A 71763-nucleotide genomic window follows, 5' to 3' on the forward strand; every position below is an offset into this window, starting at 1 on the left:
TGGCTGTGATATGACTTTGTCCCTTCACATGTCCCAGGTCAATTAATTGACTAGACTAATGCTAAGGACCCAACAAACACATTTGCTGGTCTGAATTCAAAGTTAGACCTTACTCTGCTAGAATGGTAAGAATCACATAGGAGTTCTTAAGGTCAAGTTGGACAGCTGTTAACCCTGGTCCTTGTATCTAATAGGGCACAGCTATTCTCCAAGGTAGATGTTAAACTCCCTCAGCCCAAATGCCAAGGCATCCTGTCTCACGTGTGGATGTTCACAGCTAAAGATGGTTGTACAGAGAAGTTGGCATCCAAACACTAGAACGTATTTCCTGAGGAGCTTTTACATGACAGATGTGCTGAGAGGCTGAGTTTGTCAGACCTGGGCATCACATCTCATCTTAGAGGGCCACACGAAGCCTAACCTCAACTCTGCATAGCATGGGTGAGCAAGGCTTGCTCTTTATGGCACACAACATAAGGGTTTAAGTTTAATAGTCAGATAGACACAAATCAGTTTACTTTCACAGGAAGCCTCCCTCTGTACAGCTTCTTAAAATGATCCAAACATTTAGTCTATTTAGTTGTTGGTAATGTACAAAATCATATTGTACAAGTCCTTTGCAAAAGGAGACTAAACTAAGCCAACTTTAAGTTTCCCATCAGGACTGCCACCAGAACATGTGGAATATGATTGCTATCCTTCCTATTGGCAGCACAAAGATGTGGACTTAGGCATCATTAGCTGTCTGCTCGTGAACTGCATGCTAGTGCATTCTGTCAGGTGGGAGGAACAGTGCTGGAGGAAGACTGACTGAGACGAGGAGAGTAGATGCTTCTCACTTCAGTTCGGTACTCAGCGTCCTCTATTTTCACTCTGCACTAGAGTGAAATGCACTAGCTTCCGTTCCTCACAGAAATAGCACCAAGTGGGGACCTGAGACCATTGCCTAAGGCTACAAGAGGGCTCGTGGGAAACAAGTCTGATGACCCAAGTTTGATCCCCCAAACCCACATGATGGAGAAAGAAAGCTAACTCCATACCTATGCCCACCCCCAAAACACATGTAATAATAATAATATTTAAATGTTCACAAATAGCTGATTTGTTTGTTTGCTTATTTAATTGAGACATGGTCTCATTGCACAGTTTGGCGTCAGCTCACTATAAAGTTGGGAATGACCTTGAACTTCTGATCCCCATCACCATTTTTGAGTTAGTGGTTTGTTTAATTCACATGCAAAACTGTTTTCGGTCTTCTTAGAGTGTCTTGACTGACTATGGCAGAGATTGTCCTATCTTTTGTAGTTCTGGCGACTGACCCAGTAGGTATTGCTTGAAAAGCAGGACACACGTTGACTTAATACAGGAAACAAACAGGCAAAATATTAACATGAAACAACTCCCAGAGTCTTTAGGAAAAACTTGGGGCCAGTCGCTAAAGCCTGGCTAGGGAAGAGCAGTTTTACCCATCTAACTTTAAAACAGACTTGGGAGAGGCGTTGTGGGCAGGCTTTCAGGGATTCAGTGAAGATACCGCCTATAGCTGTCTCTTGTGAGACAAGGTCGGGGCCTAGCAAACACAGAAGTGGATGCTCACAGTCAGCTATTGGATGGATCACAGGGCCCCCAATGGAGGAGCTAGAGAAAGTACCCAAGGAGCTAAAGGGATCTGCTACCCTATAGGTGGAACAACATTATGAACTAACCAGTACCCCAGAGCTCTTGACTCTAGCTGCATATGTATCAAAAGATGGCCTAGTCGGCCATCACTGGAAAGAGAGGCCCATTGGACTTGCAAACTTTATATGCCCCAGTACAGGGGAACGCCAGGGCCAAAAAGTGGGAGTGGGTGGGTAGGGGAGTGGGGGGGGGAGTGTATTGGGGACTTTTTGGATAGTATTAGAAATGTAAATGAGGAAAATACCTAATTAAAAAAAAAGAAATAACTGGAACATTTACAGTTAATGTGTTCCTCATCATGACTATATTTAAATATATTTTTCTACCTATTATGTATTCTTTTTATCTGTTTTACACTGTACTTAGGATCAACTTAGTAGTTTATGGTTCTAACTTAGATATTTAAGGGATTAATAAATTTTTTTCTTAAAAAAAAAAAAGAAAAAAAAGAAAACTCAGTCCACAAGGTTACTACTTAAGTTGGTACTGGTAAATCAATTTATATTAGGATGCTCAAAATTCTTTTTGTTTAAAAAATGTTGTAATCTTTCTTGGGACATTTATGAGGTCTGGAGTGGTGACTGCCCACTGGGGCTCTGGTTGTATTCATTGCAGGTAGCCTAAAATGACCTATCCCTGAAAGGAAAGCCTGGTGCCAAAGTCCAGAGGAGAGGCTCTGCCAACGGGACACCAGGGTTCACATGGTTTCAGAAGCCCTGAGAGTTATATTTGAAAAACCACTTAAAGCCTATAGCCAAGACAATAGTGGATTAAAATCGTTGTAACATGTCTTTCATGATTAAAAAGTCTGGCGCCAAAACAATTCTAGAGAAACTAACATCAAAAAGGACAGATATGGAGTATGGAGTATCCAGTTGGCACCACAGGGGGTGATGTAAGGGGTGGGGATGAGAAAGGACCGTGTTGACACCATTTGTTGTAAAACCAACAGGCTCTGCTGTAATTGTTATTACAGAAAGACCTGCGTAGCTGTACATACACAACAGCCGCCAGCAACACGGGAACACGTACGAGATGGACCAGAGCATTTATGGTAGGCGCTGTTCAAGAAGTCTTGAATCTCAGCAAGTGATGGTAGAGGCTAGAAGCATGTGAGTTCTAAGCCAGTGTAGGCTAAACTGTCTCAAACAACCAAAAGAGAAAAAAAAATAGCATTGATTAGAGGAAAGCAAGGCATTTTTAATGTACTCAATTCTCTTTCCCAATAATTATCTTTTACATAAATTCCCAATAACTCCACCAGGACAGAAAGCTGGTTTTGGAGAACTGAAGTCTAAAGTATCTGCACACCTACTTTTTTAATCCAGGATAGAGTCCCAACCGCCCTAATCTCTTCAGACCCCGGCCCCAATCGCGCTAAGCCCCGCCCCAGACTCCAGAGGCTCGCTTCGGACCCCGGAGTTTGTTCTAACGAGTAGCCCCGCCCAGATGCGCTAACTCCCGCCCAAGAGGCGTGAGCCCCGCCCAGCCCGGGGAGTCCTGCTTCAGACTGGGGCCTCCGTTTCGATGGGTAGCCCCGCCCGCCTGTGGGGGCGCGCGGCGCGGTAACCCGGAAGTGGCAGTAGCGTGCGGGGGCGGGGCGGCGCGCTGGAGCGGGCCATGGCCGCCGCCGCCGCGGGCTTTGTGTGCCGCGCGCGAGCCCCGGCCGTCCGCACCTCGCCGGGGCTGCGGGGCTGCCGCTGACCCGCCCCGCTCGCCGCGCCGCGCCCGCCTGGCCCCGCCCCTGGCCTCTCCGCCTCCTCGGCCGGCCTCCAGTTCTCGGCGCTCTCCCCCTGCGCTCTCTGCGCTTCCCTCCCGCCCGCGGCGGGCGCCAGGCCGCCCCGATGCCCGAGCCCGGCCCCAGGATGAACGGCTTCTCACTCGGCGAGCTGTGCTGGCTCTTCTGCTGCCCTCCTTGTCCGAGCCGCATCGCCGCCAAGCTGGCCTTCCTGCCGCCCGAACCCACCTACACGGTGCTGGCGCCCGAGCAGCGCGCTCCCGCTCCCGCGGCGACCCCCGCGCCCGCCCCGGCGGCGCAGCCCGCTCCGGCCGAGGAGGGTGCGGGCCCCGGCGCGTGCAGCCTGCACCTGAGCGAGCGCGCCGACTGGCAATACTCGCAGCGCGAACTGGACGCCGTCGAGGTCTTCTTCTCGCGCACGGCCCGCGACAACCGGCTGGGCTGCATGTTCGTGCGCTGCGCGCCCTCCAGCCGCTACACGCTGCTCTTCTCGCACGGCAACGCCGTGGACTTGGGCCAGATGTGTAGCTTCTACATCGGCCTGGGCTCGCGCATCAACTGCAACATCTTCTCTTACGACTACTCGGGCTATGGTGTGAGCTCCGGCAAGCCCTCCGAAAAGAATCTCTACGCTGACATCGACGCCGCGTGGCAGGCACTGCGCACCCGGTGAGCCCCGAGCCACGGTTGGGGTGCGGGCTTGTGCTCCCGGATTGTTGCATTCGCTCGAGATTGCAACAGCCCTCGGGGATGAAGAGCTCAGACTTAAAGGGTCCTGCCTGCTTTTTCACTGGCCCGCGCGGCCTGGAGTCTTTGTGGCTCCGGTTAAACGCACGTGGCCGCTGTGGGGGTGCAGATATACCGGCCAGACCAACTTGGTTGGGCTTGAGTTGTGTCTTGAGCTACGCGCAGACCCCGAAGGTCTGGTAGAAGTGACCTTGGGGTTTTCAGAGCCCTTGACAGCAGGGGAGAGACGATGACCTCTAAAAGACTTTCCAAGTAGAAAGTGTCCCTGGGGCGATGCCTGTGTAGCCCTTAAGGCTGGGTCGGGTCGGGTCGGGTGTGGGGAGGACTTTGCCTCCTGGTCCCGCAGAGTATGTGGCACCAGGAGATCAGGAAGTTAGCTGAAGAACCTTCCCTAAACACCACCAGTAGCGCAGAGTGTTATAGGCGTGAGGAAATCTCTTGACCTTGAGTTAGCGTTCATAAAACTGGAAAGTATTTATTCAGGGTCTTTTACATGCCAAGCACAAATTGTTATATTCTGAGGACAGACCAGGTGGGGGGAAAAACTAGCTTAAGTTTTACTCTGAACTTAGACATTTGCGGGAAAGTCAAGTGACCTGCCCAGTTTTGGTGCTTGTGACCTTCCCATGCAATCCCCATAGCACAGGTGGCAACCGTACCTGAGGTCCTGTGTGTAATGAGCTTGGATTTCGTTAGAGGAATAAGTCCCCAGAATAAGGACAGTAGGCACTGTTCCTTTTAGAGACCTTTGTATCGTTTTTATGAAACGTCTATTTGCTAGGCTAAGTACATGGGCAGTAATAATGACTTTATTTCCATATGTGTTGCACATATGTTCATAAGTTATCCCTTATGCTTCTTGAGAAATGGCTTGTATAACAGAGAAGTACTTAGTATTCACTCTAAGATGCTTGCTCACATTCTTCTGAGGTCTTGGAGGGTTCCTAAATTGGGGTATAGTGTTTGGAGGATGACGTAGGCAGATGAGGCTGGATTCTATCCTGTTGGAGTGGCTGAGGATCCACAAGTAGTCACATGCCACCTGTTCCCAAGAACAGGTTTCAGAAGTATTTGTCAGAAGCGGGGAGTGGAGTGCTGGTGTGGGATATGCTTCAGCACTCTGGAGGGAGGCAGAGGCTAGAGGATTGCACAAAGTTTGAGGCTAGCCTGAGCTACATGGTGAGTTCTATGTTGGCCAGGGCCATAGTAAGACCTTGTCTGGAGAAAAATATGTGGGGTAGGTGGATGGCTGAGTGAGTGAAGGCTGCTTTGTAGGTAGACATGGTGACCAAAATTTCCCCTGTGCAATCCAGAGGTGGAGGGAGAGAGCTGGCTCTCCTCTCCAAGGCTGTCCAGTCACCCCATAATTGTGCCCACACGTGTCGCACAATCTTAAACTACTTAATCTGCCATAGTGTAGGTATTAAAAATAAATTTTATTACTAGATGTCTCTACATTGAAACACAAAAGTCCTACCTTGAGTTGATGATCTGTAAAAATTCCTATAGAACATTGCTCCTATGTGGACCTTTCTCTTTTTCACACTTGAGTGTGTATGTCTGGTTTACCACATATGTGGGGTGGGGTGCGGTCTATTGCGTATAAAAAGCATTGTTGAGGGGGTAAGTTAAAATTTGAATTACCTGGTAATATCTTTAAATTTTGCTTGTGGTTTATTTACTGTTTTACTAGAACTCATATCTAAAATAAGCACGAGTCCTTTGTTGTTGTTGCTTTTAGGTTTTTGGTTTTTTGTTCTTTTTTTAACTGCTTTTGGAGACTGGGCCTTATGGATCAGAGGCTGGTCTCAAACTCACCTTGCAACTGAGACCGAGCATCACCTCCTCCCTCTGCTTCACAAGTGCTGGTGTTACAGGTGTGTGTCATCACTCCTGGTTCCTAGAATCAGACTTTGAAGACACCTACAAAGCCTCTTATTCTGTGCTTTCCCAACCCATTAGATCAACTGCAGCGAGATGCTCATTCTGCACCTTGATCGTGCTTGCACATCACATACATTCATGTGAGGCTGCATGTCTGAACCAAATGTTTCACACACACACACACACACACCCTTTGCATAACAATGCGTTCTGTTTTATTGGACTTAAAAGAAAAAAGCGTGCTGGGTGTGAAGTGTTGAGAGTATTTCCCAGCGCCCATGTGGATGCTGCCTTCATCCGCCCACTCCAGGATAATCTCACAGCCAACCAGCAGGTCTCCTAACTAGGAGTATAGCATTCTCCGGCCCCATATTTGTAGTCATTGGATTTCTTAAAAGGTATGAGTCTGGCTTACCTGATTCTGAGGCTGATTCCTCAACTACCTTCAGCCTAGACTGCTGTCTGTCTTGTCTTAGAGTGTGCGATCCTTCAGTAACATAGTCTGGAGGAAGCTCAGCTCTGCCCCTTCCCAGCTGTATTGAGGTCCTTGCTATTGAGGCACTTCTGATCCCAGTGACAAAATCCTCCTGGCTGGTTCAGCAACCCTCTCCCGAACATGAGGTCTTCTGTGAGTGGTTTCCCCTCCTCTGACTTTCTGGTTAACCATACTGCACAGACTCTGACTAGAGAGCTTGCTGCCTCCTGAGTGGTCTCTGTCCTGGCCCGTAGATTATTCTCTGAGAAATAAGTTGTCTAAGTCAACACTGGGCAGCCCCAACTCCCAAGCACTTCCTGAGCTCCTGTTTGGAGTTTTGAGAATGTCCTTCATGTTAAGAGTATTGATCCGTACTGGATCCTAGTTATATTAGGAGATTGTAGTGCCCCCATCTTGTGGCTCACGGGTTGAAGACTGGGTTCCCCCAGTACAGTGTTCAGAAGTGGAGCTTTGGTAGAAGTGATGGGGTTGTAAAGACCCAACTTCACCCACAGATTAATCCACTGATGATTCTTAGTCAAGTGGGCTTTGGGAAGTGGGGCCTGATTGAAGGAGTTGATTACCATTGTGCTTCTAAAGGTTATGTTGCCCTGGCCTCTGCCTCTCTTATCCCTGCTTCCTGGCTGCCATGGAGTGGTAGTGGGTGGGTAGGAACAACTTTCCTCTATTATGTCTTTCTTCCTTAATAATCAGCCTTGGCACAGTTCTAAAAGCAGCAGAACCAGCTGAACTTGGATAGACTAAAGGCTTTGAAACTGTGAGCTAAACTACATCCACCCCGTATCTGTCTCAGCCATGAAAAGTAACTAACACACTATTGTACCTGTCACTCAGTCCCTTTACTTGTGCTTGTTATGGCATTGCCATAGCTGCCGGTCCTTGTGGGAAGGACCTCTGTCTTATCTATTCCCAGAAACGAGCACTGGGACTTAAAATATAGAACTCTGATTAAATATTTGCTCAGGGTGTTTCGTGTATAGAATGAGTGCGTGCTCTGTTGACCAGTGGCAGTCAGTCAGTGATGCAGAGTTGCAAAAAGTGGCTACAGCCATTCAACAAAAATAGTGGGTGTTCAAATGGCTTGTGGTCTCAGCCACTTTCAAGCTGTCTTATTGGTGTTCTTTTGACATTGTGGTGTCTGTGTTGAACAAAAGAATTATTCTCATTCTTCATTTGTGCTGTTTTTATCCATTACATGTCTGTGCAGCTCCTATGTTATGTTAGTGATTTTAACAGAGCTGGAATCCCCAGCATGCAGACCCCCACTATATAAAGTCAGCCAATCCCTTCAGAAAAGGGTACAGAGGAAAAAGGTGATTTGATATTTGGGAAGTTGGTTATTGCTTTAAGGATGTAAGCATTTTCTGGGGCGGGAGGAGTGCTGAAGAGGAGGTAGGAACTGTGACTTCACGTGGAAGAAGAAAGTTGGCATGTGACATAAGAAATGGCCTCTAAGTCACTTGGAGGGTCCCAGGGCTAGAGGTGCATCCCCTCTGCAGGCTCATAAGCATTGGAGAGGACACTAAATCATGGGGCTTGTTGGAGCCTGTGGGGTTGCTTGAGTTGGGAAGGCGAAGTGGCTGATGTGTGCAGGGCAGGGTGAGGATAGGGACCCAGGTTCTGTGCATGCCCTGTCAGAAGACAGATCTTGTCAAGAGTTGTAGACTGCAAATGTGTGACAGTGACTTAGTGGGGTTGAACCCAAATAAACAAATAATCCCCAAGAATGGTGTGTAAATTAGGCAGAGAATTTTAGCTGAAGTGTTTTCATCTAGATTTCCAGAAGTGGGATGGTGGGGCATTCATTATTTGGTTTGTGAGTGGTCATCTCTGAGCCTTCCATTTGATGTAGGTGGCAAGGACAGTAGAGGAGAAAGGCATTTGGTAACAGAAAGCAGATGCAGAGAGGGGAAGATGAGAAAGAAGCTTTTTTGTGCCTTGGTTCAAAAAGCAATTTAAAGATCCAATATCTTACTCAGTCAGCAAACTGTTTATTAGCCATTGTCTGTCTGTTTCTCTCTCTAATAACTAATTTTAGAAGCTTGTGGATATATATCCACATACTGTTTGGTAACTTTAATGTCTGCCACTCATAGGCCCTGTGATTTGGAGAATCCTGTGACAGACAGTAAAGCTATGGTGACATAGGTGATGGGGGTTGAAAGGCACAGTCTGTTGATTTTGTGATTAGTACTTAAAATTGGCACTCTAGGTATAATCTGCTCAAGTGTAACAAAGCTCTCCTTTTCTGAGCATAGTGAAGTTGGTAGCATACCTCTTTGTTCTCAGAAGGAATACTGTGTACCAGTTAGGGAAAAAGCCTAGGATTTCTGTCTGTCTTTGATAAGTAGTAAGAAGACAAAACCTGTTTTGAGCACTGTTTGATACAAGGAGAAAGCATAGTGGTATTTATAGAAAGGAAATGTACTTGTCTCCTAGTATCCATGGGCGGTCGTTTCCAGGACCCCATGGATAAAAAAATCCACAGCTCAAGTCCTTAGTAGAGAACAGCACAGAATTTGCATATAACCCACATGCGTCCTTTAAATCATGTCTAGATTACTTGTAAGAGCTAATGCAATGTAAATGCTATGTAAATAATTGTTGGATTGAACTATTTAGGGAATAATGACAAGGCAAAGGTCTTGTTTGGTAGAGATGCAGATTGTGTTTTTTTGATACTTTGATGGTGAAGCTGCAGGTGTACAATGTATGGCCATGGAGGGTCAACTGTCAGAGGGTTGGCTGTCAGTGCTAGCTCACAGTTCCAGCAGTGGGAGACTCCTGTGAGGAAGAACATGGCTCTTCTTCAGAGCAAATGTGTCCAGACAAAGCAGCTTGAAAGCAGTCTGTCTGCACAGAGCCCCCCCCTCTGCTCCCTCTTCCTCCCCATCTTGGAGACTAGGCTTACTACTTGGCCCTGCAGGGAGCAGAGTCTGAGTGCCTGCCTTCTCCCAGGGGAACTCGCTGACTAGTTCTGTTCTGATGGACCTTGTACTCCTGCTGTTGTCCAGTTGCAGGGCAGGGCAGGGCACCTGTTGTTTTCTTTGGTAATGTTTAACTTTGTAATGAAGCCTGCTATTCTTGGAGAGTATCCTAAGTACTCATCACTTAACCTTCAGTCTTAAGGCTGGAAGAGCTGTTGCCACAGCCCTGTAAGGCTGGCTGTTTCAGTTACCTTGCCCTGAAGGTCCCTTGCTACCGTCTGCTTCCTCTTCACCCTCCACCACACTTTTTAAATCATTGTTCATCAGTCATAATCCCAGGTAAGACTCTGAAGTCAGGCTTTAGAAATCGATGAGATCTTTTGGTCACACTTTCTTATCTGCACTGGCTTCATACTAATGCTGTAGGTCTGGTCTAATCCCCACCCAAATACACATAGGAGATAGAAAACAATGACTTCTTTTTGGCACAGTGTTTTAAGTAATTGCCTCCTTGATTTTGAAAAGAAGATAGAGACAATAGATAAAAGTTTTGGATTTGGCAGTCAGTTTTAATTCAGAATCACCACTAACTCTGTCTCTCTTTGTCCCTTTGTGCTGTTGTAGCAGCAATACATAATTTATAAAGAAGAGAATTTATTCTTCCTCATTTGCACCCTGTAAAGTCTAAGATCAAGGCACTAGTGGTGTGGTGAGGGCCCTGCCTTAGCTTCCAACAAGGTTCCTGGAATATGGTAGAGGGGCCGAAGGCTCCTCCTCACAGGGGTTAGAGTTGGGCAGGGTTGATGGGGTTTTGTTTTACATCACATTATCTTGTGCTTGCTTACTGTGCCCTTTCTTGTAAGGCTTGATTCTGTACTCTACCCTTACCTTCTACTCCCTGTGGTTTCTCTATCCTATTTAGCAAAGATGGTGTCCTGTTATGATGAGCCCACTCTGACAGAAGGCATTATTTCTTTCAGGAGGGTGGGGCTATCTTGGTCTATCACTTCCTAAAGGTTCCTCCTAAGAATGGTACAGTGGGAATTAAGTTTCAGCATTGGTCTTGGAGAAGGGCTATAGATCAACTTTGTCTGCTCTCTCTCATATCCAGAACTCCACATTTTCTTTCTGTTCCCTGTTAGCTCTGCTTTCCGTTCAGTTCGGGTATGTTGTACAGAATCTTGGCCTTGAAAAATGTACCATGGTTAATTCCTTAAACCAGGTCAGTGGGGCAGTAGATGTATGTTACTGTTCTTTGTGACCTCATGTGTGGGCATCTGATAAAAACCTGGAAGAGATGGTAGAGAGAGAGCAGCCAAGGAAAATGGGGCTCTTCCCTTTGTTCACTTCTTTCCCTACACTTCCCTACAGACATCAGATAACACTGAGGGATGGCGGAAGTGGCCCGTTGTGTAGATGCCATTCCGAACACTCCATAGAGCAGAGAAAGCAGTAAAGGGATGAGGGCGGATGCCACACAGTGCAGTAGGCTTGTATGTGGCTCAGGCTAAAGAGTCCCAACATGAGATGGTCTAATGGTTTATCTCTTCATTTAGGAGATTTACAGCTGGAACTGGTTTTCAGCTTATGTCAGAATAGGCAAGGTTGTTAGAAGGATAGTCCAGAGAAGCACATTCCTGCCTGCTTGAGCTTTCAGATAGTGTGTTTAGTGATTAAGGGAACAGATTTTAGTCCAACAGACTTGGATTTAGGACTTGGCTGGGCCACTAACAAGTTGCTTGGTGCCATTAGCATGCTGCGGCCTTCTCCAGTCTCCATTGAATAGTGTAACTGATAATGTGGTGTAAATGATAATACCTATGCCAGGTCCTGACACAGCACCTCCACATAGTGAGGCATAAGCATGAGATGCCATTGGTGGGGATTGTTGATAGAACTGTTGGAGTTGCTGCACCAGATGCTCAGATGGTACTGGAGACCAGTCCCATCGGTTGCTAATCCCTCCTTCCCCCACTCTCCAGCTGTCTGTAGGGAGATGTCCAAGTGGAGCCTCACTCTGTGGGAGTACGTTTAGTGCCTAGAAGAGAGAAATTCACAGTTGCTGCTTTGGAGAGCAGTGTGTGATAGTGCTGTGTTCCTACTATGGTGTTTATATACTTGCCAAAGAAGTTCTTTCCAGGAGCGGAAGCCTTACTTGTAATCCAATACCTGCAGTAACTTTGCAGGCTGTCCTTTGTATTGCTACAGCCACAAGGGAGCCCTCTCAGGTGCAGCAGGAGGCAGAGGCTCTGTGGGAAAATCAGGACAGGGGTGAAGCCTTCCCTTCTCTGGCCATTCAGAACCTTCTGGCTGTTCTTTGTTAAGAGGACAACCATAAGCTGTCACTTGCCCTTATCCTGAAGTTAGCCAAGGGACCTGAATCATGTTTCCTTTTAAAATATGAATGTTCCATAATGCCTCTCGCACTTCCTATTCAGGGAGTGTTTTCAGGGCTGTGTAACAGAGCTCATTGATAAGTTCCATGATATTGATTCACTGTAGAGCTAAAGGCCGTAGCACCTTGGTGAAACTGGAAGCTTGTTTCCAGGAAGTCTGGATTGCTCAAGTTCGGGGCTCAGGCGACAGTTAGCTGAGTATCAGTTACATACTGAGTAGCTGCGAGAGCCACTGCTGCTCAGCCCTGGAACTTCAAAGAAAAAGGAACACAAAGAACCCCTGCATGCTGCTTCACCTGACATTTTAAATGCTTATAGTGAAGTGTGGGCAGTTGCTTTGGGGGAAGAGTGGAAAGCAGACCTATTCAGAATATATTAACCAGAGAATGTGTTTGCAGATGGGAAGTGTGACTGCTGGCTGCTGCTGTTATAGTGTTAGGGTTAGAACTCAGAAGGGAGTTCCAGCTTTACCCCAATTGACTTAGTGAATGTCCTAGATGCAACCAAACTCTCTGCAGTGATAACAGTACTGACTGTAAAGGTCCATGATGCCAGAACAAGATCAGTTTATGGATGATGATGATGATGATGATGATAATGATGCGTATGTTGGTACATACTAGTGCATGGTATGTGGGTGGATGCCAGGGGACTTCTTGCTTCCATTTTCATGTGGGTTTGGGGAATTGAACTTGGGTAGTAGAGCTTGCAGCAAGCCCTCTGTGTATTGTGGGATCTCTCCCAGCCTCTATTGTTTTAATTTTTATATACCTGTTAGGAAAAAACTGTTCATATGCTAATTTGTTTCTGTGCGTATTTTATATTATAATTAGGCTAGATGAAGTAAGTTAAGAGCTGAGCATGTCATCTTGGAGTTAATGGAAGAAATTAGTTTTTCTACTAGATTAGGAACTTACTGAGCTAAAAATAAGCATACAGAGGGGTAAGAGTTCAGGCTGCCATTGTGTAGAGTAGATGATGAGTTCCAGCAATCTGAAGGTTCACCTTCTCAGGTGGCACTCACTGGCCTTTTCATGGTGTACCTAGGCTGTGTTCTGTAAACAATGTCTACCCTTGTTCTGAGCCTGGAGAGCCCTTTGGCGCCTTCCCTCCTTCAACTGCTCATACCTGAGCAATTGGTCATTTTCCTGATCTACCACCTCTTCCCCATTACAGCCCTGGTCCCTGGTCCACCTTCCTTCGCTGTTCTCTGTAGGTCTCTCTATCCAGTCCTGGATCAGACCTGAATCTGCATGGTTCTCTTGGCTTGCTAGTGCTTCTCACTAGCAATGGAACATTCTGGCATGCTGTTAAGTGTTAGTGATCGCAGGGCCAATCTGAGGGTATATGATCTAAATCTTAGGGACACTGGGCCTTGTAAGCCTGTGAAGTAGGTAGTGGAGAAGTCTGTATGATGACTGGTGTTTAGCTATTACCCTTTCCCTGACATTTGCTGCAGTTCTTCACCTCGAGTGGAGAAGCATGTCACTGTGGTGTAACAGACTTTTCAAGTTTGGTTTGAAGTAAATGTATACTGTTTTGTTGTTTTAAGACAGTCTCTCTGTAGCCAAGGCTGACCAGGAACTCTTTGCATTCCTCAGCTTCTGAGTGTACTCAGCTGATGGATGATAAATGCATACTTCTTGTTTTTAAGCTCTTTTTTGCTTTGGTCTAGCCTGCAGTCCATATGCTTTGATCCTACTCTTAGTCAACCCAGCCTCTGTGTCAGCCTGTACAATTTTAATATTGTGTGATATCTAGGCACTATTCAACAGCCTGCCTTATGATCTCTTTCCCCATATGATTCTCTCTGACTGGACCATTACACAGCTCATGTCTGTGCTCACCCTTGCCCTTTGAAGTTACCTGGACTGAATTGCTGCAAGGATTTTGAGTTCTCAAGCACCTATCTTCTGTGACTCACCTTACGTCCTGTTGGGTCTGCTTACTGACAGATGTGTCAAGTACCTTCTGTGAGCCTGACATCTGACTAAATACAACAAATCCTGGCCTGGTGATGTCTCTGTTCACAAGTGCTGATGATAAACACTGCTCATGATAATGATCATGGAGTAGAGCACAGAAGGTGTTGCAGAAAAACATCTGGAGACACTGCTGGGAGGACTTGAGAATGAATGGCGCAGTGGTTACAGTTGATTATACAGGGGACTAGGATCTGCTTCATCTCAAGATGAAGCAGTGGGGGAAGAGTTGTGTCCCTGGGTTGGAGTGTGCCTAGCCAATGCAGAGCATCAAGGAAGTCAAGATGTTTGCGGCAGGAAAGTCAAGGGTACCAAGGAGGACAGTAGATGAAACTGAGTAATTCAGGGGTCGCTGGGTTTAGGTAGAGATGTGATGTGATTGGATTTAGATGTTAGGTCCTCAGTGCTCTTGATAAGGTTGGGGGTGGGAGCATGGCAAGGGGAGGCTGCTACTCCACTGGAAAAGAAAGACCAGTAAGAATTTGGAGTGTTTTAGATGACGGGATGAAGTAGTGTGCTCAAAAGTTTGGGTGTATTTTAAAGATAAAACCAACAATATTTGCTGATGCAGTGGAGACTGGGAATGTCAGAAATGACAGCAGGAGCCAGATGTGGTACATTCCTATAATTCTGGCTCTTGCTGGCATTCTGCTAGTTCCAGCACATGGAGGCAGAGGCTGGGGAATCACAAGTCCAAGGCCAGCTTAGGCTACATGGGAAGATCCTATCTCAAATAAATAGATGAATAAATGTACAAATAGTTGAGTTGTAGGAAAACTGGTTTTGTTTCTGTTGAGCTGGGTGGCTAGGGATAGGGTGGTAAGACACCTAAGGAGTGTGCTGTTAGGCTTCTGAGTTTGAGGTACCCGATGCACAAGTGTGCGGTTCAGGAGTGAGAGGACTAGAGGTAAGAGAATTAAGAAAGGAATCCATAGAAAACAATATCTGTGCTGGCTAGTCTTACATGAATTCAAGCTAGAGTTATCTGAAAGAAGGAACCTCAATTGAGAAAAATCGTCCATAAGATCTAGCTGTAGGGCATTTTCTTAACTAGTGATTGATGAAAGAGGGTCCAGTCCATTGTGGGTGGTGCCAAACCTGGGCTGGTGGTTCTGGGTTATATAAGAAAGTAGCCTGAGCAAGACATGGGGAGGAGCAAGCCAGTAATAGTATCTCTCCATACTTCTCCGTGGCCTCTGCATCAGCTCCTGTTTCTAGGATCCTGCCCTGTTTGAATTTTTGTCCTGACTTCCTTTGAACAGCAACATGGAAGTATAAACCAAATAAACCCTTTCCTCCCCCAAATTGCTGTGATGTTTCATTGTAGCAATAGAAATTCTTAACTAAGATAGCACATGAAAGAGTTGTTACTTTTGGGCCAGCAAGACAACTCATTGGGTGAGAGTGCATGCTACCAAGGCTGAATGAAACCTTAGATCTGAGCACTGAAACCCACGTAGTGGACAGAGAGAACTGATTTCTACAAAATGCCATGAGTGCCCCTCCCCCCGCCCCCCAAACACACAGAATCAGAATGGATGAATGTAAAAAGTTAGAAGAGTTCCTACTTTTGCCTGAGATCAGTCTGCTTCTGTTACCATCCTTGCCAGGACAGCCCTGCAAGAACTCTGTTCAGTCTCTTTTCTCCTTCCAGGGTCTCTGGTTGGTGTTGGCACAGGCCTACTAGAGCGGGTGCTGAAGGACAGAGCCCTCATGGCTGGCCTCTTTTTCTTTGGGAGAGAATGTTTTGGGATTAGATTGTGTGTTCTGTCTGTCTGGGTAGCCATCCCTGGTTTTCCTTGTACAGTTTGGCCCTCCCAAAGCCCGTAGACGTCTTGTGTCCTCACTTGTATTGTTCACTGCAGTTTTGACAACAGTCTCCATGACTGTATGCTTCCTGACTTCTACTGGATCAATTTTGAAAAGGCCTCCCACTGACCTGGTGTGCTCCTGATCTTTTTGATGTGTGAAATGCCAGAGACCTGTAATTACTTTCACAGGATTAAGGATGGCAAAGGATAACCATTTTAATTTGCTGGATGCTTGTCTGTCTCTCTATCCCCTCTGAACTAAAAGTGGGACAAGTGTTTCTTGGGGACTTTTGCAAACTTCTTAAGTCCATTCTTATTTTTGAGTTATCCTCTCAAATTTACATTTAACAAAGATCTGCAAAGTTAATTAACACCCCAAACAATTGAAATCTATTAATCTTTTAGGAGTTAGTTTTCTCTTCTGTCTTAGCTTTTATGTAGAATAAGAGACTTCTGCTACCCGTATATTTCTGAAAGGGACTCACCCCATCCCAAAGGTGTGGCTTCCTCTCTAGAATCCTCTGGCACTTGGTCCCATGCCACACTTACATGTGCCTTGCCAGCATAGCAGACTTCCCAGTCCACTCTCTTATCACACTGATTTTGTCCCTGCTGGGTCTTGTCCCCTCCCTAGTCCTCTGAGTAGCTTACGTGTCTGCCTTCTGGGAATGTGACCTCCATGAGGAAAGACACAGTCATAGCTAATTGTTCTTAGACTAAGTAGGTGCCCAGAACATTCTTCCTGCAGAGCTAGCCCTACCTGTTCTGATGGCATTAGTGGATGGGCTAGACAGAGTCTGAAGTGCTGGGTTTGTGTTTCGGGCACTTGGCCTTTTCAGATTAAAGGTCCGTAGGTCTTGATCTCCTTAATTCTGGCCACAAAAGCCCCAGTCAGGCCACTGGTTCAGTTTTAGTTTTCAGTGAAGTCCCTCTCCAGGGTTAGTGTGGAAGTATAACCTAGCTCTGGGAGGTACAAGGATCTGGGAAAATTGAGGTCTTCTCTATAGCCTGTAATACAGTTCCTTAAACCAGTCTTAATGAAAGATGAAGCTTTCAAAAAATAATAGCCACCCCCACATATACATTCCAAAAAGGAGGGATGACCAAAGTGCTTAGAGGAGACAGGGTGTGTGTGTGTGTGTGTGTGTGTGTGTGTTGCAAGTCTAGCTACTCTCGGGGAACTAACTACCATCCTTAATATGTGTATGTACAGCCTCCTATTCTGTTCTGTAATACTTGTGATAATGGTTGTGGTTATTACAGATACTGTCAGCTAACAGTGACAAGAATGCCGTCTCACTAACTGCTTGACTGTTGGTTGCCTCATCCCCTCTGGTCTCGGTGAGATCTTGGTGCTCCCCTTTCCCATACCATATTGTTTATGGAAAGCCACTTTATTTGGAAAATCTCAAAATATAAGTAAAGTAAGGAAATGTGGGAATAAACCCAATGACATTAGTATTCCTCTCTGAGCAGTTATTAACATCCTGCCATCCAGCATCCATCTCCACTCACGGCACCAGGCTGTTCTTAGTACTGTGTGTAGGCTGTTCTTTTTCAAAGGAAGAATGTAAAAGCATTGAAACACAGCCATGCTGGCTGTCTGCTTGCTGCCAGGATCCCATTGTCTGGTCTGGCGGTGAGCAGGTGTGGCAGCCCACTTTCCTCAGCATACAGTAGACAGTGCTGGATGGCAGCTGGAGAGTGGGCTTCATGTGTGTGGACTAAAGGGGCTTTCAAGTGCATGTAATACCAGAGAGTTAGAAGAGGGCTGTAGGTTATTGGCTGATTTTTTTTTTTCCTGCATTAGTCATGTAAAGATGATGGGTGGATCAGTGACAGTTGGTCAGAACCCTAGGGGAGCAGTGGCTTCTGGGTGACTACCAAAATACACAGCTGTCAGCTCCTGTCTTTGGGCCTCAGTGCCTCTGTTTTTTGTAATAAGAGTTTTGTGCCCATTCTGCTGAGGCAGTATTTGTGCCGAAAATAACTATTTCATCTATTATACATTTCAGCACACTACATCCATGAAGCAGGGATTTTGGCTGACCCATTTCACAGGTATAGAAACTGAAGACTACAGAAAAATGAATGACTTGATTTGGATCACACTGAATTAAACAGCAAACCAGAGTTTGATCCCAGATGGGCTGACCCTGGAGCCTGTGTTCTACATGGTGTGTGTGTGTGTGTGTGTGTGTGTGTGTGTGTGTGTGTGTTGTGCGGGACAATCACGCCTAAGTATAAGGCAAGATCAGAATTTAGAGTTCTATGTGGGAATTATCATCCTCCCTGTCTGCTTCATTTTGCTGTGCCTTTGGGTGTGCATCAGTTGTGTAGCCTACAGGCTCAGTCTCCTGCTCTCATTTCAAGTTCAAAGGCCAGTACCCTAGGATTTCTTTTCCTGAATTGTAAGATTTGAGCACAACAATAAAATGTTTAGAAATTTCAGTCTTTCAATTTCAACAAATTGAGTACCTGGTGTGTCCCTGTAGGATGTAGACCTAAACGCCAAGTAGGGGTTTACACCGCACATACTTAATATTTAATTGGCATCTGAAAAGATGATTTTGAATACCTTCCATACTATACTGACTTCCACTACCCCTTAGGAACTCAGAATTGTTGGTTGTGTACCAAACAACGTTCTGAAGACAGTACTTTCTGGCTCTGGAAATTGCCTGGAAGAAGGAAGTAGCTTCTCTCAAGAGTGGTTGTTTGGGTTCCTGAGTAGTTTTTGAGCCTTGTGCTTCAGGTTCCTTTTCTATAAAATGGGTTCCTTTTTAAAGAGTTGTTTTTTCCCCTGGTGTTGGCAAAGTTTGGTAAGTTGTTTGGTTTTTGTTTTCTGTTTTTCGACTGAAAAGAAGAGAAATGAGTCACTTCAGTGTATAGCTAGTCCTCAGCAATGTGAAAGATAGAAACCTGGTGTTTCTAAGGGAGTTGCAGTTTTCAAAGTGCTCCAGGTACCTTTGATCCTGAGAACAGTTCTATGGAACAGCAGGAGGGGGGCTGTGCACTTGGGGAGTTAACAAGAGGAAGCCAGCTGGCAGTGGGTTAGCTGAGCCAGGGGCTGAGGAGTGTGTGTCAGCTGTCATCATTTCTCCCAACTTTTAAACAGTCCTATGACCCACCTCACTGAGTCTATTGGTAGTTGCTTCCAAGTAGTGTCTTCCAAGTTGGACCCTTTCCTCCTTTTAGAGCAGTTGAGTGTGCTGCCTCACTTACTGATATTCCTGTTCTTGGTTATGATTAATGGTTAACTCAGTTAACTTGTTTGTTTATTTTGAAATGCTCTGTTGCAGCTAAGGCTTTGAAACTATAGCAAAGCCACTGCTGGAACAATATCATTTAAATAAGGACGGGGTGGAGGGGGTGGTATTTAAAACATCAGTTTGATTTCTTTATGGAACTTAAATTAGCATCTCAAGTCTCTTCCTTCCTGGAGTAAAACGTTTGTCTTCAGCAGCAGTTGCTTGGAAGACAACACTGGGCAGTTCTGGAGTGACTTACTGACCTGAGGACTTGGCTCCCAGTGGGCTTGTTTGGAGACCACAGGAACAAGTAAGACAAGTTCTGTGACCCAGTTGGAGGAGTGATTCATAGCTTGTTAACAGTTGGTACATTGGTCTCAAAGTTTAGACAGTGATGGCCTCATTTGCTCCTAAAGCAAGGGGGGTTCTAGAGACCTGTCCAGACAGAGCCTGAAGAGAGCTGGGCAGGATGGAGCCTCTCCCCCATCCAACTCCCTGATCCCACTCAAGTTTAGTCTTAAATTAGCCAGAGAGATTCAGAGGCGTGGTGAAACAGACTGTACTCTGTAAAGGTCTGTACTCGTCAACAGGCTTTCAGATTTTGGCTCTTCCATTATTAAGAATACCATTGTAACAGTCACATGATCCTTAGTGGGGTGATGAGGATGGTAATGATGTAGTAAACTCCTAATGCCAATGGCCCAAGAAGACATTTTGACTCCATAGCAAAGTAGGAAAGCAGGAAACAAAGACAGCACCAGTTCCTGGAAAGCCAGATGTAGAAATTACCACTTTTCTGCTTTTTATTGTAATAATTGATTGCTGTTTATAAACTTATTAACTCTTTTATTTGGTAAGAAAGGGGCAATTTGGCAAATATAAAATCTAGACATCTAGGCTACACTCATACTGACCTAGGACTTAATTCCTCTCATAAAGTTCTGATGCCAAGTTCAGAATTAGTTTTCATTTCCTCACAATGCTGGAAGTAGACCCTGTGGCCTTGCTTATGTTAGCAGGTGTACCAGGATTGAGTCATACCCCCAACACAAAATTTGGTCAATCAGATGATCAATTGTTGACACTTTGTATGACCCCATCTAGCTATCACCCCATCTAGCTGTCAGTTTATGTTTGTATTTGTTTAAAATGCACTAGGTTTGCCATGAGCAAAGGTAGAGAAGTGGCCATCCATCTCCTGTGGTTCGAATCCTGCTCTTCTCTCCTGCCTCCCCGCACAGTGTGCATCTCTACGAATAGTGAGTCAAGCAGAACTGCAGACAGTGTCGGGGCGGCTTCATTCATTGAGTGCTGAAGACAGGTAGTCTTAGTTATGGCTTGACTTTTAAGGATGGTTTTGTAGCTTCTTATAAGTGTTCCTTAAGTGCCCCCTTTTCTCTTTATACTTGAACATGCACTCTTATCTAGAGGCTAGTGATCGTTTACTGTACGGGCTGTTTGTGTTGGGGGAATCAAAGCTAAATGTGCTGAATTCTTTTTATCTTCACTGTAGTCATTTCAAGCACATGTGCCTTATACCTATTAATTTTATTTAGCACTTTTATCTTTCCATTTGGAGCTAAGGATATAGCTCAGAAGATGGAGCGCTTGCCTACTGTGCACAAAAAAAAAAAAAAAAAGCCCTGGGTTCAGTTTGCAGTACTGCATATGTTGGGCATGGTGGCACACACGTGTGATTCCGGCACTTAAGAGACAGACTATTCAAGGAATTCAAGGCCAGTCTTAGCTACATAGTGAGTCCCAGACTGCTGTGGGCTGCATGGGTCCCTGAAAACCTTATTTGGCGCCTGGCATATTTCTTTCCAAGTAGTGGATATTATACCTAGCAGGATTCCTAGGGGCTCCTAGGAGTTCTGGGACAGCTGTAGCAGATGAGTTCTGGTTCTGCAGGTCAGGTGTGGGGGAAGCAGCTTGCTCTGGGAAGGTGGGGACTCTGCATGTTTAGCAGTGTCATTGTACTTCACACCTGTGGTGAGACCATCCCCAACTGCTTTTCTCCTATAAGAACTCTGGCCAGAACAGGTCCCTAACTTAGTGTTTAATTTTCTAAAACCAGCTTTGAATATTTTTGAAACACTGATATTAAATACTTTCTTTAAGACCAGACATGGTAGCATACATCTTTAATCCAGTACTGGGGAGGCAGAGGTAGGAGGAACTGTGAGCTTAAAACCAGCCTGGTCTACATAGGGAGTTCCAGGCCACCAAGGGGTACACAGTACAACCCTGTCTGCAAAGAAAATAAAAGATAAATAAACATGTTCTTGTAATTTTGAGTGACAAGCTTCTTCCATAATCTTTTGCCATTGATCTTGTTAATGACTCTGTCTTGATTTTTTTGATGAGAAATTGAAATGTAATGTAAATGCATTAGCGTCTGGTGACCTGGGAGCTAAGTGACAGCATTGCAGTGAATAGTTTGCATCTTTTGTCACAGCTTAAGAGACACCTGATTTATGAAGGACAAGGTGTAAGGTAAGAGAGAGAAATAGTCATTTCGGGGACCTGTCTGAACCAAGCCTCTTTAATTTCCCCCTAAAGCAGTGACCAGTGAACCCAGGTAGTGACACCATCCTCAGAATTTTTACCTGAGGACATTCACATAGGTTACGTCTCAGTAACTACAGAATATCTCTAGGTACTACACTGATCAGTCAGTGCACCTGTAGTAAGTGCCAGGAGAACTGAGTGACATTTTGAGGACCAAGTTTCACTAGGAGAATGCATGTATATGATGCCAGCAACAGCACAGAATGCAGTGGGGACCATGGGTGCTCTTAGTTCCCTAACTCCTCCCCGTAGCAGCTTCAGATAGTTACCAGCATTCTGTACAGGAGTTTTAGTATCAGCTCCTGCCAGGCACCCCAGCTTTTGACAATTATTTTTGGGTCTGTGCTTCCTGTGTGGGTGATTTTAACTAGGGGATTTAAACTTATTGTGTGTGCATTTGAGGGGGTCACCTTCCTGCACCCTTACCTCTTGCTTGGCTTCAGTTCAGCTTTTATTACCACAATATGTAGTTTATAAACATTCACATCCTTTCTTGTATTATCCAGCGACTTCTCTTGGGTTTCCTTTTAAAAAAAAATTAAGGGGACTGTTGAGATGGTTCAGTGGGTAAGAACACTAACTGTTCCTCCAAAGGTCCTGAGTTCAAATCCCAGCAACCACATGGTGGCTCACAACCACCCATAATGAGATCTGACACCCTCTTCTGGTGTGTCTGAAGACAGCTACAGTGTGCTTATGTATAATGATAAATCTTTTTTTAAAAATGTGTGTGTGTGTGTGTGTGTGTGTGTGTGTGTGAGAGAGAGAGAGAGAGAGAGAGAGAGAGAGAGAAGAAGAAGAAGAAGGAGGAGGCGGAGGAGGAGGGACGGGCAGACAGACATGCACTTGTGGAGATCAGAGGATAACTTGCTGGGTATGATTCTTCATGTGGATTCCAGGGTTTGAACCCAGGTCATAAGACTTGGCAGGAAGCCATCTGGCCAGGCTTCTTTTGGCTTTCTGTCATTTGAATTGCATTACAAAAGTCAACAAATACCATTCCCATTGGCATAAAGATGTGGTAGGAAATGTCTTCGTCTTGGGCCTGATGAAATGGCTCAGTAGCTTATGGTGCTTGCTGCCCAGCCTAGTGACCAGAGTTTAGTGTCCAGAACCCACATGGTGGAAATTGAAAACCAAGTCCCACAAGTTGTCCTTTTTAACACATTCATACACATGATACACTAATGACTGTAAAGATGAAGAGGAAGACAGAAACGATGTCTTTTCATTACACATCAGGTTTCTGCGCTTTGGGCCTGTCCAGTGAAGTCACTTTCCTTTATCTTCCTAGATTAGTACATATATCATGTATACTCTCAATGGGAGGTTAACAGTATGCCTGTGTGCTTTTTGAATTTCGGTCTTCAAATAACTTTTCTCCGTGCTGTTTTCTTTTCCTTTCCTCGTACTTTATGATTGCCCTTTTTCTCTCTCCTCATCTAGCCCTCAGATAGCTTTCTGAGATAGGACACGCTCCCTTGTGCATAGAGTGCACAGAGAAGTCAGCCGTTACCATCCCTAGCTCCGGTGAGGTGTCCACACTGGTCCTCCCCTGCCTGTCATGAGCCTTTGTATTTCTCACCACGGCAGTGTATGTCTGAAATGTGAAATACGTACTTGTGGAGAATGTAAGCATCAGATGCTGGTTCTTGTGTGTCCTGTCAGGAGCTAAGCCAGCACCAGCCAGGCATCCTGTATGTGCCACCTGCTCCTCAGAGGATCCTAAAGACAAGGCAGCCTGGCTGACCAAGGACCAAGGCAGGCAACAGGAAAGCTGGCCTCCATGGCCTGGATTCCGATGCATGTTCAAAGGCAGGGGAGGGTGAAAAGCCTTTCCTATAGTCAGACAGCATCCCCAAGTCAGCTGTGGCCAGCTGTTAAAGAATGTGGTTTGCCCAGCCTTGGTAAACATTTGAGTAATGTGGGCTTTCTGTTGGGCTGAAGGGTAGAGTTGCAAAGTCTAGGAGCATTAGACTAGTCCTGGAGTCTAGTTCCAGAACACTGCTGGGGGCAGACACTCATTGCTGAGAAGTGGCCGGGTCCTTCTTAGGGAACTGCAGCCTGGCTTGTACCTTTCATATCTTCGGAGCTGGTGTGTGTCCTTTTCAACTTGAAAATTTAACAGCGATTTGTGATGAAATGGGTCTAAAATACCTTTATGTGCTTCCTCTTCATTCTAAGTAGAAAATGAGTGATACAGTCATTTATCAATGACTCTGGATCATCATTAGGAAACTTGGTTTCACTGTGTAGTTTTTGATTGATTGCTAACTTAATATCTTGTCTCAAGTGAGGTCTATTATACATGGAAATAAATGGCAGTAAGGGGGAAAAACAGAATAAAATGAAGCCAGAAGTGCTCCTGTGATGACCTGAAGTTTGTTGAGTTGATGGGTGTTTCTACATGACAGTGCCTTGGGGTTTGTCTCCTGTCTTCCCATTCTTTCCCCCTTCCTCCTCAGCTAGCCTGCTTGCTTTCTCTCTCTCTCTCTCTCTCTCTCTCTCTCTCTCTCTCTCTCTCTTTCTTTCTTTCTTTCTTTTTCTTTCTGATTTATCAATTTATTATATGTGAGTACACTGTAGCTGCCTTCAGATACCCCAGAAGAGGGCATCAGATGTCATTACGGATGGTTGTGAGCCACCATGTGGTTGCTGGGATTTGAACCCAGCCATCTCTTTCGCTCCCTCCTTAGCTTTCTTATGTCTTCTTTTCTTGAAGGTTGAGCCTTAGTCTCTCAGTTCTTTCTTGGAATCCTTATGGTGAGTTCCCCTGGATGGGAACAAAGTAACATCCCTTTAGTTTGCCAGTTTTTTATTTTTAAGATTTATTTATTTTATGCATATGAGTGCACTATTGCTATCTTCAGACATACTAGAAGAGGGCATCGGATCCCATTACAGATGACTGTGAGCCACCATGTGGTTGCTGGGAATTGAACTCAGGACCTCTGGAAGAGTAGTCAGTGCTCTTAACCAGTGAGCCATCTCTCCAGCCCAAATGATTCTTTTTGTTGTTGTTGTTTTGTTTTTTTGTTTTTGTTTTTGTTTTTTTGAGACAGGGTTTCTCTGTATAGCCCTGACTGTCCTGGAACTCACTTTGTACACCAGGCTGGCCTCGAACTCAGAAATCCACTTGCCTCTGCCTCCCAAGTGCTGGGATTAAAGGTGTGCACCACCACACCCGGCTGCCAGTTTTGATTATGAGTTGCATCATCAGCCTGTACCCAATGTTTCTCTCTGTACTAGTTATATAATCTCCATTTTTATGTTCTTTTGCTCTGGAACTTTACAGTCAACTTATCCAAGAATCTTGGGGAAAGGCCTGGTGGCGTGATTTCATTCAGAGATGTTAGTGTCTGTGAGTCTTATAGGTTGAATTAACCAACAACCACCCATAATGAGATCTCACAGGGATCACAGGGGTGGGGGTGAGGGCAAGAGTAGGACTCAGTTAAATGGTTATCTTAGTCAGCTTGGTCTGTGACTCTGTCTTCTGTGGGTTCTTGGTGGTTACTGATGCAGGAGGCCCACCTTGGATGGGTAATACTGGGCTGTATATGGAAGCTAGATGAGTGGCATAGAAACTAAGCCAGCAAGTTATTGTCCTCCATGGTTTCTGCCTTGAGTCCCTTCCCTGACTCCCCTCAGTGGTTGACCTGCACTTATAAGCCAAACAAACCTCCTCCCCAAGCTGCTTTTGCTTAGAGTGCCTTATCACAGCAGCAGAGAGAAAACTAGAATGATGGGCATTGGGCTCCAGACTGGCAGCCATATCCAGATGAAGACCATTGAACGCATCAAGACTTGTCCCAAATAGTTCTTAATTCAGAATGTTTTAAATTTCTCAGCTATTGCAGACCCTTGTAGTAGAGATAACTTAATGTAGTCTCTGATGTCCTGAGGATGCTGGGCTGCTGCAGGCAGGAGTTGCTGGGAATGCACTTGGCACATGTCACCTTCCCCACAGTCTTTTGTGCACTGAGTTTCATATTATAGTTGAGGGTTGCTGTGAATGGTTTGGTTATGAAGATGGTCAGGGGAATCTTAGTCAGTTACATTGCCTCAGTAGTTGGTGCTCTCATTGTTTTGTATGCTGGCTATCATGTGATTTCTTTTGATTCAGGATTGTTCAGAGAAGGTTTTTGTTGTTGTTGTTGTTGTTGTTGTTTAATCCTGGATTTCCCTTACTATTGGTTAACTACTTCTTTACACTTGTGCTGGGCATTCACACTGCAGTGAGAAAGGGCGCTGTGTTGTTCATTGATTCTTGACCTCAGTTCCTTTCAGCACATGTCTAAGTGGGTTTTTTTCTTACAGTCTGTCCCCATAGTTGTCTGGTGCTAGGAGTTGAAGTAAGTTCAGTCTCAGGTTACAATTAGCTCTCTTCCAGTCTTGCAGAGGAAGAGAGAAATGTTAAATTGAAAATGTAGAAAGAAAATCCATTAGCTCGCTTATAAACACCATTTTGGGCATGAAGCGTTCTTAAGAGCCTTGGCCTTATTGCCTTTATGAAGTCCTTCCTTCCAGGACAGAACTGAATCACTGAATATAGTCTGGTGTGCAGAGTATTTACGCAGAGACTGGGGCAGCCAGCTGCAGGAGGGTGTGTGAAATTATCTGGCTACTTGAGAACTTGAACATGAGAAATTCAAACTATGTGTCTATTTGGCAGGTGGTACCTCCGAGCTCCGCTGCACACGTGATCAAGTACATTCTCTGTGCCCTGCCAGCCTTCTGTGCTGTGAACAGTTCACATTTCTAGAGCCACTCTCAGTCCTTCGGCCAACCATCGCTGTCATAGCATTGCATTCTTTTAAAATTAGAGCACGGCCAGGTTCCCAAAATAGTTGCAGTAGCTGGGAATGCTGGGCAGGAGAAAGGGAGAGTGGCTGTCACTGAGTGCTCCTATGGTCCATGAAGCCAGTGGCCATGCTGCTCTCACAGGCCATGCTTTAACTAAATTGCTCTGTTTAGGGTGGTCTCCTAAGATTTGCATGCACTTCATCCTTAGCATCATGAGTGTGTTGTTATGGCAGAGGCCCAGGTGACCTCCTTATGAAATCCTTGGCTGTTTGCATTCCTGACTTCATATTACTTTGCACTGTGTAGCAAGGCTGCTCACCACAGCCTTTACTGGTCTTTTGTGAAAACCTGTCGCTCTGAACAGAGGCTTGGAGTTTTGGAGGCAGGCACCAGACTTGAACTCAGAACCATTGACCAAACTGGTGAGAGTTGAGTATCTTGGTTTGTATACTGGAGCTGGCAATGCCAGCTTGTTGTTAGGACCAGAGACTAGGTGCATAGAATGGATTCTGCTCTGTGCTGGGCATTTGCTAATGACAGCAAGATCAAGCCACTGTGGTAACACTTTGCCTGCATGAGCACATATCTTCCTTTCAGACAGATACTAGTGACCAACGGTGTGCAGAGATTCTTGCAGAATCAGGCTGTTGTTCACATGAGACCTGAGCTGGAGGTAGTAATGGTACCTGGGCATTGGTCTGTTGCACTTGGTCTGACCTGTACAGGTTGAGCTAGTAGGGGAGCAGTGCCAAGCTATTGTAGCTGAGAGGAGCAGGCATGGGCAGTCAGTGCCTAGGATGTTATTTAGGATTAGTGATTTGTGAGCAACCGGGTCCTGGACATAACTTAGATGTTGATACATCTAAGTCATTGAAGCCCCTTAAGCAAGTGTCGGGGCCTTCCAAGGTTTGAAGAAAACTGAGACTGTTTTTCGGAGATAGAACCTTATCTCCTAGGTGATCAAAGGGATTATCTAAAAGCATACATTTTCCCAAATGCATGCAGCGTAGGTTGACGCCTCTGAGTGGCAGCTCTGGGAAACAAATTGGCCAGACTTAAGAAGTCTTGTGTTCTGGTACTGAGTGCAGGTAACACTCATGATCAGCTCATTGGTCCGATGACCTCCAGGGGCAGTCTCCCTAACCTGTGAGAACTGCCTTTCTCTCAGGTTCCTGAGAGGTTTGGTGGGGAGGGCCAGGGTGCTCCACTCTGGTGTTTGCCTTCCATTCTTATGTTACCTTTCTCATGAATGTTGCTTTGTGCTGGAGCATAGTAGATGTTCTTAAATACTTTAGCCATATATTTCCTCATATTTTTAATCTGAGGAATTCTAATACATTTTGGAAAATATGCTTATTTCAAGATAAGCATGCAAATTTATGGAAAGCATTTGCTCTTGCTTTGTAGATTTTATATTGTTTTGATTTCCCTGACACCCCCCCTCCACTTCTATCTTTAAGACCATATCATAAACACTTTTTCTTCTATGCATTGCTTTTATGGGAGTTCAAACAAACTGGTAAATTAGCAAAGGGGAGCAGTGTGTCAGAAATAATGATGAGGGGACATTCCTAGGTTGGGGATAGATTTAAAAGTTTAATATGTTGCAGTGCCCAGAGGTATCTTGGAGGGGATTTCACCAGGATTTGAAGTCAGGTGGATTTAGAAGGAAGGAGCCAGCAGAGGAAGCCACCAAGTCCCTGAGAGCAGATGCATGGCAGTTACAGATAAGCCTTGCTCAGACACAGTAAATTCTGCGCTCAAAGCAGAGGGAATGGCCAGGGCCACTGTCTCTCTGTCTTGACTCTCCTATGCTATCTATTGTCATCCCGGCCTTTAACTTCTCAAGTCTAGGGTATTGGCCTGAATGTCCCCTGTCTTCATAATCCATGAAACCCACTTATGCTGGCCTGTGCGGTCCTCTTCTGATCCTGTTGGCTGCAGAGATGAGGAGCCACCTCCTGCCCACTTTCCAGGCAACTGAATGTGGATGATAAATGCATCTGTTACAGTCTGAAAGGTTTACAGTGACAGAACAGTTTCATTTCAGAATATGAAGTATGTTTGCATGTGGAGCAGACTGAACATTATTAGCATGTAGCTTGTAGAAGTATCACCATTTATGAAACAACTGAAAACAGGACATAAATAATATTTCATGTCCTGCCAAAGAAGAGCCATCATTACCACGACAGAAAAACGTAATGCACGGGTGTGACCTGCTACCTAAGAGTTTGTGAATGTAGCCAGCATAGTGGTATTTACCTTCACTTCCAGCACTAAGGAGGTAGACGGTCTCTGTGAATTTGAGGATAGCCTGGTCTACATAGTTAAGTCTCAGGACAGCCAGAGCTGCATAGTGAGACCTTGAAAATAGAGAAACAACAACAGGTGATGAATGTCTTATCCTTGAGCATGCAGTGCTGCGTGCTTGTCTTGCTTGCCACAGCAGTCCAGAGCCTGCTACGCCTCTGGGTGGTTGGCATTTACTCCCAAGGAGTGCATTATATTGTGAGTGGTTATGGTGAAGTGTGTGGAATGGAATGTGGTTAGCTGGAAATTTTGAATTATTGATCATGGTACTCGGTGTTCTTAGTGGCCAGGAAAGCCTTCTGTTTATGATAAGTAAGAAGTAGGATTTGCTTCATTACGTTTATACATGGCATAGTATTTTAATTAAAATAGAACATTGCAGTTACCTCAAGACTTTATTTGAGGCTGACTAGGAAGAGGAAATGGAGGGTCTATGAGTTGAGCGTCAGAGTCACAGAGTTGTATCTGCTGTTTGCAGGGTATAGAGATTGGATTTGGCACACAAAATCCTAGAGTCCTTGACAGGAGGGAGAGATGGCACATTAGAATGCAGCCATCCCTGTAACAGCTGCCCTTGAATGTTCAAATATAGAAGTTGGAGTCCTGTTACTGTTTTAGTCAAATGAAATAGACCATTGAGAGAAATGCTTCTGTCCTCCGTGCATTCCCACTTAATGCATAACTTCCTTTTGTGGTTCCCCAGGGAGTCCTTTTACCTCCCAAAAATAGGCATGGTAGACATGTACCTTCTCAAGGAGGAGAGGCGATGGATGCCTTCCTGGCATAGAAGGTAAAGTGATGTTCACATAGCAGTATTTAGGATCTCAGCTTTGGTATCACTCACCACTCAACTTCCCTGAGCCTTTTATGCCTCCAACCCCTAAGTGAGAGAGGAATACTCTTTCTTCCAGATTGGTAAAAGAACATAGCAGGGTCACATATTTTATAATCTTCTCTTTCTCTTGGTTTTGAAACAGTCTTCGCTGTTTTGTCCAGGCTGGGCTGCAGTGATCTTTCTGACTTGTCTTCTCTATCAGAGAATTACAAGGATCACAACTCCTGGCTATAGAGTCCCCCACCCCACCCCCTTTTTTTAATAGTACCAATAAACTTTAATGCCGTTGGATTTACAATAAAAAAGACAGGTTTTTTGTTTGTTTTTTTTTAACTGTGTTTCTGTTTTAGCTATCATTTCTATCCTTACTTTTATAGGAAATTCTCATTTAGATTTGGGGGAACTGGTCTTCCATTGTAGAATCTAAGACAATAAGGAAATAAAATGTTGGTTAGATTTGGGAGGAATGGCCACATTATTTTCTTCTTAAAAGTTGTGGTGTATATATTGTAATCTGATCTTGTTTAAGACAGTCTTAAAATGTAAATCAAGCTGGCCTTGCATTCCGAGCAATCCTTCTGGCTCTGCTTCCTGAATGCTAGGATTACAAGTGTGCACTAGCCCTTAAAATTCATTATTTATCACTTTTAAAGTGTTTTTAAGGAGAGGTGTAGTAGGGGCACACACCTTTAATCCCACCACTTGGGAGGCAGAGGCAGGTAGATCTCTTGAGTTCCAGGTTAGCCTGGTCTGTGGAGTGAGTTCAAGGACAGACAGGACTACACAGAGAAACCTTGTTTTGGAAAAACAACTATTGTTTGTGACACAGGGTATATCTTTGTTTTATCCTGGTTGACCTGAATCTTGCTAGGCTGGCCTTAGATTAAGATGATCCTCTTGTCTCTGCCTCTCTACTGCTGAGCTTCTAGGTATTTACCACCATGCCTGGCTCCAGTTCTAACCACTTTTTTATAGGTGGTCCCCTGGCACTGAGCGCCCTGACATTGTTGTGTAATGTTAACCCCTGTATATCACTAGGACCCTTCCTACCTCCTTTCCTCCCCAGAAAAAGCTAAGACTCTGCTGGTAGATGGACTTATTCTACTGTTGGACCTAGCAGCGCCACCTGGGTATAATGTGCTGCATCTTTTGAGTTGTGGGTGAGTTTATGCTAATGAACAGTGTTGAGCAATCGTCCACCACCTCTTGTAGGGAAGACTCTGGCACACAGCGGGAACTAGAGTTGGAAAGCATAACCCCCAACATGTCAGTGGTGGAGGTGGAATACAAGCAGTTGTTGACCTGTCGAAGCTGTGTTGATACCAGCTCAGTTATTACACCTGCCAGGGAGGTTGTAATTCACAGGATCTGTGGTTCTTTTCCTGCTTAGTTCCAGCTCTGAGTCCCTTAGACATCTGACTTGGTAATCACACTCTCAGTTAACTCGGCACCCTTGCTTAGAACTAGTGTTCCTTATCTGTAGAACACGCTCTTCTGTCTGCAGTCTCTAAGGACCTTACTAAGCTGCCCTGTGGTTTGATTTATTTCTATAATTGATGATGTGAATATTGTATGCTTTTAAGAAAGAGGGAAATGGGCTGGACGTGGTGGCGCACGCCTTTAATCCCAGCACTTGGGAGGCAGAGGCAGGCGAATTTCTGAGTTAGAGGCCAGCCTGAATTCCAGGACAGCCAGGGCTACACAGAGAAACCCTGTCTCGAAAACCAAAATGAAAAAAATAAAAGGAAGAGGGAGATGGAAGATTTTGGAATCAGAAGGAAGAGTGGAGAACAGAAAGAGACAAAGAATAAGGAACACATTTGGAAGTTTGACTTAGGAGGAATGAAGCTGAAAATACCACTGAGGAGAGGCCAGTAGGTAGTGTCTGCACACAAGTGTAGTTGCAGATGTCTGCAGCATAGTAAGGGCAGCTGGGCAAGTGAGCCAGTGTGCTAGCCTCAGCCTGGGTAGTGTTCTGTGCTAACTGGGGCCACAGGAAATCCTAGCTCGGCAAGGGCTGAGATTGGAAACAACACCAGTGTAGAAGGCACATGGGAGGGAGACAGGACTATGAAAAAGCAAGCTTAGAACTTGTTCACTTCTGGGTGTGTAGAAGTTAGTCTTAAGAATCTGGGTAGCCAAGAAGCATATTCACCTCAGTAGTAAGCAAATATGCTTTCACCGTTAATAAATGGTAAAGTTGTAAGTCTAATAAAAATTGTTAAATAACTTTGTGTGTATGTGTGCAAAAAAAAAAAAAAAAAAAGAAAAGTCTGGGTTGCCTGCCCTGACCATCTGTGCTTCGTTCACCTCATTTGTCCCTCGCTGCAGACCAGGAGTCATGCTTCTCTGTGGCCTGAGAAGCAGGGTGGTGGAGTCCTCCTGCTGTGGTGCAGTGGAGATCTAGGATGCATTCCTGGGATTACTAGTTCCCAAATGGGTATTGCCTCCTGCTTTGTTCTGCACAACCCACCATGGTCAGGACCACATGTATGTGACTGCTTCCCAGAGTCTGTTGTTCACCCAGCTTCCTCAGTCATGGTCAAAGTACAAGATTGGGTGTGGGTCCTCAAGCTGTGGTGTTAAGAACCAGGTTCACTTGTACTGTTACTTGGCTTTCCTCTTAGTAATTGCCAGGAAGGCTGTGTGGTGACAGAGATGTCCTGCCTTAGTCCAGGACATGATTCAGTTAATAGTGCAGACACCTGAGAGAAACCTGGATGGACCAGTTTTACCCTGAAAACCACCTGTGAGACTACCCTGTCCAGACCCCATTGACCATCCCAGGTGCTGTCTGTACTCTCCAAAGAGAGTAAGTCATAGGTAGCCTCTGTCTTCTCTCTGACCATTCAAGGACTTCCTAGTGGAAACCGTTTTGTTGCAGGAGCTGATGGGACATGTAGCATCCCAATCTTGCTAAGGCAGTGCCACGCAGAAAAGCTTCCCGACACTGAAGGTCTCCCACAGCTATTCTGAGACTGCATAGAGTAAAATCAAGGACTTAGATGTTCTAGTTCTGAGAAGTGACTTTCTACCTTGCCAGTCAAGGGGGCCATGACGTTGTTTTTTGTTTATTTGTTTTTTAAACTTTGTCTTCCCATGGGAGAGCTTTCATGAAATCTGTAAGTTATCATTCATTGGGTTTTCTAAGGTGGACAAAGGTAACACTTAACCACCAGCCTCTGGTCAAGTGCCCATGCTAGGATTTTGCATAAGCCAGCTTCCTAGGCCTCTGTGAACCTAAGGGCAGCTGTGTTCTCACCTGCTTGAAGGTATTTGTGCAGCTGTGGGGGAAGTGGCATTTTTTTCTGGCTATTCCAGCGTGCCAAGAGTCTGATTATCATTGGGATAATTAAATGCTCAATTATATTTAGATGAATTCAAGTGAGTGATTCTATTTTAATTGTAACAGATCCAAAGACAGTTAATTCTATATTCTTTAGAGCTGTAGTTTTCCTCTGAAAGATGGTTTTTAAAATATTAAAATTAAGTCATGTCAGGCTTTATTTATTTTTGCTTTGACAGAGAGTTGGAGCAGGGAACAGTTTTGAATGTCAGAAAAATTGAATTGTCAGAGAACTCTTTCCCTTAGTCTCTATTTAGAAAGAAATTGCAAGCATCTAAGCTAGAAGGGTTCTTTGTAATGGGGGTAGAGCTTTATGAAAGGAAGTACATGCCTCAGAGATAAGCACTGAGAGCAGCCACGTTGATAAGCATTGTACTCCAGTGGGAGCCTTCCTGTAAGTTACAATTTTTTAGAGACTCTGTCTCCTGTGCATTTCATTTTATCATTGCAGATGTGATCTGGGCCACTTGATCCCTCCCAGAGACTCCCAGAGTCTCTGCCGTTAGCAATACTGTGACCAGAACATTCCTTATCCGTGGATTCTGCATGCATGAACTCCACCAACTACAAACTGGGAATATCTGGTGGAGAATTAGTCTATAAAGTTCCTAAAAGCAAAACTTGAATTTGATATTTGTTGAGTAGCATGCTAAAATCCATATGAGTAGAGTAACATGTATGCATCCTGCCTCTTAGGACTCTTTCCTCCAGCCCCCATTGAGCACTGTGGACTGCTGTGGCTAGACTTGTACTGAACATGTAGGCTTTTTTTTTTTTTCTTGTCATTATACCATAAACAATATAGTTAGGTATTATAAACAGTGTAGATATGATTTAAAGTGTGGGGGTATGCATAGGTTGTAGACATGCATTACACTGTTTTTTGTTGTTTTGTTTTTTTGTCTTTTTATGAGAGGCTTGATCATCCTGATACACAGAATGAGCTGAGTTTGTATTCACATGCACCAGGCTGCTTTTCCAGCCAGCCGGCTTCTACATTGTATCAGAAGATAGGATAAGGAGAACTTTGCACTCAAGAATGGTCTTTCTAGCATATACATCAGACAGTGTATAGGAGAAGATTGTTCCTTATAGCTGATCTTGAGAAGTTATATCACTAAAATTCCTGTGTGGGCTGGGGCTAAACAATATCTACCCTTCCTGAGTTCCCAGTGACAAACCAGGTTACAGTCCTACCAGAGTACACTCTGAGTAACCAATGAGTTTATTAGGCTTAGTTACAGAGCCGTGGGTAAGGGGCTATAGGTAGGGGCAAAGGTGGCCTTGAAGCAGCCACACTGGAGAGTTTGTACCCAGCAGCACAGTTGAACTCATCGAGATTGTAGTAGTTTCTCACTTGGAATACCAGCTAGAGTATTCCATAGTTTCCTATCTTCAATATCTTCCCAAACGGAACTTCCTACTGAAGCAAACACAATTATATCTAGATCTAGTGGATCTTCTTTACAACGCCTCAATTTAGCCAGTTTTTTCCAGCCTTCCCTTTAGTGTAATTTGACCCTCCCCCCTTTTTTCCCCACCCTTCTCTGTTCCTTCCTTTCATGTACACAACGATGTAAGCAGCTGATTTCTACCCAGGGCCTTCTCCAGACCACAGCTTACAACCAAGTTCCATATTCTGGGTATCTTGTGCCTGACCCTGAAGTCCTCCCATGCTGCATCTTCACTAATTTCTGGTAGCCCCTTCTACAGCCCCAGGCCCCTGTGTGAGCTCCCCATCTGGGGCCCGGCCCTGCGGGGAGGGGTGTCATTCTAGCCCTGCCTCACCTAATTGGCTTCTAACTGCCTTCTTCCTGGAGCTTTCCCCAACAGCCTCTACCTGTGTTTGGACCAAACCTACCAGCTTTACTGTTCATTTTGCCTTCATTTGTACCTGGGTTTCTATCTTAGCTTGAATCTGTTTACTTTTTATTTCCCCCAAAGACATGTGACTCAAGAGCACATAGTTTACATCCCGCCCTTTGTAACTTGGATCCAACAAGGCTACTTTTCATAGTTTAGGTGGCCTGTTGGATTTTATAACCAGTATAGGGGGAACTTGTGCTTATGTTCCTTTTTGTTTGTTTTGTTTTTCTAGACAGGGTTTTACTGTGTAATCCTGGCTGTCTTGGAATTCGATTTGTGGACCAGGATGCCCTTGAACTTGAGATCTGCCTGCCTCCGAAGTGCTGGGATCAGAGGTGTGCCCCACCATGCCTGGCTGTGCTCACATTCTTAAAGCTTTCAGCAGGGATAGTTTACAAAAAGTAAATGCCCCTTTCAAGTAAATTAACTAAAAGTTAGAAAAGAACTGTAGCTCATGGCAGTGACCTGTAAATCTTTTACTTTCTAAAGTGGCACCATGCAGCCGAGTCTCGAGTGTTTCCTGTTTATCACTGCAGTAAACACCTGGGGACGCCAGCGTGTGAGGCTTTGACAAGTCTCGCTGAAAACCCTCTCAGACATACAGAGGTGCACCTTGAGAAGGGAACTCAGCATGCTTTATGTGGTGGTTGTCTTTTCTCCTCTTCTTCATACTTAAAATATAAAGCTTGTATTGATTGTGCTTTCTGTGCTAAGAAAGCCCCCAGGCAGAGAGAGGACCCACGCTGCCTGTGTCTGGCCAGTTTGTGCACCTGCTTCCCTTGGCTGTTCTTCTGCTCTGCAATTTTGACCTATAGTAGACAAGGGCTTCTTCTTACCCTCAGACCCCATCCTTCAGTTAGCATCCCTGCTACCTTGTCTATTTATCTTCATCCTATGACTTAAGAAATTTCCCCTAGGAATTCTAGCTCTGAAATATTTAAAATGTTGACTTCAAAGTCAGTGGAACTGTGCCAAGCACACTTCTGAAGATAAACGAGGAAGCTTTTGACAAAGGACAAAGTCAAGGTCCATTAACTCACACAGGATGGGGTGTCTCAGGGAGGCTGGGCTTGTGCTCTGTTGTACAGAGAGAAAAAAGCCTTACACTGAAACAAAAACAAATGACTTTAACCTTATAGGGAATGATTCCCATGGGACAGGGCTCCTTGACACACTCAGCCTCTGCAATAGGTCTTCTCGCCGGCCCAACTTCTCTTGATGCAGAGAGGGTCCTGGTGCCTCTGGCTCCAGACCACTCCTGGATTTCATGTAGCTTGGGTTACAGAACTACAGTGGACATTTGGAGTGGCTGAGAGGGTGATGTGCAAGGGTGTGTCTGCACATCATGCTGTTGATTACAGAGAGTGGTACACAGGGCCATGACTCCTCATACGCTGACTCTGAGACTTTGAGCATTGTTTCAAGAAAACTTAACTGTAAGACCAAAGTTCATATGCTTACTGGGTATTAATGTGACTTTTATTCCTGTCCTCTTTGCAAATCAGAGATTCTGCTCCTGTCCAACATGTCCAAGGAGATGTCAGACTTTTCAGTGAGTTTTAGCTCATAGGAATATTTGTATGTGTGGAACTTAGTTTTAAGAAAATAGCCTTTGGGTCTGGAGAAATGGCTTTCTTTGTAGGACCTGAATTTGATCTTTAGAACCCATGTGGAAAAAAACCACCACAGGCATGTTGGTGCACACATGTAATCCCAGAGTGTAGGAGACAGATAGTGATAGGCAGAATCTTGAGGCTTACTACCCAACCAGCTTAGCCTACTTGGCAAGATCCAGGCAAACAAAAAAGGTAGGTAGTGTCTCATTGTCCCCCCACCCCCATCGTGTGTGTGTGAGTGTCTCAGTGAGTGTGAGAGGGGGCGTGTTTGTGTGTGTATTTCTATATCTTGTACAAGTAGCCTTTGGCTATGATCACATTTCGTTCAAAGTTGGAAATGCCTCCAACTGATCCCTGTAACTTAAGGTTGTGGGCTTATACTCTCAAAGCAATTCAGGGCTTGCAGCAGAATGGCTCATCATGTGCCCCTCACCGCACTTCACAAATTAGCACAATGAGTAACTCAGACAAAATGATACTGCAGGTAGACTAGGGGCATTAGGAAAGTGTGGGAAGTAGGTGGAACTGAGGGGAACTTGGAGGGTCTGCAGGGCCCAGTGGTTTGCAGTGATGCAGAGCATCAGGAAGAACGTGTGTATGATCAACGAGAAATTGAGCAGCCCATGACAGAAAGACCACTTGGAGAGAAGAGGTAGGGATAGTTATCTGAGTCAGATGTTATGTACTGAGAACATGAGACACAGACAGGAATGAGCAGTGTGAAGGTCCATGTAGATAGAACTGGGAGAAGGACAGAGCTCTGACGCAGTCACTGGTCAGGTGCAAGTGGTATCCGAGTTCTGCCCTGGGCAGAGGGCAAGGCCAGGGTGGAAGCTGGAAGGCTGGCAGAGTTGTGTATCATTAGCATGAGTCAGTGAAGCAGGGGACTTGAAACTAGGACACCTGCTTCCCCATACTCACGAAATGATTCACAGAACCAGGAAGAATGGGACAGATTAGAAGTCAGCAGTCCAAGCGCCCTGGGGAATGATGGAGACAGTGCCAGTAAGATCTCCAGGATAACCTCTGGGAACAGAACCAGATTCTTGCGACAGAAATGCTCATTACCTTGAAAGCCTCAATTACTCTTGGAAGCACACTTGTCTTATCATGGCGCCCCTGCTTAGTTGCTCACAAGATGCCACCATGTGTACCCACCAGCTCATATAGGCAGTCACTCTGGAAAACATCTCAGGGTTGGGCTTAGTGACTAAGTGTGTGTGCAATAGAAAGGGAAGATAAAAGTAAGAACTTCCCTCTGGATCCCAGCCCATGGGCGAAAGGTATGGGGTTGGAGAGAGAAAAATATTAAGATGAGGAAATCCGTATGAAGGGTCACCCTGGGGAGGTGCCGAGTGTGAGGTGCTGAAAGCTCAGAAGAAAATAGCAGTACAGATCGGGGCGAAAAATCAGGCTGTCTCCTCATCCACCCAGCAAATAGATGTTGCACAGCTGTAATACATCTGCTACCGTTGGAAGCCGACACTGGAGAGTTCTACATGGAAGTAATTATGAAGAGATTCTAGAAGAGGCTGAAAAGAGAGGCTGTAGGATTCCTGAGAGGAAAGAGGCATGAGCAAGAAAGCAGAGGGAAGACCCAGCAGGAAAAAGAAATGTAGCTAGTGTGAAATCCGGTCCCAGGACAGCATTTCCCAGGACAGATGTGGACCCAACAGCAAGTTCTGACTCAGCACCTTCCTCACTGGAGAAGAGGTGTCATTCACCCCTTCCTGACCAATGAACACACAGCTGCACTGAGCCCCTACAGCCCCTAGGTCTCATCTCCATAGAGTGGTGGCTTTCTGAGTTGTTGGCTCTTTTGAGTCCTGAGAACTGTACAACCTGTTACCAGTTTGTTGTGTTGTTGTTGTTTTTTCACAACTCTCATCTTGGTTTACTAGACATTTTCTTCCTTCTCCTTCTCAAACTGATGGTGCCAGATACCTACTTAGCAGATGGATGCCAAGTGGCTTAACCTTTGGATACACTCGTGTGTCTCTAACTGGTGCCAAGGTTTGCTTCTTGTGTTGGAGTTTTGGACCTCTCCTCTCCACACATGCACACTTCCCAGCTCCTCTGCTGACTCTGTGGTACTAGGTGCAGCAGCTGCCTCAGTTTGCCCTGAGCTCCTTCCATTTCCTTCTGTGAGTCTCCCTGCTGGCCTGCAGCATAGTGTTGCCCCTTGACATTTAAACAAAACAAAACAAGCCCTTTTTCTTGAGCTGCATCTTGATTTCTGTGTCCTCGGAGAGAATGGGCTCTGAGTCTTTACTTGTTTCCCAAAAGAAGCACCATAAATTCCCTTCTGTTGCCTGAATGAGGTATGAAAAAAAGGGAAAATCATTGAATTTTACCAAAAGCTGAAAGTACACCATAATTCCCACGTCTCAGTCTGCTCGCTCACAGGGCCCTGTATATTTACGTTTTAAAGGAGCACTGCATTATTTTTGTAGGCTGCTTTTGTTGAACAATCTGTCTGATGTTAGCTTTTCTACAGTCAACTATTTCTCGGCCTCATGTTTCATTAAAACTGACCTTTTTAGAAACTGGAGAGACGGCTCAGTGTTTCAGAATACTGGCTGCTTTTCCAGAGGATCTGGGTACAGTCCCCAGCACCCACATGACTACTAACAACTGTCTAGACTCCAGTTTCAGAGAATCATAAGCTGGCAAATGTCCAGCTTCATGACCAACAGGATGGATACTGTAACAAGACACATCATTGCTGCTCTGCACCCCGTGCAAGGGAGGCTTCTTCCCAGATGAGACCCTTCCCTGCCCCATCATCACTGTCCTTGAGGGATTCAAGTATTTCTTTCTCAGTATCCCATCAAGTTAACAATAACAATGTTGTTGTCAAGTGAATAATATGCAGTAACATTTCATTTTGGTGGGTTTACACACTTTACCCCTGGTATCATTAGTGTGACCAGATAATGTCAGATTGCCAGATTGTTTCTCTAAATTTCTGTAGCAGATTATACTCCTTCAATAAGGTAACACACTCTGCTATTCAGTCTTGTCATCCGTATTCCATTTCTCATTTCTGTGACAAGAGCAGCATGACACCTAGAGGAAGACTGGGATTATGTTGGCTTCCGGTCTGAAGACAGGGAGGTCAAGGAGCGACAGCAAGAGCAGGAGGTGTTGGGTCTCCAGGCAGGAAGGAGCAGAGAGCTGGGTGCTGATTCTCTCTCTTAACGCCTGCCGAGATTCTGGTCTTCCAAGACTCCAACCCATGGAACAGTGCCCTCTTCCCCTAGAACTGCTACAGAACTTGCATGTGGTCGGAGATGCTAGGGTTTCCTAGAGGACTCCAGACTCAGCCAAGATGACAGGGATGATTAAATGGCACACTACCTTGAAGTTGTCAAGTCTATAATTTTCCTCAGTCTTTTGGATATAAAATAATTATTCATTGCTCTCATGTGTATCTTCATGTGCTGTTGTGTGTCTCTCTGTGTCTGCCATGTTGCACATGTGTCAATCAGAGGACAATGTAGGAATAGGTTCTCTCCTTCCATTGTGTGAGTTCTAGGGATAGAAATCAAGTTCTCAGCCTTGAGAATAAGCATTTTTATCCATTGAGCTAGCTCTGTCTGTCCATTGATATTTTTTGTAGGCTAATAAAGGGATGTATTTTGTGTCTGCCTCCTGATTTATTCTACTTCATCGGAGAGTGTAGCATTCTTTCACATCTTCACCTGCCATCACTTCCCACCAGCATGCAGGGAGGGGAGAAAGGAGAGCACACCTTTCGATGCAAAGCTACACCTGCTGCTTGTTCACTAACATCTGCCCTTGGCTGGAGCGGCCAGAAGGCTGCGAGTGCAGTCCTGTTCTACATATGGTATTTACCCAACCAGAACCTTTACAGAGGCACATCAGGAGGCCACTGCTGAGTTGAAATCTTGAAAACATTTAGTCCCAAGAAGAGGCTAAAAAACAATGTGATTGCTTTCAAATTAGCTATCTTTTAGTGAACTGTTCTATGATAAATGACAGTGTCTTTCATATTATTAAAATTTCACTTGAAGAGCTGTTTGCCAAACCTTTTTTTACTTTGACTTCAAAAACATGATTATAAAAAGGAATATCAGGAAATGTAAGGACTGAGTAAAACCTTACCCGAAGCTCATTTGCATTTGTTTAGGTGAGTAGCCAGGGGCAAAGTCATGGCCGTAGTTTTACAAATATGGAAGTCAGATTTGTAGTCATTTAATTCTGAAATAGGCCTCTGTTTGATCTTGTAAAATTAATGTTCACTTTATGCTAAAATATACAAGATAGGTGGTAGCAGTTTTAAGCTAATTCCTGTTGGAGTTTTATGGGCTTGAAGTACCGTTGTGCTCCCCCTACACACACTCGTTAGCTGATGCTGTGTTACCTCTGCTTTCTTTAGGTATGGTGTGAGTCCTGAGAACATCATCCTCTATGGACAGAGCATTGGCACTGTCCCCACTGTGGACCTGGCCTCGCGGTATGAGTGTGCAGCCGTCATCCTCCATTCCCCACTGATGTCTGGTTTGCGTGTTGCTTTTCCAGATACCAGGAAAACATACTGCTTTGATGCTTTCCCCAGGTGAGCTTATAACTGGACAAGTGAGAAGTCGACCAGTGTTCAGAGTCCATGTCTCTATCAACTTCTAAATATTGGTTGCATACCCCTCTGCCAGGCCCCTGGGCATCACTGTAGACGTGAGGCAAATGTAGCACACTGAGACTTCAGACTTCAGGGCTGCTACACATTAGGAAGTCTCCAGATGATGGATAAGGACCTTGAGTGTGCCAGTACCCAGGACTAATTGATTCAGCTGTAACATGCAGCATGTCCTGAAGGAATTTCCAGTTCAGTATTCATTTATTCAGAGGGACCTGAATTGCTCAATTACTGAAGAGCTATATACAAGAGGTGTCAAGAAGCAATTAGCCCTGGTATAGACCCTGAACTAAAAACAAGCACACATGAGAAATTTCTTTTTTTAGTCAGAGAATATGGATGAGGGGAAAGTGACACTGTAATCTTTGTGAGAAGAATAGCAAGGTAGCCCTGGAGATGGTTGAAACAGCCATCCCCTCTTCCTGATCTAATACTTTCAGACTGTCCCTGCAGAGATATCCTGCCCTGGGAGACTCAGTCTTGGTCATCCTAAGACTCTCCTGCTATCTGACCCCTGCTGTTCTCTAGCTCCTCCTAATGGAAGGGAGAACCAATAAATATAAAAGCTGGGAGCAAAGTGTTTGCTTTGCAAGAGCCTTCTTGGCTATTTGTTTTGGGTTTTGCTTTTTAAGAGATAATGTGGGAGGTATTTTTAAAGTATTTGCCCCTAGGCTTTCCCCACAGTGCATTGCAGAAGCCAGCCGGCTTGTATTGCACTTTCCAGGAAGAGCAGCAGCAGGAGTAACGCAGGGTCTGAATGAAGATCTGGGTTGACCTATTAATTGCCACTGTCTGCTCTCGCTGGAAAAGAAACGACAGCATTTCGCTGCATGACGTGGTGTTCCAGTGTCTCATTTCACAGGAAGAGACTTTTGTTAGCATCTTAGCTGATTTTCAACATGTGTAGTTTGTACCAGGCTTCACTGAAACTCTGCTTCCTGGGAAAGGGACACTGCATTTCTGGTGGCGTGGCTGCGAATGCTAAGTAGGGTTGACATGAGAGGCAATTTGTGTAAAGACATGTTTTGCATGTTTGTGGGAAGTTACCCTGGCAACAAAACGGTGAGATTAGCTTATATCTTAAAATGTAGCCATTAAAACTAGTTCCCTTGTAACTAATTGTAATTTATTAATTAGTAACAAACCAACAACAAATGCTGCTTGTCTGATTCACCAGGCACTGAAGGCTGGCCCTGCAGTTAGCCTTCCCAACAGCTTTGAAAAGTTGATCCAGTTACTGTATTCTTTACAGATCAGGCCAAAAGCAGTGACGTCACTGGCTTCGTAAGGTTGGAGACAAAAGGGCCATTGCTCCCTAAATTATTGATGGAATAGATTTCAAGCCATTAATGGCTACACTGGCCTTCATCATTAATTGGATTTGGCAACATTTCCTTTTATGATGTTCCTTGCTGTCAAATGGCAAAATGTTGTCTTTCTCAAAGGGATGGTTCCTTCCTGTGTGTGTGTGTGTGTGTGTGTGTGTGTGTGTGTGTGTGTGTGAGAGAGAGAGAGAGAGAGAGAGAGAGAGAGAGATATTGAGAGATTGAGTCCTGGTCATGCTTCAGTATTGGTTACCCTCTGCCTTTGCAAATAGGGCCAGACAGTGGCTTTCAACTTCAGATGCCCTCCCTCTCCAGACAGTAAGAGATTCCCATAAATGGCAGCATGGGATGTGATCTCAGGCATGTCATAACTGTTGAGTAAATACATTTTTTTTAATTGAGTGCAATTGAAGGCTTATAAAGCAAGGCACTTTAAAATTAAATCCAGGAGAAGTGTAAGTTTTTGGTACGATTCCTGGCCTGCAAAACTGCACATGGCCACAGAGGCTTTGATCTTCACAGGTCCTGTGGCTGCTGGGGTTTCTGGGGTGCCTTTTAGCAGTTGGCAGCTTCCTGAGTTGTTCATAAAGACTGTGTGACAGTCACTTGTAGACCTTTGGAATGTGTAACTGATGTTAGCCTTCTTTATTATCTCCCTGGCCTGGTGCCTGTTATTTTGTAATTTTCGAGCTTCAGTTCCCTCCCTGATTAAACAGAGAAAGCAATTCCTCGTGGGCCCTTTTTCATAAGGATTAAATGAGACTTCATGTGAACTGTGCAAAGTGTTCTGCTATGATGGATGTTAGCTGTTACTTTATCAGAAAGACTCCCACAAATAGCCCCATTTGTGTCCCGCTACAATCCTGACGAGGATCAACTATAAAACGGAGTCGCAGCAAGCAGGTCTTGGGCAGAAGGACAGATGGAAAGAGGTGTTTATTCATGGCTTAAAGGGCCATCACCCCATCAGAGCAGTGGCCCGTTCACCCAGCCTGACACATGCTGACGGCCCTTTCGCTCCTCCGTGGATGTGTTTTCATACCTAAAGCAGAGTCTTTAGAAGACCCATGAGAATTCATCCTGTGAGAGTGGATCTCATTTTTATAAGCAGTTGGGGTAGAATCTAAGCATCACATTAAACTTTTGATGGAGCTGGGTTGTTGTTGTTGCTTTTAATCAAAGAGTCCTCTGCTTTTATGAAATGGGACTTGTTTAAAAATACGGTTTTTTTTTTTAATATGTGTGTGTTTTGCCTGCATGTATGTGTACCACGTGTGGTTGATACCCAAAAAAGCTAGAAGAGGGCATCAGATTCCTTGGAACTGGAGTTACTGATGATTGTGAGCACCATGTGGGTACTGGAAGTCGAACCTGGGTCCTCTACAAGAGCAATAAGCACTATAAACCACCAAGCCATCGGTTCACCTGGATTTGTTTCCTAAGGAAGAGTTCTGAGAATTTGAGGAGTATCCAGTCCCACTTTACAGAGCAAGTGCTTGCTTGTTTATATTTTAAAATCTTCTCAAAATATGAATTAAAAATATTAGTTGCTGTTTTGCTAGTCTGATGGTTTTAGTTGTTTTTAATAAAGCTACTTTTAAAAAAATCACTAAATGCAATATAGTATTCTCCATGGGATGTTCCCATGGAAAGAGACAATTGTGGAAAAACAAGTGAAACCCAACTAGAGGTGGGAGGTTTTAGTTAATAGGAAGTACTAAAGTTGGTTTCTTGGTTTTGACAAATGTATTTGGTAATGGCTGTTGTTAGCCCGATGGGAAATGAGTTAGGAGTTATGGGCATTGGTAATATCTTTCTTTGCCAGAAATCCTAAATAATTCCAAATTTAAAAAACATATATGTGAAAGGAAAAAAATGTTAGAACAACAATGGGAACGGCAGGTGAGCCATTATAGTATGTCAGTGTGAGTTTTAACACCTGTACCTGGGCTTCATTCCTATTGATGAGGGCGGGGCACAGCTCTGTGATGTCCAGCTGTGGATGCTGATGCGCTTGTCTGGACAGCACTTCTCCTGTGAGTGTGACTAAAGGAGTCTTTCTCTCCCCTCCCCTTCTGTTTTGCAGCATTGACAAGATATCTAAAGTCACCTCCCCTGTGTTGGTCATTCATGGTACTGAGGATGAGGTCATCGATTTCTCCCATGGCTTGGCGATGTATGAGCGCTGTCCCCGTGCTGTGGAGCCCCTGTGGGTTGAGGGGGCTGGGCACAATGATATAGAGCTCTATGCACAGTACCTAGAACGACTAAAACAGTTCATATCTCACGAGCTTCCCAACTCCTGAAGACAGCGGCCAACCTTACCTCATTACTGTGAAGCGAGGATCCTTGTTTGCACACGCTTTGACTGGATTTAACAGTGATACCCAATAACCACAGAGAAGGGCCCAGCCTTTGTGTGTTCTTCTTAAAGAGCTAACACAGTCTGTCTTTTGTACCTAATCTCCACCTTCCATTAGGCTGAGCAGCTGGATTCTCAGCTGCAAGACCTTGCAGGAGTGGGAACGAGAGCTGACCATGAGGACTGGTTCCCAGGGCTGTAGACTAAAGTGTGATCAAGTCCGTCTCCCTTGCTGTCTGTCACCTCTGATTCCCCCACCGGTACAGGATCACCTCTCATCCATGTGCCGGTGTTTGACCTGCGGCGCTTTCAGCCCTGGTGCCATGGGTGAGATTCATATGTGAAGCTATGGTAGTGTAACTGGAAACTGTCGTGAGAAATCCTCCATTAACTTGTATTAACACGCCAGTCTTTCCCACACACATGCATTGAAGAATGATTTACTGGAACTATCACTAACAGCTTCATCAACTGTTATCATTTAAATACAACTGGAATATTCTTAAACAACAGGAAACTGGGGTTTTTTTAAGTGTAAATTTATTACTAGCCAAGAGTTTTAATATTTTGATTGTCTGGTCTAATAGAGCCTGGCCGACTTTCCTTCTGTAAAGTCCTCCTTGTCGGCTTTCTTAAAGTCCTGTACATATTTGCAATTACATTGTGCACAGATTCTTAATGGATAGATTTCTTTTGTCAGGCTACAACAACAGACTGCAGATTCCTTGTTTGTATTGTAAATGATTGAATACATTTTGTTAATATGTTTTTATTCCTATGTTTTGCTATTAAAATTTTTATAACATTTCCAAGACAAAAATTCCAAGTTTCTGCTTTGAAGAATTTAGGTAATTAAATTACCCTAAGCTGATCTCTTAGTTTAGGAGTTATTTGGGTTTTGACACTGGAGTTGTGCCAGGTGAACATCAGAAACAAGATGCTTAAATCATTACACTAACTTGTATTGGTTGCGGGGATTGGGTTTGGGGTCGTTTGGTCTTATTTTAGGGTTTTTTTTTTTTTTTTCAAATTTAAAAGCCTTAAATGTACTGTAAGCCTCAGATCGTTGTACAACTGGATTGCGTTGGTTGCCAGTTTGTGTGCTGTTGCCTGGATGCGGCACGGTGGTTGGTAATGGAATAAAGGACGCATGGATCAGAACGCATAGGCTTATGTGCTCCTTCCTTCATCTCGCCATCAAAAGAAATAGTAAGACGCACCTTTCATCTCGACTTAAGAGAGCATCCGTGGGGCATCACTGTGGTAAAAGGGCTGAGACACAGAGCAGCAGTAAACATAGATGTACATCCCTAAGTGGGACATGCAGTAGGCCTGCTACAGAGACAAGAGCCGAGAGGACTCTCGTGGCCACTCGGCTGGGAGAAGACAGAGAACCTGTTCTCTGGGAAGGATGAGTCATGGGAATACCATAGGTCCTTTTGGCCTTTTGATCACCTTCCCAGAGAAAGGATACTAGCTTTCACCTCGAAGTATTTCTTGATCGTACTTTAAGAGGCTATAGTGGTTACCCAGCATGGCACATGCTTTAGTTCCAGCACTTGGGGACAGTGAAGGATATGGATGTGCACATCCAGTAACAGGCAAAGTACCAAAGCTGCTGAGAAGTCCAGAGCACTAGATGGAGAAAACACCCCAGAGGCCTCTTTTAGAGAAGCTAACCTAGGGGTTCTAAGCACCTGACTTCTCATCCTGTTTGTTGATGGTGCTTGGATCTTTAATCCTCTTACCTCTCCTTGTTTCACCTACTACACAATTGAATGGAGTTACCAGTTCATCATCTAAATTTCAGCAGTTGTTATTAACAAATAGGAAACTACACAGTGGGCAGGTATCAACTGAGAGGCCTGTTTCTATATTATTGCTTCATATTCATTCAGTGCAACTTTTCCCAGAGCCAATGTGTGTGTGACACAGGAGCATGGCTCGTGAAGGAGTGGAATCTTGAGGGTGAGGGTGGGGGGCATGTCTTGAGCCCCTGAGACTTGGCTAAGCTGACTGTAGGCTCCCTCCTGAGCATGCTCCACCACTGCTCAGATGGGTACCCACCAGATCTGCTGTAGTTGCAGAAGTTTCTCTCTGGGAGACTTAAATTGTCTTTCTCTATAGTTAACAAAAGAAATCAAGAGGCTATGAAAAATCCCTTCATAGACAGGAAATTGAGTGTGTTATTTCTAATATATGAATTTGTGCTTTCCACTTACAAAAACCATCTTAAATCCAAAGATGGGCTTAGAAATCACATTCAGAGTAAGGTACTGTGACCAAGTTCTGATGATGATCATCCCTGAAATCAAGAAGTCAGTTCCTTTTCCATTTCTATGAAGACATAGACTAATCCAGGGAAACTTTAAAAAGCAGATAATTGGGGGCTTACAGTTTCAGAGGGTTAGTCCCTGACCATCAAAGTGGGGAGCAAGACAGCAGGCAGGCACAGTGCTGTAGCTGAGAGCTTACATCTCTTCAACAATCAAAAAGCAGAGAGGGAGTTAACTGGGCCAGAGTGGGCTTTTAAAACCTCAAATCCCACCGTTAGCGACATTCCTCCAGGGCCTTCTGCTAATCCTTTCCAAACACTTCCACTAACTGAGGACCAGGTATTCTGCCATTCAGCTGAGCCTCTGGGCGCTGTTCTCATCCAAACCACCAGTGAGTGAGTGATACAGATTGGGATGAATGTAGGTTTCTCCATAGGAAAAAACCTCAGATCCTAATGTAAAGAACTGTTTTGTCATATTCTTTGTAAGCTGGAGAGTAAGGGTGTTATCGTCTCAGAAAAGGTATCTTCTGCCCAAATGAAATCATTCTTATAACAGTACAGGCTGTGAGAACCATTTGAAGCTTGGAAAGGCTGATGGATTGTCAAGATACCCCTTTGAGGTACAGTTCCCTAACTCTTGGAGTTTAGCAGGGGAGTGGGGAGTCCACAGACTTCTGAGCCTTCAGAGAAGGAACCACAGATGTGTGCTGTGTCAGAGGACAAAGCTAGAAGCATAAGGTTCAACTTGAAAGCCTCTAGGCTACTGGCTTGTCTGCTCCTGAGGACAGTGTCAGGGACCTGGGAACAGCTTTTCTTGCCTGTAACAGGCTGGGGTGCAAAAAGGTCTTTTCATAGCAAAGATACTCAATTGAGATGTAGCTTCCTGAAGAAAATGGGCTAACAGTGGAAGAACTGGTAAAAATGAAAACAAAAAAACAAAAAAAAAAAAAACCTCTCCAAGGCTCAAGCAGTTCACACAGATAGTCTTTCACATTATTAAAAGGAACAATGAATTCATGCAGAGACATACAGAGACCAGAGTAGCGCTCCCATGCAGAAGCAAATGCGGAGAGTGGGACATTAGGCATTCTATCAAGGTAACACAGTGTGTTCAAGCTGTACTTGTTCTGATTACACAATCAAAATGCAAATACTTGTTAATAAGTAAAATCTCAAAAACACAAACAGTAATGGATTGGGAATCAAGCCCAGGATTTTGAACTTAGTAGACAAATGCTCTACTACTGACCTACATCCCAGTCCAGCAATAGTAACTTGAAGTTCACTTTTTAATTGAAATCTTAATAAAGTATATCTTTATTAAGATGATTTCTAAATTTTGACAGTCATATCTAGTAAACCAGGCTGGCCTTAAAATGGCAACCAATTCCTCCTACCTCAGCTGAGACTCAGGTATGCACCACCATGGGGTTTTGTTTGTTTGTTTTGTTTTATGTTTTGGGGTTTTTTTTTGTTTTGTTTTTTTGTTTGTTTGTTTTGGTTTTTTGAGACAGGGTTTCTCTGTATACCTCTGGCTGTCCTGGAACTCACTCTGTAGCCCAGGCTGGCTTCAAACTCAGAAATCCGCCTGCCTCTGCCTCCCAAGTGCTGGGATTAAAGGCGCGCACCACTACCACCCGGCACCACCATGGTTTTTTAATTAATTGAAAAGGAACCAAAACCTTAGGTCTGTGTTGAGCATATATTGGTTATATTCAAGTTGTTTGCTCTGTAGTCAAGGATTAATGTTGCTATCAATGCTACAGTATAATGACAGGAATTCTAACCATGTGTTAAGCCTGGAAATGGGAAGAGACTGCAACAAACTCTAGGGGCAATTGCACAAAGATGTAAGATTCATAAGAATGATGACCTAGGCTTTCTATTTCTGTGATAGAACTCCTTGGACAAAACCAACGTGAAGAGGAAGAAGTTTATTTGGTTTATATGTCTTGAGTCACAGTCCGCTGAGGAGAACCAAGGCAGGAACTTGAAGGCAGGAGCTGATGGAGAGGCCACGAAGGAGTGCTGCTTATTAGCTTGCTCTCCATGGCTTGCTCAATGTGCTTTCTTGCAGAACACAGGACCACCAGGCCAAGGATGGTACTGCCCAGAGTGTCATGAGTTCTCCCACATCAATCACTAATCAAGATAATACCATATAACTTGCTTATGAGCCAATCTTTTAGAACCTTTTTTTTTTAATTAGAACTCCGTGTTCCGATTTATGTCTGGGTTTGTGTCAAGTTAACAAAAATCAATCAGCAAAGGTGACAAATAATAATTGACAAAAAAAAGTTACTACCAGAATTACTAATAATGAGTTAGAAAAAGTACTCATAAGATCCTGTCTTAAGAAACCAAGCCACCCTCCCCACCAAACACACACACACATACACTCACTCACTCACTAATATTGCAGATTTTGAGGATTGTATAAAGGCTGTGGAGGGGTTGATGAGCCTGGATCTACTTTGAAGACTCAATGAGCCCCAGGAGGGTTGTCAGGGCTTTGTGCAGAAAGGAATGAGTGTCTTGAAGTAAGAGAGTTGAGTGAAGAATGCCCAGAGAGCATTAAACAGTTGCTAATTCTGTGTGCAGCAAGCCCGGGTTGGAGTTCTTTCTGCATAGTGAGCTTGTGACCTTAAACAAATCCCTTCCTAGGAATCTCTGAAGTGATGGTAAAATCTGCCACAGTCAAGAAAGGATTGAATGATATTCTGCAAGTAGAAATGCCTAGCAAGAAGAGACGGAAACTTGTACCCATGTTAAATAGAGGTCCAGAGTCTGAGTTTAAAACAAAAACGAAATAAGAGACTGAAAATTCTGCACTGAGTTAATTTGTCTGCCTGTGTCCTCCTGCCCTGCTGCATAATCATTGCTGTGCTCCCTAAGAACTTCCCATCTGACTGCTTCCAGCTTCTTCACAGCTGGCCCTGTCTGCTGTTGTCTGAAAGTATGTGGAGATGGCTCTCAGCTTGCAGACCTACCTGGACAATTAGCTGCTCGAATCCCTCCTGTACCATAGCACTTCCAAGATGGGCTGCTCCAGGCAGGACCTAGCTGTGTGTAGCCCAGGCTTAGCCCATATTCGGAGCTTTCAGTTTTCCTATTTATTCATTCATTTGTTCATTCATTGGACTGTAGATATGTCTTACGGCTTAAGAACACTTGCTGCTCTTCTAGAGACCATAGTTTGATTTCTAGCACCCATGTGGCAACTTACTGTTGTCTGGAACTCCAATTCCAGAAGTTTTGAAGCTCTCTTCTGACCTCCAAGGGCATCAGGCATGGGCTTAGTGCACAGGTATATGTGCAGGCAACACACCCTTACACATAAAATAATATTAAAAAATAATGAAAATAAATTAATCCCTCCCCAATTTCTATTACTGAATTAAGAAATAATTATCTTCAAGACCTTAAAACAAAACAAAACAAAACAAACAGTTTTGTTCCCTTTCTCCTAGGTACATTTCTCTTCCCTCCCATATTCCAGAGGGAACACAATCTCGAATACCCCCCTTTTCATCTGCTCACATTTCTGTGTAGCCAGAACATCGGTGACACATTGGAAATAATGTAAGAAATTCAAGAAATTAGTGGAAATGTTTTTAACATGCCATTCTGCATGTTAAATGGGGCACCAGCATACAGAATTTGGCACCAAGTGGTGCCTTTCCATGTCTGCTGGTTGAAAAAAGTTTGTCTTCCTCTCCCAGGGTCTGGGACTTGACCTTTCCCCAAATTCCCCATTTCATTGGTTTAAGACATAGAACCTTATATAGTGAATAGTTTGGGACGTGAGCCTGCTCCCGTTTTTATTATGAGCCTAGTCACATTACAGACAACTGGTAATTCTCCAGCATTCAGAGCTCTAGCCACCATGTAGGGAAGAGAAGGCCCAGAGCCTCCTGTAACCCTGGCGACACTAAGCACACCTCATATGGAAAATAGACTAGTACAATCTTTCCCTTACTGGCATGTTCAATGCTGTGCTATGCCTGGCCTGCCCGTCTGTATGTGTGTATAACAAATGTCCCCCACAGGCTCGTGGTTGCCTGCTCTATTTCCAGTTGGTGGTGCTAACTTGGGAACCTATGAAACCTTCAGGAGGTGGGGCCCAGATGAAGGACATAGATTCCTGGGGAACAATCCTTGGGGTGTATTATCTGCAGCCACTTCCTGTCTCAGCTTCCTAGTTAGCCATGACATGAACAGCTTTCCTCCACCATTTGCTCCCCACACCCTTATGTCTTCCTCTAAGCACCCAGACCCAGATAGCCAAAGACTGATCTCTTTGAAACCTCTAAGCAATGCCTTGCCTCCCTTTCATGGTCTGTAGGCAAGATGCTTCACAGGCTGCATTGGGACAGATGCTTCCCAGCTGGTGCTGATGTTTTGGGGAGCTACGGAATCCTTAATAGACTCTGAGACTGCTTCCAGCCCAGGCTCCCTGCTTGCTGGCTGATGCCATTACCAAGCAGCTGCCTCCAGCACTGACCGTCTGAGATCAAGCCACATTGGTTGCCATCCTTTCCCTGCTGTGGTGGACAGTATCCCTTAAACTATGAGATAAACCTCTCAGCTCTTAAGCTATTTTGGTCAAGTATTTTGTTTACAGCAACAAAAAGCTAACTAATGAAAGTGGTGATAGTGAACACCTTTGTCTCATTCCTGATTTTAGAAGAAATGTGTTTTTTTTTAAATATTTCCCCATTCATTACAATATTAGCTGTAAGTTTGTCATAGCTAGCCTTTTCTATGTTGCAATGTGAACAAAACATCTTGTCTCAGGTTCTTTGGGATTTCATTATGAAAAGCCATAGACTTTGTCACAGACCTTTTCTGTGTCTTTCAAGATAGTCATGTGATTTTTACTGATGAAAAGTAGCTCGTGGAAGGATGGGTTCCTTTTGACTGAGGGTTGAGGGTTTAGCCCGTCATATCGGGGAGAGTATGGAAGCCCTATGTGTGTTATCCGTGTCTAGGGAGAAGCAGAGAGAAGAACTGGTGCCCAGCTTGCTTTCCCCTTTCTTCCCTACTCCATCCAGTCCAGGATCACACACAACTGTAGGATGATGCCACCCACATTCGAGGGAAGTCTTCCCTCTGCATTGAAACCTCCCTGGAGACACCGTCGAAAGCATGCCAGAGGTGAATTTCCATGCGACTCCAAATCCAGTCAAGCTGACAATAAAGAATGACCGTCATTGGTCTTAGTCAGGGTCCACCACTTTGTATTGATCTTTATTTTGCTTGAACTTGACAATTCCTATAACATTAATATAGTAATTTGATTTTTAGAAGTAAATTAACTTTAATTCTCTAGACCAGTGGTTCTCAACCTGTGGATTGTGACCCCTTTAGGGGATGGTATCAGAAGACCCTTTCACAGGAATCACATATCAAATATCCTGCATATTGGATATTTCTATCACAATTCACAATAGTAGCAAAACTACAGGTATGAAGTAGCAACACAATAATTTCATGGTTGAAAGTCACCACAGCATGAGGAGCTATGGGCTCCTCTACTAAAGGGTTGCAGCATTAGGAAGGTTGAGAGCTACTGCTCTAGACTCTTGACTGCCCTGACCTGTGGAGCCCAAGTAATGGCTAGCCAGGCAAGATGCTTATTGACCACCTAACGTTCTTTAACTCACGACTCACTGGGCACCCTCTAGCAATGCTAGCTGCCGACCAGAAAAGAAAACTCTTCCACTTCCTTCTCCATAAGTGGAAGAGGACTTTGATTCTTACAGGAAGCCCCTTTGTAGACTCACCCCCTTAATACAGACCTTCTCTGTCTCAAGTAGCTTGCTCTCTTGACTGTTTTTCTTTCTTTCTGACTTTTCACCCAGAATGAAAATGCTGTGTGACCTTTTTGAATGATCTTTTAAGGCTTTTTTTTTTTATTTTATTTCAGTTTGCAAGTATATTTTAACAATGTTCGTATTTATAGTGTCTTAGTTAGGGTTTCCATTGCTGTGAAGAAACACCAAGGCAACTCTTATACAAGACATTTAATTGGGGGTTGCTTACAGGTTCAGAGGTTCATTCCATTATCATCAAGGCAGGAAGCACAGCAGCATCCAGGCAGCCATGGTGCTGGAGGAACTGAAAGTTGTACATCTTATTCTAAAGACAAAAAAAAAAAAAAAAAGAAGGCTGGCTCCCACTTGGCTATGAGGAGGGTCTCAAAGCCCACCCCCACAGTAACACACTTCCTCCAACAAGGCCACACCTCCCAAGTGCCACTCCCTATGGGCCAAGCATATTCAAACCACTACATATAGTCATCAAGGAAACTGTTCTATTCTCTCTCTCTCTCTCTCTCTCTCCCCCCCCCTCTCTCTTTGTGTGTGTGTGTATCTATGTCCTTATCTGGTTTGGTTTCAAAGTGATACCAGCTTCCTAGCACAACTTTCAGAGCATACCTTCCACTGCTGTTTTATGGACCTGTTGGAGACATATTGGTATTGATCCTTTGCTGAAGGTCTGTAGCATCCAGAGTGATTCTGCTCAGTTTGGGGCTATCATTTTATTTATTTTATTTTTGTTTGAACACTTTCTATTACTGTGTCAATCTCATTTCTCATTATTAATCTGTTTAGGTTGTTTGTATCTTCTTGACTCAATTTTCATAAATCATTTCTATCTAGAAACTTAGGGGTTTTTTTTCAAAAATTTCAAGTTTATTCAGTGCATGCTTTCAGAATATTCCCCAATGAATCTTTGAATTTCAGTTGTATTTGCTGTGATTGTTCTTCTTCCTCTCATCATATCACAAGTTGTATTAATTTCTCTCTCTCTCTCTCTCTCTCTCTCTCTCTCTCTCTCTCTCTCTCTCTCTCTCTCTCTCTCTCTCTCTGTCAGTTTCGCCAAGGGCTTACCAGTCTTGTTAATCTTTTCAAGTAACCAATTCATGTTTCACTGATCCTTGCATTAATTTTTTAGTCACGTTTTATTGTGTGTCAGTTAGCTTTCCATTGCTGTAACAACATCTCAGATAAGCCACCCCAAAAGAGAAATTAATTTTGATTTAGTTATAATTTAGTTTTGATCTAGCTTTGGAGATAACAATCCACATTCATTGGCTCCATGCTTTTTGTTTATGTGGTGTGGAAGATCATTACAGGAGTATGTGACAAATCAGGAAAACAATGAGGAATACAGTGGAGTCTCATAATTCCCTTAGAAGTCACCCTTTAGTGGCCTAATCTCACACTATACACCACCTCTCAAAGGTCTTGAATATGTCCTGGTAGCACCAAGGTGAGGGCCAAGTCATTAACATGAATAGAACTTGAAATGAGATGAACAAGAGCCATTTTTGCAGATACTACTGAAATCCAGGGGATCACTGGGGACTATTCTGTAAGCATACACTGAATAAATTTGAAATTTAGAAGAAATGGCTAAGTTTCTAGACGTAGCACCTGGGCTTTGGGGATGCATTCCAGATCCAGACTGCAGCCCCTGTTAATTCATGTAGCTATAGCACATGAGTATTTGTTGCTATTCTATGAATATATTCCAATTTATGCTATGGATGAACAATGGGCATTTCATTTGAATTTCATGTTTTTCTTATATTTTTGGTTGTGAGCCTAGCCTTTAATGGCTGAGCCATCTCTCCAGTCCCAGGTTTTTTTCTTAACAAACAGGTTTTGCATGTCTCATGATTTAAGACTTCTTCCTGATGGTCCTTAATCTTACTAATGTGTTGACATTCCCAAGCTGCATTTGATTATGTTGGTGCCTGAATCCTCACCCTCACAGATTCTGATTTGGTTGCTGTCTCAGGGTTTACTGCTGTGAACAGACACCATGACTGAGGCAACTCTTGTAAGGACAACATTTAATTGGGGCTGGCTTACAGATTCGGAGGCTCGGTCCATTATCATGGTGGGAACATGGCAGTGTCCAGACAGGCATGGTGCAGGAGGAGCTGAGTGTTCTACATCTTCATCTGAAGGCTGCTAGCAGATACTGACTTCCAGGCAGCTAGGACAGGGCTACTAAAGCCCTCGACCACAGTGACTCACCTACTCCCACATGGCCACACTTCCTAATAGTGCCAAGCATATGCAAACTATCACAGTTGCTCTGGGCATGTGGACTTTTAAGCAAAATACCTCCAGATTCCCAGATAGACATGTAAAAGTGAAAAGGCTGCCCTAAAAAGGGTTCCTCGTCTCCATGTGCACTCCCATTATGCAGATTTTGACTTAGTACATCCATGATGATTTGAGACTACACATTTCATAGAATCTCCCAGATGATATTGGTCCACTGCCAAGAGTGGAGTACAGCTGAGTCTTAGGGATGTGCCTGCAGCCCCACTAGAGCTATGCCAACTCATTTTTGAAAGCCAGGGTGCAATGTCTCCTCTCCACATTGGATTGGAGTTCTAGACTTCACCACTTGTATCTGACTTGGTGAATTTTGTCTAAATATTAAATATTATATCCCTGATCACTCAAGAGAGAAGAATATTTCAAAAATCACACGGGACATTTGACAATTTTCTATTGAGAGGGAAGGTATCCTTTGGGCTCAGAACCCCAAAGACCAAGTTGTCAGACTAAGTTCTCAGTACAAAGGAGATGTCTTTGCCCAGAGGGACAGAGGACAGGGATAAGGGACAAAGACAGGAGGTAGAGGATGAGAGAGAAGGAGAAGGGAACAAGAAAGAGGGATAAGGGGCATTTGTCCTAAAGTGGGTCAAAGGACTGGTTAGAGAAGAGACAGATGTGGTCATTAGGAAAATGCTAGTTTATAAGGGTAAGGGTGCATGGGGAAACCCTGTGTTAGGATGAGGTGTTTGATTCTAATGGCATGTTAACTAGGTGAGCCAAAGGAGACTTTTGATTGCTGGGCTTTAATACTTAAAGAGCTGAACCTTGGTAGTTAGCCTCGGGAGGAGGAAGTGGCCAAATAAGGGAATAGGGATTTTGAGGGCTAACTTCAAGAATGTAATCTTAGGATTTTAGCAAGGGAGAGGGAATCAGGGAGAAGGGCAGCCCTGCCAGAGCTATGCTTGCCACACTCAAGCTGGCTAAAATCCCTTCGTACACAGGGAAATTGTCTGTCTGAGGTCCTTGCCTAGTCACCTGGTAGCTTCTTTTTTCATAGTAATTCCTCATTAATTCTAGGTACAACTCCTTTATTTAGTTTATGTAAATATTCTCACTCAGTTGTCCATCAGAGGAAATGCACTTTGTAAGCTCCATGCCTCAGAGGCGTCTCCATTGGCACACTAGTCCCTGGTTAGGAAGGATCCTCGTGAGGTGCACTTAGACCCCTCCTGTGTCCCAGGTTCTCAAGCAGCTTAAGAAAATCTCAGGCAATGGATAGATTGATGAGACTAAGTGATTACTCTTCAAGCCACATGTTGTCTGCCACTTTAGAGGTGACTTCTGCCCCTTTCAGTAAAAACCCCAGGCTGTTTCTTAGAACCAAGACCATCTGACATATAACTAATGTATAGAAAATGTATAATACGGTCTTTTAAATATTTTTTTATTTTATATGCATGAGTGTTTCTGCCTGCATGTTTGTCTATGCACCATGTGCATATTATTACCTGCCAGAGGTCAGAAGAGGACACCAGAACCTCTAGAACTAGACTTGCAGGTGCTTTGTGAATTGCTATGTGGGCACTGGGATTCAAACCCAGATCCTCTAGAAGAGCAGCCAATGTTCTTAAGCTTTCTCTCCCACTCCATATATAATCTTTTAATCAGATCTTAGAGTGATTGACATACCAGGTTCAGCATTTTGCCTCTCACTCAGAGAACACATTCTGACACTCTTGTTCTGGGGGTTCAGTGATATCTTAGTCAGGGTTTCTATTACTGCGCAAACATCATGACCAAGAAGCAAGTTGGGGAGGAAAGGGTTTATTCAGCTTACACTTCCCATATTGCTGTTCATCTCCAAAGGAAGTCAGGACTGGAACTCAAGTAGGTCAGGAAGCAGGAGCTGATGCAGAGGCCATGGAGGGATGTTACTTACTGGCTTGCTTCCCTGGTTTGCTCAGCTTGCTTTCTTATAGAACCCAGGACAACCAGCCCAGGAATGGCACCACCCACAATGGGCTGGGCCCTCCCATCCTTGATCATTAATTGAGAAAATGCCTTGGCCGGGCATCGTGGCATATGCCTTTAATCCCAGCACTTAGTAGGCAAAGTTCAAGGCCAGCTTGGTTTACAGAGTGAGTTCCAGGACAGCCAGGACTACACAGAGAAACCCTGTCTCAAAACAAACAAACAAAACAAAACAAAACCCAAAACAAAAGAGAAAATGCCTTACAGCTGGATCTCATGGAGGCATTTCCTCAACTGAAGCTCCTTTCTCTGTGATCACTCCAGCTTGTGTCAAGTTGACACAAAACTAGCCAGAACAAGCGATGAACAATTTACACATTCTTTTGGAGCTTATTCTGATAGAAAAATGGCAATAAACAATGGAAAAATCAAAATCCAATGTTGAGTGTGATATGCACAATGAACAGAACACTGGGAAGAGAGGAAGGCATCCCATCTTTTAGCATCTGAGGGTAGAGTAGTGGATTGACAGGCATGTGTGGAGTCTGTTACCTCAATCAGCATTTCAGTCCCCACCCTGCAGCCAGCTGTCTGTGGAAGGCATGCTTTTTAACCTCTCTGTGGTGTTCTTCCTTTGGTAAGCAACTTAGAATAGCACTATCTTCCATCTATCTGAAAGCTAAGAATGTCTTCAGACAGCATCTGGGAGCAGTGGCAGAGAGCTTCTGGCTTTGCTCTAACCCACCTCTTGGATGTTCCTGCCATGGCATTTGAAAAGTATCTTGACTGCAGTTTTGTTTTGTTCTGTAACTATAAAACTACATTACACTCTTTGAACATTAGAACATTAGAATCACTAACGTAGGCAAGTCCTTGGAAGTCCTTGGTCTGGGAATTCCCTAGTATGAATGAGATGGACCACAATTCCAAGAGAGAAGATGGGATGATAAAGAGGACGGAAGGAAGAAGTAACTGCAGCATCCTAGAACCCACTTCTCTGACCACAGTATGTAGATGGAGGATATCACACTGTCACCTCCAGCAGCCTTGCCACCACGGAGTGAAAAGCCCTCCAGAGCCTCACCTCAGGTACTCAGATCCACCTGGTGCCTTGAGAACCCACAGAAAAGAATTTTAGGTCAAGTCAGAGTGAAGCAAAGTCAGCAATTTTGTTGGTTATTAGAAAGGACAGCTGCACTTTCAAGGAGTCCAGGGCTGATGTTGGGAGGAACCTATCTAATAAGTGCTTCCTTCAGAAATGGCTTTTGCAGTTTTGTTGTTTAAAGGAGGTAACATATAATAAAGGCTGATGGAGAGAAAGAATATGTTGATTTGCTTATTTCAGCACAAGAAGGCTTTAAACAAGTATTTTATTTATTTGTCATATGACAGTGAGTATGGAGGTCAGATATCTACTTGCAGGAGTTAGGCTTCTCTTCTCCTTCCACCATGTAGGACTCAAGGATTGAACCAAGACCACCAGCCTTGGCAACAGTTGCTGTTTCCCACTGAACCATTTTTTGAGCCACAGGAATGTTTTGTGTGTGTGTGTGTGTGTGTGTGTGTGTGTGTGTGTGTTATTGTGGGGTGACATAAGAGTAAGCTTCCTGGGCAGGCTTACATATGAAGAAGAAGACTGTAACAAATAAAAGGACATGGATAGATAATTAGAAATTGAACTATTTTTGCTGTACCTAGGTCATGCAGAGGTTAGACCATGGTTCAAGAGCTGTGTAGTATCCTCTAGCCAGCAGGCTACGTAAGCCAGATCTCCACAGGTAGGTGAGTGACCCTTTTCCTGTCTCATGTCCCATCCACCATTCCATGTCATTCTAGCTGTGACTCTGAAATGCATATAAATGCTGTAATAAACCAGGCTGTAATCTTACTTTAAGGTGTCCTTAGATCCACTGGTTACTTACTGTCCGTGTGAATCCTGTCACTGCCCCAGTAGAGATACTCAGACTGAATTCTGGGCCAGCAGCAGCCGCTTCACTGGCACTTGGGAATGCAGAAGGCCAGTTCTTGGCCCCACTCCAGGCCGACTGACTGAGAGAGTCGGGGCTGGACTGGGCGTGTGGGCTCGAGGATGGACTGTGTTTGTTTTCCACTGATTTAATTTCATCCACAGTGAATCTGAGAATCACTAAACCAGATTATTTTCTATCTCATTACAAACGGGGTTCTCTGGAGCATTGATGGCTCTTGAAAGTCTCTGGTGACTATTCTTAGAAAGAAAGACACACTGTTCTCTGGTCATAGAAAGAGGAACGAGAAGAACTGGTTTTTCATTTATCGATTTAAATGATTTACTCTTTGACAATTTTATATGTGTAAATATACATGCTGGTCACACTTGTCACTTCACCCTCTCTTATCTGCCTCCTCTTTGTGTCGTTTTTGCTTTGCTCATATTTTGTGACATCTGGGTTTTACCAGGACCTCCCTGTCTGGTACAAGTGTAGAGCTATCCTCTGGAGAGTACATAGCTCACCAATGGTTGCACTACTGGTGACAAGGACTGACTCTTCCTATCCCTGAAGCCATCAACTGCCAAGAGCTCTCTGGAATGGAGCTTGGCCCCATGAGCCTCTCTCCGACCCAGGACTGAATACTGACAGATGGGATTTTGTGCAGGTAACTAGCCACACCTGTGAGTGCATGAAAGCAATGGCCATGTCATGCTCAGAAAATAGGGTTTCAAGGCCTTCCTCCACACAATCTGGCCCTTATGTTATCTCCTCCCCCTCTTCAGGGATGCTCCCCGAGCCTCGGCAGGGCTAATATGAATGTTCCATTGGGACTGAACGCTCAGAGGGCTTATTCTCAGCACTCATGCATCTTTGCACTAACCACCATCATCAGCTGGTGGTGTAGAGCTGGTGTTTAGAGCTATTTAAACAAATGATAACAAATACTGGTGTGGATTTTGGGCGGTGGTGAACCCTTAAATACTGTATATGGGAGTGCAAATTGGTGCAGGCATTATGAAAAGGAGTGTAGGAGAGATGGTTCAGAGGTTAAAAACACATACTGCTCTCACAGGGAATTCAGGTTCGGTTCTCAGCACCAACATGATGGTTCACAACCTCCCATAATTCCAGTTCCAGTGTCTCAGTGACAGGGAACCTCAGTAGAGGCTCCTGGAAGCCAGCCTATGAGTAGTATCACCCCGTCTATGTTTTCTACAGGTCTGTTATTCCTGAGAACCCTCTCCTAAGAGATTTTCAAGTCTGCATCTGAGCCTAGTACTTTGCTGCTATCCTTAACCCTTCCCTTGCTTAGCTCCAGATGTACAGAACTGGCCTCTTCATAGCATTCCTCATGCCAAAAGCTGGGTTCAGTCCACTTGGGACATCTTGAGATTCACAGGGATTGACAAGTGTCATAAATACACCAATTGTATCATGCAGGTGAGAAACTGCAGGTGGCCTCATACACCAGCACGCCAGCAGGGCCCTAAGGGCCATAGGATATCAGTCTAATGCTATTGTTTATGTAAGTTATATTTATTGTAGGCCAGCCAGAGGGAAATAAGTTACCCAAGATTGATGGGTAGGCAGTTTAAGCAAAACTTGTTCTCTTGGGAGTGCTTAGTGTGTGCAAGCATGCATGGTGTGTGTGTGTGTGTGTGTGTGTGTGTGTGTGAACCTATGTGTGGAGGCCAAAAGTTGATGTCCACTTTCTCCTTCAGCTGCCTCTCTACCTTCTTTGTTTGAGGCAGGGCCATTCTCACTGACCCTGCAGGCTCACTGATTGGCCTGACCAACTGGACGGTAAGTCCACGGGTTCCTCCTATTTCTACCGCCTTTACTGCATCAGCATAACAGGCATGCACTGCTGTGCCCAGCTTTCTATGTGGCTGCTGGGGATACACACTCAGGTCCTTATGCTTGCCCAGCAAGCACTTTACCAGCTTAGCCATCTTTCTGGACCCTCTAGAGCACACTTTCTTTGCTTTCAGAGAAGGAACAGGGCTTTACAGCACCTAAAATCCAGTATGATGCTGTGTCAGCAGTGAAATCATGAGGAGTGTGAGTGCCACCTCAGGCTATTTCCACATCTTCTTCTTCTTTCTGCAAGAATGGCAAATATTTTGCTTACACTTTATGTACCATACTAAGGCTTCTCTCTCTCTCTCTCTCTCTCTCTCTCTCTCTCTCTCTCTCTCTCTCTCTCTCTCTCTCTTTTCCTGTTTTTTTTGAGACAGAGTTTCTCTGTATAGCCCTGGTCCTGGAACTCACTCTGTAGACCAGGCTGGCCTTGAACTCAGAAATTTGCCTGCCTCTGCCTCCCAAGTGCTGGGATTAAAGGTGTGCTCCACCACGCCCGACACTAAGGCTTCTCTTTGGGAGGATTGTATGAATCCATCTTAGGGTTTTACTGCTGTGAACAGACACCATGACCAAGACAATTCTTATAAGAACAATATTTGAGGTTGGTTCAGTTCATTATCATCAAGGTGGGAACATGGCAGCATCCAGGCAGACATGGTGCAACAGGAGCTGAGAGTTCTAACTGTTCATCTGAAGGCTGTTAGCAGAATACTGACTTCCAGGCAGCTAGGATGAGGGTCTTAAAGCCCACACCCACAGTGCCACACCTTCTACAGAATCCTTGTAGAGAAATGTTGTTGTTTGATGTAGCGTCTACTTGGGTCATCCCTGTGCTAATTTCTGGTCAGAGATGGGGTAATATGGATCACTATTCCAGACTCACAGCTGGAGAGGAGGAGATGGACAAGACACGCATGCACACATGCATACATGCACACCTCTGGGATTCTATAAGGACCTTCTACAGGCCTCTACTGAAGCAGCATAGAAAGACAGGGAGGGGGGAAAAGGGGAACACGGGAAGAGAAAGCACTCCTCACCCTTGAGTATGACTGAGAGTCAAGAATTCCAGCACAAATGATAAAATGTGCTTTGAAGAATGCCTACACAGAGACAACATCCTCTCTCTATAGAAATGTTTTCAAATAAGAATGGCAAAAATGTACTGCACCGTGCTTCAGGTCTACATACAAACAGATTTCATTCCCAGCATGAAACCACTAGGTTTCCAGGAATTTTACAAACAAGACTATGCATTTTTATTTACAGTAAGAACATCTCAACTTCTCCTGTAACTCTTGTGACCCAAGGATTTTTTACTTTATCAGTTGTAAACTCAGCCAGTGCACCTCAGCAGCCACCTATGATAGCCTTTAAAACTTCTCAGCAATGCTGTGAGGTGCGACTTCAGAAGCCACAAAAATCAGATACATGTCTGCCATTAAAGTCAACTCTCCCTGGAGAAGCTCATTCCCACACTTGCTCTGCCTTGTCTTTTCTCTGAGTGTCTCTCTTTCTGTAATGCCACTCTTTTTTTTTTTTAATCCTTTTTTTTCCTAAGATTTATTTATTTATTATATGTAAGTACACTGTAGCTGTCTTCAGACACTCCAGAAGAGGGCATCAGATTTCATTACGGATGGTTGTGAGCCGCCATGTGGTTGCAGGGATTTGAACTCTGGACCTTCGAAAGAGCAGTCGGCGCTCTTAACCACTGAGCCATCTCGCCAGCCCTGTAACACCACTCTTAAATATATGTTAAAAGCTCCACCCAATAAACTCCAGCTCTGCTTTATACTGGGTCATCCTGAAGTGCTTTTCTGATGTGAAGTCAAGAATCTCAGCTCTCCATGGAAGTTTCTGAAAATAACTTATCAAGCACACTGGTGGCAGTGTGCAACTGTGTCCCCAACTTGAACTCCATGGCCACTGACACCAGGAGAATTCAGGATGGGGAGATAAGAATATTTCTCTAGGGCTGGAGAGATTAAGTGGTTAAGAGCACCAACTGTTCTTCCGAAGGTCCCGAGTTCAAATTCCAGCAGCCACATGGTGGCTCACAACCATCTGTAATGAGATCTGATGCCCTCTTCTGGTGCATCTGAAGACAGCTACAGTGTACTTAGATATAATAATAAATAAATCTTTAAAAAAAAAAAGAATATTTCTCTAAATAACAGTGACATTTTGGGTAGGTATTGAGAGTGGCTTCATGCTTGCCAGACAATGAATGTGACATGAAATTGTGTGTGTGTGTGTGTGTAGTTTCCTTATCTTCCCACCCCTCAAATTATCAATAGTACCAAACAAGAAATCATGCCAGACATATGGCTAATCAAGTAAAAGAGCTTTCCTTCAAGCCTGATAATCTGAGTTCAATCCCCATGACCCCCATTGTGGAAGGAGAGACTCCTAAAAGTTGTCTCTGTCCTCCACATATATGTCATGACATATATACACATGCCCACGTACCTTAAAACATAAATGTATAAAAATTTGAAAAAGGAACAGTAGTTGCACAACCTTATGAATCTACTAAATACTGCTGAATGCACACACACAGAGGGCGTCATATTATTAGCTTCTTATGCACCATCTAGGTCATTTATATCCAGAAATAAATAAGAATTTGTAAACATACATTTTCTTCCCGTGTCTGCAGAGCTGGTTGTATTCATTTAAATTTTTCGTTTTATTTAAAGTCACTAGAATTATTATTATGGGGGCTAGATAGTTCAATAGCTGAGACTATATACTGCCTTTCAGGGGACTAGAGTTTAGGTCCCCACACCCATGTCAGGCAGCTCACAACTCCCCAAGAGTCCAGCTCCAAGGAATCTGGTATTCTCTACTGGACTCTGTGGGTACCTGTGTTCATGTGCATATGCACACAGACATAGACACATGTGACACCATTAAAGATAATAAAAATAAGTCTAATAAAATAATAATATTTTCTCTCTCCTTTTGTTCTCTCTCCCATCTCTCTGTTTCTGTGCCCCCCCTGTCTCCCTGTCTCTCTCTGTCTCTCTCTCTTAGATGTAGTTTTACTCTGCCACCTGGGCTGGTCTTGCGTTTGCAGTTCTCCTGCTTTAGCCAAGTAGCAGGGATAACAGGCATGTACCTCTGTGCTTTTTTTTTTTTTTCAGACAGATACACAATACTCTATCCTGTGAATTAACATCTCTAACAACTCCAGTTACATTGTAAACATTAAGTGGCTCGCTTTGCTACAATTATTAGAAATAGAGCTGCAGGAGTTGGGGGCATGGCTCAGTCAAGCACTCACTGGCCATGCAAGCATGGGGACTTAGGTTCATGAGCCAGGAAAGCCTGGTGTACACAGGAGACCCTGTCTGGAATAAAATAACAGGCAAGGGCTGATACCTCAGGGTGTCCTCTGACCACCATACTAACACTGGGATGCATTCACACTCACACAGACCAATATGCACACACACACACACACACACACACACACACACACACAGCTGCAGTGTGAATCTGGTGCTAATCATTTTCACATCATATCTGTAGGGCAAATTCCTGAAGGTGGAATTACTAAGTGAAATGCTATGTACATTTCATAAGCCTTGTCAAACTGTCCTCGCATATTGCACGGACACGGGCTCATGTCAGGAAGGAATGTGAGAGTCTGTTCTCCACCCTCACTGCCTAGCACCGGCAGAGGTACCATCAGATGTTTGAGTTTTGCTAACCAGAGTATTTGCAGTTCTTTATTAATGGGCAAAGTGGAGCATCCTTTCAAGAATTTGCACCTCCTCTTTTTAAAGCTACAGCATATCTGTGGAAGTCAAAAGATGACTTGGGGGAATTGGTTTTCTCCTCCCCCCATATAAATGTTGGGATTGAAGCTCAGGTTGTTAGGCTTGATGGCAGATACGTTTACCTGCTGACATCCCTACTGCATTCACACTGTCTGCCTTTTCTTTTTGTTTGTTTTGTTTTTCAAGATAGGGGTTTTCCATGTAGCACTGGGTGTCCTAGAACTCACTTTGAGAACCAAGTTGGCCTCGAACTCACAGAGATCCCCCTGCTTCTGCTTTCTACGTGCTGGGATTAAAGGCATGCCCGCCACTGCCCAGCTCACATTGTCTTTCTAAGAAACTTTTATTCGTGTGCTCATTCATTCATAACCAGTCATGCCCGGTTAGGCTGGCGGATGTAGGAGTTACTGCAGGTAGACGGGTGCATCCAAGAGACAGCCCAGGACACGCACTATGGTAGAGAAGGATTTTGAGCTATGGAGCCAAAAGTTGCACAATTATCTATATTGATGCATTTCTGCATTTCTCTCTGTAACATACATGGGCAAAGGTTTGGCTGTATGCTGAAACTAACAGAGATGGGATTGATTAGCAGAGTCTTTCCTCCTTTGTATTTCAATTCATTTTCAAGCTTTGGCTTTGCTTATTTGGGATAAGCCCTCAAATAGCCCAACCTGGCCTTAAACTATCTGTCTTAGGCTTCTATTGCTGTTTATAAAGACCATGACCAAAGGCAACGTGGGGAGGAAAGGATTTATTTGGCTTCCTGATCACAGTCCACCATGAATGAAAGTCAGGGCAGAAACTCAAGGCAGCCATCTAGAGGCCAGAATTGAAGCAGAAACCATGGAAAAACACTGCTAACTAGCTGGCTCCCCTTGACTTGTTCGGTTTCCTTATTTGTTCATGCCAGGACCACTTGCCCTAGGATAATATCAACTACAGTTGGCTGGACCCTCCCATGTCAATCATTAATCAAGAGAATGCTCTACAGACATGCCTACAGGCCAGTATGATAGGTGTTTTCTCAATTCAGGTTCTCTCAGAGGACCAAGCTCATGTCTACAACTCACCAACATCCATATCTATGGAGCTGAGAAGGGCCCTGGGCTCCAGATTCTCTTTCCTCCACCTACTAATCTGAATTACAGGCCTGAGCTACTGTGCCTGGCTTTTACAAACATTGTATACTGTAACTGTCTACATTGTAAACTGGTTGGTACATTGTAACCAGAAGCTAGGTGAAACCCCTCCCACTGGGTCCATTTTCTGAAAAAAAAAAAAATTTTTTTCTTGAAAATAGGAAACACATAGAATTTTTTTTCAATTAGGAAAAGAATATACTCAGCACCAGCTTATGTGTATTCTATATCTACTTCTTTCTCTGTGGTGGTGACCAGCTCAAGGGAGAAAAGTAGAAATCCACTTAAACAGCTCCTGAAAGGTTGACCAGGGTCCTAGGACTTCCTGTCCCAAATTCTTGCCAGATGTGCCCTACTGGGCAAGCTCCTTGGCCTTCAACAAAACAGGAATCTAGCAACCCGAACTTGCTAGAAACCTGGCTTCAGGATGCAGACCTCAGAATGTTCTTTTCCTGGCGCCAGCTTCAGGCTCTGTGTCCAAGGGTGACCCCTGTTGGTGGCATTGCAATTTGCTCCTTTTCCCTGCTTGAGCAGTTCAGTCTCTGGGGATATAACACAAGGCTCACTGCTTTGCTTGTTTAGTAGAACTCTCAAGGTCTAGCGGCAACTCATGCAGCCTTATCCTGCTTCTTGTTTCTGATGGTTTTCTCAGTACCTAGAGGAGAAGTCAGGGAAATCCCAGGAAGTCAGATTTGGAGAACAGGGCTACAGGTGTGGACAGTCCTTCAAACTGTGCACAGGTGTGTATGGATGGTGGTAGCGTTGGTGGTCAATAGGTGAAGAGAGGTGACCTTTGTTTTAAGGGATGGATGTGAAATATGGCTGCCTGGTCAGATTAAGGCAGTTGGTGGAGCAGGGCAAGACACATCACATCCTGTATCACATCCTACAGGATGAGGTCTAAGGGCTGAATATTCCAGGAAGGTGGTAGGAACTCAGTGCAGGTCTTGGAGGCTGGGTGTGACGCCGTACACCCCCAGCCAAGAGCACCACTGATCCCTCTGGGGATCCTGGCAAGAACTTGAAAGCTATCAGTTCATTTTGCAACTAGCCCCCATCTCTGCATTTATAAGTCTTGGATTTAGAGAAGTGTAGATAGGAAATCCATCAGGTTCACATTGCTGGTAATCCATCCCAAAAGAATTACCCATCATACCCTGCGGGTTACAAAGGACTGGGTAGAAGTGCTGAGTGGATGTGGCTGGAGAATCTGGTTTTAGACATGTGGAGCCTGTCTGTAATTCATCAGCATTGCTTCTTCCACCCCAGGCATGAGCCAATGATAAAGAAAACTGGATGCCAGAGAAATGAGCTGGACACTCTGCATCTTGGAGAAAGCATGACAAAGCACTTCCCAGAGCCCATCCCTTAAGCAGGAGACTACTACTCATCTCTGAGATGCCTGTGAAGATGAGCTCCTCTCTTGCTTTGCAGCCTCTGGTCTGTGTTCCACTGGTGGGAGAAGGAGCCCCAGTGAGGCTGATCCAAGCACAATGCCCAGTTACCTGCTCCTCATTGTTTCTGGGCCTGGGGAATGGGTTCCTTAAGAAAGGGATTCAGCAAGTATGCATACTGCAAGGGCTGGATAGGCACTTTATAAGGAGGTAGGTCTCAGTTTTATTCTGCTAGAAAGGGAGAGCAAAGAAAGGAAGCCTGCCACCAGACCCTGTTGATGGTATGCTTGGAGTTCAAAGACAAACGGAGACTCTTGATCCTTGGTTCCAGCTTTCTAGAGAAGATCTGGAGGTGGAGTGCTGTGCTTCCCTGGTTCCAACACATGCTCAAAGACTGCTGCCCAGAGGACCTAGACAGGGGCTTCCAAAGTCTCTGCCATAGACTGGCCCTAAAGCCTGCATTGAGATTCCTAAAGCTGGTGGGCACTTCCTGGAATGAAGATCCTCTCGCACAGCAGTGAGCATAGGACATTGGCAGGCAGGAAGAAAGAAATGTATACTTGAGAACTCTCATTAACCAGAGGAGGGAGCTGAGCAATAAGTCTCAAAGAGGGACAGAATATAGAATTGCAACCAAAGCTGTCATCTTAGAATTAAAATGAAATGGAAAAAAAAATCCCCAGGACCTTTCACCCTTTTTGCCAGGCTCAAAGTGGGTAGGTAAGGAAGCTGGTGCTCAGGGCACCCAGTGTTGAGGAGATGCTAGATGCTCTGGGTGGACTTAATTATTCCTATGGCAGAGGATAACTCACTGGTGGCACTGTCTTGTTTTGACCTTTGAGAACATTGTCCTGTCTAGGCACAGACTACATGCAGGATAGCAAACACTTGCTATGACTTAGTACCCACAGAATCTCACTGAAATCCTCTCTCCAGGCTCATGGGAGCCCAATGGTGAAGTCCCTTGTTTATGGTCAAGTAACTGGCATGTGCAGAAAACTGACACATGTGAAGAAGTAACTCTACCATCCTTGTGTGTGTGTGTGTGTGTGTGTGTGTGTGTGTGTCCCCTGAGGCAGAGGTCAAGCTGCTTGGAGTGTTATTTGTTTTTGAGACCGGGTATCTCTATTTTACCCGGACTGGCCAGTAAGCCCCAACAAACCACCTGTCTCCACCTCCCCAGCGCTGGAATTACAAATTAGGGCTATCGCCCACCCAAGGCCTTTTTATGAGGATTCTGGGAACTGAACTCTGTTTTTTCAAACCTGTAAACATCTTAGTGGCCACCTCCCTAGCCACTTTTTTTTTTTTTTTATAAACACTTTATTGCACGTTTCAAAGATCTATTACTTTTTAAATTTCTTTTTTTTTTTGATTTTTAATATTTTTATTACATATTTTCCTCAATTACATTTCCAATGCTATCCCAAAAGTCCCCCATAGCGCCCCCCACTTCCCTACCCACCCATTCCCAGCCACTTTCAAAACAAGATCTTCTCTAAGAGACCTCTAGATCTAGGCGATCCTGGATTCTGTTGCTATGTTGGCTTACAAAAAGGGTTACGGGTTTGAAATCTAACAGCCTGAACGTAGAGTGGTGGCGACTCTGTCAAAGTCTCTTTTCCTGGCTGTCTGTCCCTTGGGGAGGCCACTGGATGCAAGCTGCGCTTCCATCACTAAGCCCTCGGAGGTCCGCAGCTTTCGTCCTAGGCTCCAGCGCCCTCACCTGGTGGCTGCGGCTTGTCCCGGCGGCGGCTCTCGGGCTCAGGTCTGCGGCTCCCGGAGCGGCCGCCAGAGCCCGCCCGGGTCCGGCCCCGCAGGCCGCCCACCGCGGTGAGTGGGAGGACGCTGCCCAGAGACAGGGGTGGGACAGAGGGGACGGGATGAGTGCGGGCGCCGGGGGCTCTGGTGGGGAGGAGTCAGGCCCGGAAGGCGACTATAAAAAGCGTCGGCTCGGGCTGGCAGCTCCGAGCTAGCTACTAAGCCAGTGAGCGCGCGGAGTGGAGCGAGGAGCGCCTTCTGCGCTGAGTGGCAGTGGTCTGGTGCTGCCGGAGCACTGTGCCGAGTGAGGTCGGAATCTGCACCCCACTTTCCGCCAGCTCCCGTCCCACTTGCTTACGCTCAGGAGCTCAACGCGTGGGATCAGATACTAGACTACGGGATGCTGCCCTCCAGATCCCCGAGGCGTGGCAGGGTCTCGGTCATCAACCTGAGGTAAGAGGACCGGCGCTAGGGCGCGAGGGCTGCTTGGGTTAAGCTATGGGGAGGAGAGAAGACCGGATCCCACATTCTCCCCTCTGTTAGGTAGAACGTTGCCCTCCATCAGTCTGATTGTCCAGCCTATTATTCTATGCTGTCTACCACTGTCTGTCTGTCTGTCTGTCTGTCTACCTGCCTGCCTGCCTGCCTACCCATGAATATATTGGTGGGCACACGCCCCCGCCACGGTCCTTCGTCTCTGAAATATTTACAAACCTCAGGTGTTGGGGACACCATCGTCCAGGAATGTATTCGACGGGAGGTGGATTTCTGTTTTGCTTAGCTTGTGCCCCTGTGAATGGCACCAGATGTTCACACAAACAACAGTGTCTCATCGAAGAGAGACGGCCCCTAGGCAGGTATCGCAAGGAGCCCGGTGCAGGGAACGCGCTTACCCTGTGGCTAATGGTGAGCTTCGCAAGACTGTACCTTGTCGCTACCACGTAGGCAAGGTCTCCTGGGTTCCCTAACCTGCCTCTGCCCTCCCAGTGATACGCTGGCACCGGGCTGGAGGAGATGATCTGATGTTAGACGACCTCGGTGGCCTCTGCTGTTATTTAAACAAACACTAAGCCTGGCAGCGCTGCAGGGACATTTGGTGGCCCCTAGCAACAGACAGCATCTGCAAGAAGGGTCTCGCTAGATTGACAGAAAAACCAAGGTCTCCATAAGCCACAAGACTGAGTTGTCCACGGTTCTCAAGCTCTCCGCTCTGGTTCGGTGACATCTCGGAATGAACCCCAGAGAATCCTTGTGCTCTTGACCAGAGCGTTGTGCCGGTGTTCCCCAAGACTGGACATTCTACCCGCCCCAGGTCTGAGGTTCTCAGTCCTGCTCCGAGCAGCCAACTCTGCTCACAGGTAAGACCTTCTCTTTAAAACCAAGCTTTTGATGTGAGAGCCACGGCTTGGCAGAAGCCTGTCCGGGAGACCGTGAGCCAGGGAATCATTTCCATCTCCGCGGTCTGGAGAGGGACCCTAAGGCGCGCCCGCGGGCGGGGAATAGGCTGCTCCGCGTGCCCAGGCTCGGCGCCACCATGGACAGCTCCCAGCTACTTCCGCCACTCGGGGCCTGTGGCCCTGAGTCTGGTGTGTTCAGGCACCTCCCTCACTGATTAAGGTGTTCAGACACTAGGAAGGTAGAGAGGGACTAACAGTCTTGGGGACCTAGGCATTTTTTCTGGAGGCACTAACCACTCAGGAGGGAGCCTACTTTGCCGGAGGCTGTGGTTTTTTACCAGGTCCCAGCAGAGCTTGCATCTTTTTCTGTGTAGCCCCTTGATGTCACTAGGGGCTTCCTTTATCCTTATGTGACAACATGGTGATTCCTCAGAGGTGAGACAGGTGTGAAACTTTTGTTATATGACCCAAACAATGAGGTAAAAGTATATATAATTAGATACAGAACTAAGCTGCTTTCAGTGCACAGTGTAAGGTCATTTTTGTAAAATTAAACAATGTAACAATATGATAATGAATCAATACTTTAGTTTCACAGTTTATGAGAGAATGGAGAAAAAAACACATTTAAAAGTTACAAAGGAAGTGTCTGAGTGGGTGTGTAAAGCAGCCATGCTCTTTCTGATCCTAACAGTGTCCTCTAAAGCTGGACTCTTGAGGAAGCTTCCAAAGGCTCCACGTAGCCCAGTAGCTGATGGATGGTTCAAACTGATTACCTGGGAACAGAGTGAGGGATTATGTCCTTCTTTTATTAAGAAATGATACAGGATGGGATCTTTTGTCAGTACTACCTACACTCAAATACAGAAATGTGTGTCCCTTTATTTTAAAAACTGCAAGAAATCAGGTCTTTTCTGCTTGTGACTGAAGCATACATATAGTAAATAGTTACAAAAGGAGAAAGGAAAGGAGAAAGGGAAAGAAAGAGAGAAACAGAGAGCTCTGTGACTTCAGAAAAGTCAATTTTGTTTCCTCCCCTGTAACTGGGGGCAAGCGGAATCTCTTGGTAAGTGGATGAAATCACCAGTATAAGGCAAAGCATTTAAGTCCAGTGCTGAGCACAGAGAACTCTGCTAAAATGATCCAGATTACAGGTGCATTTCCAAGTGCTGCACATTTTTCTGAAATGCTTACCTGCCCCGTGTCCCCTTTCTTAGCCCAGTAACTGGTTGGGAGTGGTTCTACCACCTTGTTATTTTCACATTGGTGAAAGTGCTGAAGGAAGAGACGTGGAAGGATTTTTATGAGAGACAAATCAGTTCACTGCTTCCCTACCTGCACAGCTTGGAGCAAATACTGTTTTTAAAAAGAAGTAGAAGTAAGTCAGTTTCAGCGCTTCGTTGTAGCCCTTTGATCTAGACCAGCGGTTCTCAACCCATGGGTTGTAAACCCTTTGGGGGGGGGGATGAGTCGTGACCATTTCACAGGGGTCACCTCAGG

General features: G+C 44.8%; 1 protein-coding gene across 1 annotated transcript; it reads left to right on the forward strand.

Annotated features, from left to right (window-relative positions):
- The first annotated feature begins 3280 nt into the window (after positions 1 to 3280).
- On the forward strand, positions 3281 to 45773 carry Abhd17c (abhydrolase domain containing 17C, depalmitoylase). The gene is made up of 3 exons (XM_021168725.3): positions 3281 to 4087; positions 40668 to 40847; positions 44337 to 45773. The coding sequence occupies exons 1-3, from the start codon at positions 3525 to 3527 to the stop codon at positions 44554 to 44556; spliced, it is 963 nt and encodes a 320-aa protein (XP_021024384.1). The 5' UTR covers positions 3281 to 3524; the 3' UTR covers positions 44557 to 45773.
- Positions 45774 to 71763: the final 25990 nt, after the last annotated feature.

This window comes from Mus caroli, unplaced genomic scaffold (genome assembly GCF_978045245.1).
Source record: "Mus caroli unplaced genomic scaffold, Mus_caroli_1 scaffold_8, whole genome shotgun sequence".
Taxonomy (NCBI): Eukaryota; Metazoa; Chordata; class Mammalia; order Rodentia; family Muridae; genus Mus; species Mus caroli.

What these genes read in the sequence shown, in the direction of transcription:
- Abhd17c (XM_021168725.3), top strand. Translation starts at nt 3,525, where the DNA reads ATGCCCGAGCCCGGCCCCAGGATGAACGGCTTCTCACTCGGCGAGCTG. An exon ending in TGGCAGGCACTGCGCACCCG is followed by an intron (nt 4,088 to 40,667) that starts GTGAGCCCCGAG and finishes TGCTTTCTTTAG; the next exon opens with GTATGGTGTGAGTCCTGAGA. An exon ending in TGCTTTGATGCTTTCCCCAG is followed by an intron (nt 40,848 to 44,336) that starts GTGAGCTTATAA and finishes TCTGTTTTGCAG; the next exon opens with CATTGACAAGATATCTAAAG.